Raw genomic sequence first — 55,982 nt, 5'->3', positions numbered from 1 at the left:
CGAGCGCGCACAACAGCTCTGCAGCTTTAAATGACATGGTTTCGCGCGGCCGTGGCTCTAAAGCTGTCGCTCAAACCCGCTCATTACAGTGAATTAAGGGAAGCCTGTGTGTAAATGTTGAGCCTACCGTTCAATTTCTGGTGGCGAAGGGAATCTGGAGCTGGAGCTGAGGCGGTCGCAACCAGGCATCTACAGATATGTGTGGCCACGGCGGAGTTCGGAGGAAAGAAAAGGAAAGTGAAAGGGATGATTGATGTCAGGGAGAGAGAGGAGGGAAAATGCGTCTGTTTCTCTGCGCTAACGTTAGCCTTTAAACGTGGAAGTGAAACCCAGACGTTAACGTCGTAACTTCTTCTGCTCTTTTTGTTCCCCCCCCCCAGGAGTCTCCGTGGATCTGGAGTGAGATGGTGGACAGGTGGACGAGAGTCTGGAGAGGTCAGAGTTCAGAGAAACTGCCTGCCAAATAGTGAGCTATTCTCAACCTTCACAAACAAACCGACTGCCAAATAGTGAGCTGTTCGATAAGTCCAGCTACAGACTAATGAGCAATTCTAGACCATCCACGAAAGACTGCCTGCAAAACATCAACCTGTTATTGATATCCACACACACACACACATCCACCTACTCTCTTCATCCACCAACAGTCTGACGGCCAGATATGAAGCTGTTATACTAATCAATGAAGAAACTGACTGCCAAATAATGAACTGGTCTCTACATCCACCAAGAGCTTGCCTGCAAAATAGTGAGCTATTCTATACATTCACCAAGAAAGTGACTGGCAAATGATGATCTGTTCCGAATATGCACATCCAAACCGACTGCCAAATAGTGAGCTGTTCTATAAGTCCAGTTACAGACTAAAGAGCTGTAACTAAAGAGCAATTCTAGACATCCCAGAATGACTCATCTATATCCACCAACAGACTTACTGCCAAATAATGAGCTATTCTCAGATATGGAACTGTAATACTAATCAATGAAAAGACCAACTGCCAAATAATGACATGGTCTCTACATTCACCAAGAGATTGCCTGCAAGATAGTGAGCTATTCTATACGTCCACAAAGAAAGTGACTGGCATTTGATGATCTGTTCCAAACATGCACATCCAAACCAACTGCCAAATAGTGAGCTGTTATATGTGTAGTTACAGACTAACGAGCAATTCTAGACGAAAGACTGCCTGCAAAACATCAAGACTGACTAACAGACTGCCAAATAATGAGCTATTCTCTTCATCCATCAACGATCTGACTGCTAAATAGGGAGCTTTAATATTAATCAATGAAGAGAATGACTGCCAAATAATGAGCTATTCTACACATTTACCTAGAGACTGCCTGCAAACTATCGAGCCGTTATCTATATCCACCAACAGACTGACTGCCAAATAATGAGCTATTCTCTTCATCCATCAACAATTTGACTACTAAATAGGGAGCTTTAATATTTATCAATGAAGAGAATGGTTGCCAAATAATGAGCTATTCTATACATCCACCTAGAGAGTGCCTGCAAAATATCGAGCTGTTATCTATATCCACCAACAGACTGACTGCCAAATAATGAGCTATTCTATACATCCACCAAGAGACTGCCTGCAAAATAGTGAGATGTTATCTATATCCACATGGTTGCCAAATAATGAGCTATTCTATGCATCCACCAACAGACTGCCTGCAAAATATCGAGCTGTTATCTATATCCACCAACAAACTGACTGCCAAATTATGAGCCAATATCTTCATCCACCAACAGTTTTGACTGCCAAATATGGAGATGTAATATTAATCAATGGAGAGACTGACTGCCAAATAATGAGTTAATGAGCAATTCACTAACGGACTGACTGCCAAATAATGAACTGTTGTTGTTGTGTATACATCCACCAAGTGAATGCCTGCAAAATAGTGACAGGAGCTGGAGGTGTCAGAGGTGAATATGCTGAGATTTGATGGACAGGATTAGAAATGAGCATATAATCCACAGATTGCTCATGTTAATAGTTTGTTTTTAAAATGTTGATGATACTTAAGAGCGTACATTAGTTCCATAATGCACCTTTAAGGGTCACAGTACCATCCTGTCCTGTTGTCTGTTCCTGTTCTGCGTCTGTGCTGGCAGCCAGAGACGCAGCAATAACAAGGTGATTATTCAATATTCAAACGCTCAAAATTGAAACAAGATGCTCTGGGCTTTGGAGACTCGCTGGTGACCCTGCAACATTTCTGCTAAAACCGCACATGGTTTTCAGAAAGAGAGGAAGGGGAAAAAAAAAAAAAAATCTCTTGGCCGGAGTCATTCAGAATATTCTCTCCCATCGACCGTGTTTCCAGAGTTTCCCGCGGAGATAATATATGTCGCGTGTTAAAACGCTCGCGGGGGAAACGGTGGGAAAGGTGTGTGATTTAGAGAGCGACGGTGAACTGATCTGCTTCGCCGTCTTCAGGGGGGAAATCGCTCTGGCATCGACGCTACGACGACGACGACGACGTCTCGGCTCTTACAACCTGACCGTGTTTTTTTTTTTCCTTCGGTTCATTAGAAGTTCAGTGTTTCAGAGGTTTTTTTATTTCGCTCCAGATTATGGAATGTGAATGTGTGTTTTGACAGGCTGGAGTTTAACGTCCAGAGCCTGCAGGTCTCTGGAGGCTGATTGATTAATGAGATAAAGTCTGTTTGGGAAGACAACAGCTGGACTGACACACACACACACACACACACACACACACACACACACACACACACACACACACACACACACACACACACACACACAGGTTTCCATGACTTCAGAGGACATCACGCTGACTTACGTCCACGTCTAACCTTCACCTCATCTTTACCTTTACACACTTCTTCACCTTTAAATGGAATGGAATCGTTTACACTGTGGGGACTTGATCTCTGTTCCCTTAAGGACGAAAAGGAAGTGACCAAACATGAGGAACCAGAGTCGGGGGTTCGAATCGCCAAAGTTACGTAGGGTTCAAATCGCCAACATTTCAAAATGGCCGACTTCCTGTTGAGTTGAGACCATGGTTACGGTCGACTTTTTCGTTCGTCTTGGTCTGTAACATCTTCAGACCAAGTTTCGGGAATTTTGGTGGACCTCAATTTTGCCTCACCTTCTGGGGGTGCTATAGAGCCTTTGAGCAACGCACCGGTCTGGGTTTTTATGCATGTTAACTAACTCAAAAATAACAGCAAAGCCACAGATATAATAATAATGTGAAGGATTACGATGGTTCGCTCATTTACGTAGGGTTCAAATTGCCAAAATTCAAAATGGCCGACTTCCTGTTGAGTTGAGACCATGGTTACAGTCGACTTTTTTGTTCGTCTTGGCCTGTAACATCTTCCCACCAAGTTTCGGGAATTTTGGTGAAACTCAATTTTGCCTCTGTTTTCACCTTTGGGGGGCGCTATAGAGCCCTTGAGCAACGCACCGTTCTGGGTTTTTATGCACATTAACTCGCTCAAAAATCACAGCAAATACACAGATATAATAATAATAATCTGAAGTCTCAAATCTAAGATTAAAGTTTGAAATCTGAGATTAAAGTCTGAAATTTGAGATTAGTCTGAAATCTGAGATTAGTCTGAAATCTGAGATTCAAGTCTGAAATTTGAGATTAGTCTCAAATCTAAGATTAAAGTCTGAAATCTGAGATTAAAGTCTGAAATTTGAGATTAGTCTGAAATCTGAGATTCAAGTCTGAAATTTGAGATTCAAGTCTGAAATCTGAGATTAAAGTCTGGAATTTGAGATTCAAGTCTGAAATTTGAGATTAAAGTCTGAAATTTGAGATTAAAGTCTGAAATCTAAGATTAAAGTCTGAAATTTGAGATTAGTCTGAAATCTGAGATTCAAGTCTGAAATTTGAGATTCAAGTCTGAAATCTGAGATTAAAGTCTGGAATTTGAGATTAGTCTGAAATCTGAGATTCAAGTCTGAAATTTGAGATTCAAGTCTGAAATTTGAGATTAAAGTCTGAAATCTAAGATTCAAGTCTGAAATCTGAGATTCAAGTCTGAAATTTGAGATTAAAGTCTGGAATTTGAGATTAAAGTCTGAAATCTGAAAACAAAAGTCCAAAATCTCAGGGAAAAAAGTCAGAATTCTGAGAAAAATGTCACAATTCTGAGGTTGTTTTCTTTGTTTGTTTGTTTTCAAAACAGCAGGAGCTTCAGCTCAGATTATCCCAGGAGAAAGAGAGTATTTTATTATCCCAGAGTCCAGATTATTCCAGAATATGATTATTATATAATTATTATTATCATCATATCCATAAAAAAACCCATTTTCTTTTGTTTTCAAAAACACACATGTTCGCTCTTAATCTCTTAATCCTCTTGTGTGGATTATCATCTGATTATCTGCTGTAAACAGTCACTGCTGAACAGATAAATCATTACGCTCATTTATTTTAATCTCTGCTCTTTTTTTTATCTGAAAGGAAAAAAAATGCCTGAAGATGCGAAACATGGTGTGACATAATCTGTGTAAATCCATCAGATTAAGTATGAGATAGAAGTTCAGAATGTACAGAAAACTATTATTATTATTACGTTTCATCTAATTTTTATATGTGTGTGTGTGTCTGTGTGTGCTGTAAAATCCCTGCAGCGCGCGCTCCTTCTCATTCACCTGGATTAGACCAGCAGCTCTCTCAGTTGGCCGGTAGGTGTCGCTGTCCCGCGTGAAAACTCTCCACCGGCAGCGAAACCAACACACACACTCACACACTCATTTCTCACTGTTTGTGTGTGTGTGTGTGTGTCACAGAGAAGCAGAGGCTCGTGAACACGTGAGAAAGTCACTGTGTGAAGGAGAAGAAGGAGAAAGAGGAGAAAAAGGAGGAGAAGAAAGAGGAGAAGGAGAAGGAGGAGGAGAAGTTTGGATTGTGGAGAATCATCAGCGGAGGAGAAGAGGAGGAGAAGCCGAGGAGGAGCGCGGACACACGGACACAGATCCAGACATGAGTCCGAGGTGACGCACACACACACACACACACACACACACACACACACACACACACACACACACACACACACACTTTTTAAATTTAAATTTTAAATTAATTAATTAATTATCAACATATTTGGTGTAAATAGAGGCAGAAAAAACACCTTTAATTTACCCTTATTTGAGTCTGAAATATTAAATATTAGTGATAAAGTTAATAAATCAAGTGTCAGTGCCTTGTTTTCATTACACACACACACACACACACACACACAGATGAACATCAGTGCGCGTGTGTTTTTCATTAAACGGTGAAACAACATGAACAAATGAATCCAGATTTGAGGATGAAATCATCATCATCATCACTTCATTTAAAACCCCGCGTTTAACCCTTTAAATTCACCGCGTTATGACTGTTCACTTAATTAAAAAACACTTTATAATTAAAACACGTATTTAAAAAAATAAATAAATAAAACAATGACCTTTATATTTTAGCTTCCTGTTGACAGAATGTATTAAAACATGTCAAAATGTGACACCAATGTTTTAAATGATCATATTATTAATACAAATGTGATTAATCTCGCTGTTAAAATGTGGTTCTAGTGACAATAAAGTGTAGAAGATGGTGATTTAACTGGTAATTACACACACACACACACACACACGCGCGCGCGCTGTCTCTTTAAGACGCGACGTGTGGACAAAGTTCAAGTCAAGGTCACGTGAAAGTTCCTGCCCTCAACTGTACCTTTGAACTGTAGCGTGACACGAGCGCGCGCACACACACACACACACGCACGCGCCGCTGCTTCATTGATCACAATCATCATCATCATCATCATCATCAATAAAATCATCTTCGTGATCTGAAATCAGCGAAAGAAAAAAAGAGTAAAAAAAAAAAGAGGAGGAAACTGATTCTGCTGAAGGGGGCGGGGCTTAAAGAGAGAGAGCGAGAGAGCGAGAGAGAGAGAGAGCACGGACCTGAACTGAGACAAGAAATTCATATCAATTAATAATCATTGAAGAGAGAGAGAGAGAATAAGAGAGAGAGAGAGAGAGAGAGGAGCTGGCACGCGCGCGCAGGAAAACTGGCATGTCTCGCGCTGGAGGCTGGCACTAAAAACACGTCAGATATGAGCGCGAGAGGCTGAGGCTGCAGCGCGAGCTGACATGATCATTAAGGGAGACTTAGAGCGGATGGCACGAGACGTCGGGCATGCAGGTAAGAGCGGACACAGCTGGATTATCATCGTTATTATTGTTGTTATTATTGTTATTATGGGATGTGCTGTTTTTTAATCTCCATAATCCAGACACAAATAATCCAACAACGAACCAACTTTAATCTGCTGTTGTTTCTGTGACAGAGCGCGAGACAGAAAAACCCTCCGCAGATGTTTTTATTATTAAACTTCAGTCTAATCTTAATCTGTGTTCAAACAAGAACCTGCTTTTAATCCTAATTTATGCCTTCAATCAAAATCTGGTTCGGATTAAATCTGCGATTCATTGCGAAAAGCTGCAAAATGACACTTTAAAAAAAAAAAAAAAAAAAACATCAAACAACACAAAGTACAAATCTATAACTGTCACTGCTAACAGGAGATTATAATCCCACTCTGACTCTCCGCTCAAATTAAAGTTTAAATTTACAAAAATGAACTTGTTCTTCAATGTGATTCGCATTTAATCCGGAAAACCTGCAAACATCGACCTCCAAATCCACAACTGTCACTCGTTACACGAGATTATAATCCGACTCGAATCAAATTTGAATAAAAATGTATGCAACGTATGTTTCTGCGATTTAATCCGAAAACATGCACTCACTACAACTCTATCACAACTGTCACGCCTTACTGGAGATTATAATCTGACTCGGGGTCAAATGAAGTATAAATACACGTAAAAATCTTAAATTAAAGTCAATTTATTCTTGATTTAATCCGCGATTTAATCCGCGAAAACCTGCAAAACGACATAAATAAAAATACACGAACCACGCACCGACTACAACTCTGTAACTTTCACACTTTTGCACGAGATTATAATCTGACTTTGAGTCGCGGGTCAACCTAAATTTAAAATCATCAAATCTCAGGGTTGTTTTTTTACAAAAAGATTTAAAAATAAATTAAATCTAAATAAAACATTTAAAGGGAACTTCTGTAAAGACGGATTTAATCTGTGTGAAAATAATGAAATGATAAAAACGAAAGAAGGAAGTTTTAAATTTTGTCCTGCGCGTGACCATCGGCGCGCGTGAAGAAGGTGAAAGGCAGATTATTCATGATTTTGTTGTCTATGAAAAACTTGAATTTGTGTGATTTTTGTGTTAGAAAGACGTGAATTTGTTGTGAGGGACAGAGAGGACACTGTCTGGATTAACAGGGATTAAAAGGCTCGTGCCAGGTTCACGCGCAGAAAGCGGAGGTGAAGGATGAGGAAGAGGAGGTGAAGGTGATGATGATGATGCGTGTGTTTTCACTGCTGCTGCAAACAGAAAAGTGACGAAAAGCAGATTATAATCCAGATGAAGGAGCAGAGAAACGTGTTCACACTAAATAACAGATTATTCACTGTAAAATAGTCCTTTAACTGCAGATTAAACACCAATAATCTGCGTGTTTTTGCCTGAAATGAAGCACTTTTGTTGTCGAGGGTGAATATTTAAGATTGAGCTTTTGTTTTGAAGAGTTTTTACATATATTTTATTTTGTACAGGATCATATTTCCTCTCAGAACATAGTTTTTTACACTTTTTTTGTGTTTTTTTTAATATTTAATTGTATTTATTTGTATATTTTCTCTCCTTTTAAACAATTAGACTTTTGAATCTCGACTCTGACCCGTGCATATTTTTTAAATTGAATATACATAAAGTGACAGCTTCCTGTGTTCACGCACAAACACAGATTATTATCAATATTATTTGGATTATTGGGATTATTTTTACGCCTCCTGCGTTAATTTTCGCTCACATGTGGTGAAGTTTTTTTTGTCGCAGCCGCACAGGAAACTGACGCTGACTGTTAATCATGTTTTCACCAAAACACACACACACGCACACACACACACACACACACACACACACACTTGTACAAAATCAGCACGAGGATAAATTTGTTTCACTTGACTTTTGTGAAAAAGCGAATTGTGCTGCGTCGATATTAAAAAAGCAGAAACTTTGTGACGTTTAAAGCAGATGTTTGTGTGTGTTTGTGTGTCTGTGTGTGTGTGTGTGTGTGTACTTTAATCCAAAAGCCACAAAAGTGACAAAACAGACCCAAAAAAACGCCTGAAACACAAACCGTGGACGGACTTCTGTGCGTCAGTGTTTGAGTTTCTGAACGTGGATTAAAAACCATCATTTCCACAGTTTATTTGAGTCTCAGATCAGATTTAAACGTCCGTGTGAACACGACGACGACGACGACGACAGGAAGCAGCGACGGCGTCGACTCTTTAAAGAAATCTGGAAAAGAAGCTGCTTTCAAACGGGGTCGACTCACTGCGTTTTTAAACAAATACAGAAGTTTACAAGAGAAACAGACTCTGGACTTTGTCACAAATCTGTCAAAAGTTTGTTCTTTTTCTTCACATTTGCACAAATACAGACGCGAACGCTCAAAAACACGTCGCTAAAGAATTCTCATCAAATTTTATGTTTAAAAAACAGCAAAAAAAGCAAAGTGAAATTAAGAAAATTGTTAGTTCTGTTTAAAAAAAAAAAAAAAAAGTTTTAATTGATAATGATGCACTGTGTGCGTATGGGTGTGTGTGTGTTAGCATAGCTAACCGCTAACGACAAGCTCAACGCCTCGAAACCGGAGGGAAAAAAACCCACAAAACTTTAACGTCTGTCGTTTGTGAACGTTTGATGTGAAACGTCGGTGACTGAATCATCACAGACACACAAACACACAGAGACACACACAAACACACACAAACACACACACACTTTAGACGTCAAACGAGGACACGGTGGAAAAGTAAACGCAGCGTTTGGAAGAAACTAAAAACGGTCTTTTTATTTATTTTTTACTCTTTGTCATCAGGTCACGATTTTTCACGACAAACTTTAAAAAGAACAAACATCAACACAAACGGAGATGAAATAAAAAAAAAATTACACATTTTAAAAAAAATCATAAATATTACAAAATATTAACAATTTTTCCCTTTATTGTTGACGACAGTTCATCACGTGATGATGTAACTAAACGTAACGATGACTCAGCGTTTTCCTCAAAATCTATATTTAATAAAATCCTTAAATACAATTTTAAAAATTAAACTACGATTAACTATAATTTTTCCTATATGTTTATATGTGTATGTAAACATATATGTGTACAGTGTATATATATATACACATATATGTGTGTACATGTATCTATGTTGTTATCAGGTGATGATTTGACGTCTTTAAATCGCTTCAGAAAAATGTGAAAATCCGACCGTTTGTGTGTGTTTTTGTGATTGTTGACGTTTTCTCCGCACGATGATAACGACACTAACCGTAACAGTGACTCAGCGTTTTCCTCAACATGTATTTTTTTAAAAAACCCCCAAAAAAACCACAAACATTGAACCTAAAGTTTGACCGTGTGACTCAAAAATACAAAAACAAAAAAGTTCAGAAATGTTAAAGAAAACAGAAAAGCAGAGAAAAGTGTTTAAGGAAAGTGAAAAACCTGCTGTTTTTAATTAAATAAATAAAGGAATGATTTTCTCAAACCTGTTCCGTTTTTTAAACTTGACCTCACCACTGACCTTGACCTCGACCTCGACCTTGAACACAATCTCTGTTGAAGAATCTCTAGAATATCTGATGCAAACACTTTGTTTCTCTGGGTAAAATCAAACAAAAAGTCTGATCTGATTCTATTGTGACGACAGACGCCTTTAAATCAAAACACAAATATCACAAAACACTTTTGTCTGTCGCTAACAGAAAAATATTAAACACAATAAATAAGGAAACGGCTCCATTTTAAACAATTCTCATCAAAATGTGACGATTAAAAAGTGTGATTGTTTCATGTTGATGGAAAAATCAACAATGGAGAGAGTTTGAAATCTTTAGTGTCCTCACTGATTCAACAATAAAACACAATACACTGATACTGTTACTGCTGCTGCTGCTGTTTCTGCTGCTGTTTCTGCTGCTGTTTCTGCTGCTGTTTCTGCTGCTGTTTCTGCTGCTGTTTCCGCTGCTGCTGCTCTCATTACTGCTACTGATGCTGCTGATGCTGCTGCTCTCAATGCTGCTGCTGTTACTGCTTCTACTGTCACTGCTGCTGTTTCTGCTGCTGTTGCTGCTGCTGCTGCTCGTGCAGTTTATTCAAGGCTTCATGGAACAATTAGTGTTGATATTAAAGCGCACGTGTCTGAGTGTGAGTGAGTGTGTGTGTGTGTGTGTGTGTGTGTGTAGAGTTGTTGTCAAATAATTTTCCTGAATGATTTTGCATCATAAACACATTTATATTGATGTTTTTCACTCATTTATAAACGATGTGAAACAGGACAGGGTTCTCAAACTGAGGTCCAGGTTCTCAAACTGAGGTCCAGGTTCTCAAACTGAGGTCCAGGTTCTCAAACTAAGGTTCAGGTTCTCAAACTGAGGTCCAGGTTCTCAAACTGAGGTCCAGGTTCTCAAACTAAGGTTCAGGTTCTCAAACTGAGGTCCAGGTTCTCAAACTGAGGTCCAGGTTCTTAAACTGAGGTCCAGGTTCTCAAACTGAGGTCCAGGTTCTCAAACTGAGGTCCAGGTTCTGACTGAGGTCCAGGTTCTCAAACTGAGGTCCAGGTTCTCACACTGAGGTCCAGGTTCTCACACTGAGGTCCAGGTTCTCAAACTGAGGTCCAGGTTCTCAAACTGAGGTCCAGGTTCTCAAACTGAGGTCCAGGTTCTGACTGAGGTCCAGGTTCTCAAACTGAGGTCCAGGTTCTCAAACTGAGGTCCAGGTTCTCAAGCTGAGGTCCAGGTTCTCAGTCTGAGGTCCAGGTTCTCAAGCTGAGGTCCAGGTTCTCAAGCTGAGGTCCAGGTTCTCAAACTGAGGTCCAGGTTCTCAAACTGAGGTCCAGGTTCTCAGTCTGAGGTCCAGGTTCTCAAACTGAGGTCCAGGTTCTCAAACTGAGGTCCAGGTTCTCAAACTGAGGTCCAGGTTCTCAGTCTGAGGTCCAGGTTCTCAAGCTGAGGTCCAGGTTCTCAGTCTGAGGTCCAGGTTCTCAAGCTGAGGTCCAGGTTCTCAAGCTGAGGTCCAGGTTCTCAAACTGAGGTCCAGGTTCTCAGACTGAGGTCCAGGTTCTCCTCAGAGATCACAGAGAGAGAAAGACCAAACGTAACCAAAGATTCAGGATCTCTTTTATGAATTCAGAATGAGAACTTTGTGTTTTTGTGTTTTTAAACCGTTGACTTTAGTGAAGCGATGATGTCATAGCTCCGCCCCCTCACTCGTCTTGTGATGATAACTGCGAGAACAGAAACCTTTGAAAAGCATCTGTTTACGTTTAAATGATTGTGTTAGTTCGGCTAAAACTTGACTAAAAACGTTGAATATAAACATGTTTGTCCAAACGAAGCCTGATAATGAACTGTTCTCACAAACCTTTTTAATGCTGGGAAACGGGACGAGAGCAAAACTGCTCATATCATTTTGAAAAGAGACGTTTGGTAAATTAATAAAGACGTAATTTTATGCACGTTATTCAAATGTTTACAAACAGAAACGGAAAACAAATTGTGTCGGGAAAGTTCTGTTTCTGTGTGAATAAGACCTGAGGTTATGAGAGAATCGTTTGTATCATGATATTATTGATATCATGTAACGTGATATTATTGGTATTGTATTGCTATCGTGGATCGTGATATTATTGGTATCATGGATCATTACTGTGATATTATTAGTATCGTAGATCACGTATCACGATATTATTGGTATCGTGGACCATGTATCGTATTGCTATCGTGTATCAAGATAGTATTGGTATCATAGATCATGTATTGTGATATTATTGGTATCGTAGATCATGTATCACGATATTATTGGTATCGTGGAATGTGTATCCTGATATTATTGGTATCATAGATCATGTATTGTGATATTATTGGTATCGTGGACTGTGTATCGTGATATTATTGGTGTCGTGGATCATGTATCGTGATAGTATTGGTATCGTGGACCGTGTATCGTATTGCTATCGTGTATCAAGATAGTATTGGTATCATAGATCATGTATTGTGATATTATTGGTATCGTGGACTGTGTATTGTGATATTATTGGTATCGTGGATCATGATATTGGTATCATGGATCATGTATCGTGATATTATTTTTTATCATGGATTATGTATCGCAATATTATTGGTATCATGTATCGTGATATTATTGGTATCGTGGATCATTATTGTGATATTATTGATATCGTGGATCATTATTGTGATATTATTAGTATCATGGACCATGTATCATGACATTATTTGTGACCGTGTATTGCGTATCGTGTCGTGAGTTTCCGACTTTTTTCTGAAGTTTTTCTTGTTATTGTAACTTTTATCTCCACAAACTGTGAGAATATGAACCAAATTGATGTTTATTTTTTGTTATTCTTTTTGGGGGCCTGGTTTGTGTGTGTGTGTGTGTAGAGTGGGCGGGGCCTGGTTTGTGTGGGCGGAGAGTGGGCGGGGCCTGGTTTGTGTCGGCTCCTGCGAACTCGGGTTGATTTAATCCCTCAGAGCTCATTGTTCCTTATAAGACGACAGATCGGGGAGCAGAAAAGTCCAGATCTATTTCTGACTTTTCTGGACGCGTCGCTGCGTCACAGCAGGTTTATTTAGATGCTCTGCTCTTCATCACAACATCCAAACACCCTTTGCTCGTCGTCAGGAAGCCGACGGTTACTGAACGTCGCAGAAATGCGCGATTAATCGCGTGTCACTTTCTCCTTCTTTATTTCTGCTTTTGCTGCAGAAGGAAGTGAAGATGATGGGAAAACGGTAAACTCTTGTCTGTTAGTTCTCTGATAACTCTTATATTTCTTATCCAAACAACTGTAGATCTTTATGAAATCTGTGTTATTTTGTTCCAAATTCCATTTTGTTTTTTTAAAATTTAAAGGCGCATTATGTAATAAATCATAAAATCCTCCTAATATGTCACAGAGACTCAGGAATAATGTTCATATAACAAACTGAACTCACCAACAACAACAACAGTACAGACAAAATATTTGCATTAAAAAAAATATTTTGAAGACTGCAAATCATGTTTTGGCGCCACCTACCGCTGTCTACCAATCATTGCAGTCAGTAGAGTCTCAGCTGCCGAGCAACCACGGGTTGAACCAGTTACGTCAGAAAACGAAACCTAAAAGACCTCGGTGTTTTGAATTTGAATGTAGTAACAGTTTTTGGCCACATTCTTACATGTGGCGCCTTTAAGTAATTTACATATATGTATTTTACACTTAATTTACCGACAAAATGTCTTAAAACAACATAATACGTAGTAAAAATTAACATTTATGTAACACTCAGTGACTTTATTGAGCATATTTTTATTATTTTTATTATTATGGTGGTGATTCTTGAACACGATGAACGTTTAGATGCTGGTGTGAGTTTGTCCGAAGCTACGCTCACGTTCAGGCCACGCCCCCTTCCTTGTTAACGGGATTTCGCGCAGAAGCCGTCGTGGCTTCTTTAGTTTTCCTGGAAGATTGTGCGACAAAGAATTCACAAAGTCCTCGACAAAGTCTCAAAGTCTTGAATCCGTCGATCGGCTCCCGTCGTTAGCGTCTTTTTCTTAGAAGCGGAAGTGGTCGTCGCTCGCGTTTTTACGGAATTTACGGAACAACGTGTTTCACCTGACGAAGTGCGTAAATTTTTAATAAAAATAATTTTAGAGGTAGACGTGTTTGTCTCAGATGTTCACTGAGACGTTTGTTGTGAAGGGAAGTTGTGCTGGTCCCACGTCTATAAACGTCCCCCCCCCCCGGGAACATTGTCTCGACAGAAAAACTCAGTTCCGTCTGTGTTTTCCGTATCGCTGGACTCGTAGTGACCTAGAACAGTCGCACACACAGATTTGTCTTTCTCCGTTAATGAACGATATCTTTGAATGCGGAAGAAACTGAAGGGTCCAACTTCCTGTTTTCTGTGCGGCACTTCCTGTATTTGTTTCCTCCACGTACTCTGTGAACGGTGAACGCTCGTAACTACGGATAACATATGTACGCGTCCGGTCAGTTCCTGTTCCACGTCAGCGTTAGATCACAGCAGTGGGGACACATGAATGAATGAATGAATGGAATAAAATGGTTTTAATTACACAACTGTACCAACTGTTACTTGTGACGCAAACAAAACTTCGGTAATTAGCTGGTGTTTCGTAGCGTAGACGTTTCCATGATCTTCTGTAGTTTAATTTTCTACAAAATGGAACAAACTCAGTTCCTTGTCTCCCAGAGGAGGGAAAAAGTTCGTACAGCGTTTTTCGTCCATATTCCCGTCTGGAATGGATGTGAAGTAGTAGTATTACATGTAGTAGTAGTAGTAGTAGTACATGTATTTAAATATCTGTACACTCTAAACCATTGGTTCTCAAAGTGCGTCCCGTGAGCCAATGGCGGCCCGCAGAAACATTTCTGGCGGCCCACGAGCCAAATTACAGTTGATAGTTTTAATCCAGGAGCGACTAAGCTTGTTAAATGTTTATTGGGCATTACTGGATACAGATCAGTAAGTGTAAACTATACAACTGTATTTACTATGTCATCAAATTTTGGATGACACAGTGACACAGTATAGTATGAGGTTTTTGTCAAATATTGGCATTTAAATTCTTTCCCAAAAAATGGTCACATTTTGGACGACATAGTATAGTACAATGTTTTTGTAAAATTTTGGACCAAATTTTTTTTTTTTTCAAAATATCGTCAAATTTGGAACGACAGTATAGTACAGCGTTTTTGTCAAATTATGGCGTTGGAATTTTTTCCCAAAAAATGTCACATTTTGGCCTACATAGTATAGTATGACGTTTTTGTTTTTGGAAAAAATTGTCAAATTTGGGACTACATAGTATAGTACAGTGTTTTTGTCAAATTTTGGATCAAATTTATTTTGGACCAAATTTTTTTTTCACATTTGGGACGATATAGTGTTATACGGTGTTTTTGTCAAATTTTGGACCAACATTTTTTTGGATTTTTTTTTCAAATTTGGGACGACATAGTATAGCACAATGTTTTTGTCAAATTTGGGATGACATAGTACAGTACAACGTTTTTGTCAAATTTTGGACCAAAATTTTTTTTCCAAAAAAATAGTCACATTTTGGACGACAGTTATTACAAATGGGATTTCTTTCTGGTTTTTTTTCTTTTTTTTCCCTTTGGCGGCCCTCAGTCCAATGTTGGGTTCCTAAATTTGCCCTAAATCTGCTCTAAACCACCGCACGTTATTACATACTCACATATTGAGACAGTAAATATTGTGATTTTTAGATGATTATGTTATATTTTTGTGTATAAAAATCGATAGACTCACTCTTAGAATATATATATACATATATATATATTATACATACATATATATATATATATATATATATATATACTTGTATATACCTATTATTATTCACGTCTGTTTTATCCTTTAAGAGAACATAGCTTTCAGTGGACGACATCTGTTTCTACTTTGATATGATGTCATGTTCTTTGCGATGTCCTTGACAAATAAACTATTAAATAAGAAATAAAACAGACGTGTGTTTGAAGTCTTCCAAACGCCAAAAAAACTTGAATTTTCAAGCATCAAAATTCACAATTTGACCAAATTTGTGTAAATTTTGGTGAATCCACGGACGAAGACACCGTCTGTCAATCACCCTCGCGTGTGTCGCGCTGTTTATCGTCCGTTTCCCTCGACGCGTGAAGATCATTTACGAACCTGACGTCATGTTCTGTTGAAGAAGAAGCTCAAAGAAAAGTGATGGAGATCATTAACTCGTCAGGAGAATGTTTTTAAATCAAGTCGACGTCTTGTTTTCTGGGCTTCGCTATAGATTTTGTGCTCATGAGTTCATGAGAATTAAGACAGAAATGAACGCAACTGAAAACTGTCGTGCGTAACTTTTAAATACAAACAAACGAGATTTTAAAATATGGTTATAGAGGCAACACAAATCTGTATGTTCTATAATATATATGTGCTGTTTACATTGATATGAAGTGAATTGAGTCAAACTTATATATTAATGTGGTTTTATTGATTAATCGATGACTTGTTTGGGCCAGAAAATGTCAGAAAATATTGATTTTGTGTTGGAAATAATGTTCTCAAATGTCTTATTTTGTTCAGTTTTAATGATTTATTTGTTTTATGGAGCAAAGAAAACAGAAAATATCGGCATTTAAGAAGCTGAAGCATCAGGAAACTTGTTTGATTGAACCAATGATCAAAATAGTTATTAATAGTGTATCGTATATCGTGATATTATTGATATCGTGGATCATGTATCGTGATATTATTGGTATCGTGGACTGTTTATCGTGATATTATTGGTATCATTGACTGTTTATCGCGATATTATTGGTATAGTGGACTGTGTATCGTGATATTATTGGTATTGTGGACTGTTTATTGTGATATTATTGGTATAGTGGACTGTGTATCGTATTGCTATTGTGTATTGTGATATTATTGATATCGTGGATCATGTATCGCAATATTAATGATATCGTGGATCATGTATCGCAATATTAATGATATCGTGGATCATGTATTGTAATATTATTGGTATCGTGGATCATGTATCGCAATATTAATGATATCGTGGATCATGTATCGCAATATTAATGATATCGTGGATCATGTATTGTAATATTATTGGTATCGTGGATCATGTATCGCAATATTATTGATATCGTGGATCATGTATCGCAATATTATTGGTATCGTGGATCATGTATCGCAATATTATTGGTATCGTGGACTGTGTATCGTGATATTATTGGTATCGTGGATCATGTATTGTGATATTATTGGTATCGTTGACCATGATATTGGTATCGTGGACCATGATATTGGTATCGTGGACTGTGTATCGTGATATTATTGGTATCGTGGATCATGTATCGCAATATTTTTGGTATCGTGGACTGTGTATCGTGATATTATTGGTATCGTGGATCATGTATCGCAATATTATTGGTATTGTGGACTGTATATTGTGATATTATTGATATCGTGGATCATGATATTGGTATCGTGGACCATGATATTGGTATCATGGACTGTGTATCGTGATATTATTGGTATCGTGGATCAGGTATTGTGATATTACTGGTATCGTGGACCGTGTATCCTATTGCTATCGTGTATCGTGATATTATTGGTATCATGGATATAAAGGCAACATAAATCTGTATGTGCTGCTTACGTTGATATGAAGTGAATTGAGTCAAACCTATATGAGTAATGTGGTTTTATTGATTCATCTTATTTTGTTCAGTTTCAATGATTTATTTGTTTTATGGAGCAAAGAAACCAGAAAATATTGGCATTTAAGAAGCTGAAGCATCAGGAAACTTGTTGATTGAACAACGATGATCAAAATAGTTGACTTTTAATTTGGTAATCCTAGTCTTTATGACTTTAATTTGTTCCTGATCCGAAGCTTTGACCCTCAAAACCTCCTCTTGATTGATGTAGAAAGTTTATTTACCTATTTCTGGTTTTCAGGGTTAGGGTTGGGTTGGGCTCTAAACGCCGACTGGTGCTTGATTTCTCACAGATATCTCTTGTTGCTGCAGGTGGCGGACTGAAGACGATGCTGGATGCCATGGAAGTACCAAGTCACGCTAGGGATCTCCTCCTGCAGCTCAACAGCCAGCGAACCAAGGGCTTCCTGTGCGATGTCATCATCGTGGTGCAGAACGCCCTCTTCCGGGCTCACAAGAACATTCTGGCGGCCAGCAGCCTCTACCTGAAATCCCTGGTGGTCCATGACAATCTCATCAACCTCGACCACGAGATGGTGAGTCCGGGCGTCTTCAGGGTCATCCTGGACTACATCTACACCGGCCGCCTCACAGACGGAGACCCCGCCTCTCCCGCCGAACCCAACCTGGGCGCCGTCCTGGCAGCGGCGAGTTACCTTCAGCTGCTCGACTTGGTGGCGTTATGCAAAAAGAAGCTGAAGAGAAACGGCAAATACCCGCCCCGCACCAGCCCGGCCTTTCTGCCCTACCCAAAGATGGGGCCCAACAGTATTGGGCTACGGAGCGATGGCCGGTACAGGCTTTCTACTCCGGTCATCCAGCCCTGTCCTCCGGGCGGGATCTTGAACAGCCACGCGCACCGGGCGCCGCCGATGGACGAGATCGTTCCGCATCGACTGGGCATCCACGCCGGCGAGCTGTACGCTCCCATCTCCGCCCAGGGCTCGCAGGTGTTCCCGTCCCTGCAGGCGGCTCTTCCCGCTCAGCTCGGGCGTTTGGCCCACGCCGAGAGGAACTGCTCCCCCAACTTTGGCCTGGATCTGTCGAAGAAGAGCCCCGGGTCTCAGTCTCAGCACACTCCCTCCCACCCCCTGACAAACGCTCACAACGACGAGGAGCGAGACGGGACCCTGAGCGGCCGCACCAGTCCCGTTCACGCAACCAACGGCAGGTCCTTCTCTGAGAAGATGGAGTCCAGCGACCAGGCCGGCGGCCTCACCCCTCCGCCGTTCCCCCACCTCAACCAGCCTCTCGCTCCACACCTCCCCCACCTGCACCGCTCCAGCTTGCAGGGAACGGATCGCTACCCGTGCCCGCCCAGCCCCGAGACCCCCACGGACGGAGGCGACGCGGCCAGGGAGATGGGCAACATTTACCGCTGGGTCAAACACGAGCCGCTGTCCTTCACGGCTGAGGACGAGGACGAGGACGAAGACGAGGAGGAGGGCGGCGAGAATGGAGAGCAGCATCACAACCACCACCACAAGACCGGGGAGGAGAGCGAGGGAGCGGACGACAAAAGCGGCTCGGGGACGGAGGAGACCGGCAGCAGCGAGGGCCGGCCCTCCCCGACCGGACCGATGGGGAGGTTCCACATGTCGTACGAGCCCGAGAGCTTCGGCGACAACCTCTACGTCTGCATCCCCTGCGACAAAGGCTTCCCGAGCTCGGAGCAGCTCAACGCACACGTGGAGACGCACACCGAGGAGGAGCTGTACGGGAACTCCGGCGGCGAGATGGGGAACGGCAACAACGGCGGCGGCGGCGGCAAAAACCTGAGCGGCAACACCAACGGCTACGGGAACCTGAGCAACAGCAACAGCCTGAGCAGTCTGTCCCACCTGGAGACCAAGTCCAGACAGGGGCTGGGCTCCGGCAGCATCGGGGACATGATCCGACCGTACCGCTGCTCCAACTGCGAAAAGACCTACAAGGACCCGGCCACGCTGCGGCAGCACGAGAAAACCCACTGGCTGACGCGGCCGTACCCGTGCAGCATCTGCGGCAAGAAGTTCACGCAGCGCGGCACGATGACGCGCCACATGCGCAGCCACCTGGGCCTCAAGCCCTTCGCCTGCGACTCCTGCGGCATGCGCTTCACGCGGCAGTATCGCCTCACCGAGCACATGCGCATCCACTCCGGGGAGAAGCCCTATGAGTGTCAGGTGTGCGGCGGGAAGTTCGCGCAGCAGCGCAACCTCATCAGCCACATGAAGATGCACAGCAGCGGCGGGGCGGCGGGCGGACTCACCGCCGACGGGAAACTCAAGCTGGACTTTGCGGAGGGCATCTACCCTCTGAGTAAATACACCGCCGACCACCTGGGGCTGAAGCAGGAGAAGGCCAACGAGCTCCTCCTGCAGGCGCAGCAGCAGCTGGTGGCCGACGCCAAGGCCATGGAGAGCCTGTACCCGCTGTCCAAGCTAGCCTCGGAGCACCTGGGCCTCACCCACGACAAGATGGACATCCTGGGCCAAGCGCTGCCCCCTCCCCCGCAGGCGCTGTCCGAGGGGCGCACCATTGACCGCTACTCACCCAGCTAAGACATGTGACCCGTAATACACAGCACTCACCACTAGGGGCTACATCCATACAACTGTGTTTTCAAAAAAATCCACTTTACAGCAGCGTTTTCAAGTGAAACTGCATTTAAAACACAGCGAACAACTTCTTAAATCAGAGTCAAAATATTTTTATTTGTTTTTGATAGTGCTGGGTGCGCTAACACGCTAACGGCGTCAACGTTAACGTATGCCGCGTTTCCATGACGACTGACTGGTTAAAAGACCCGCGTGACGCCATGTTTACCTGCTGCGGCACCAGAGTCCAGGCACCGTTTACCAGTTAGCTCTGCTAGCTGCGTTAGCTCTTTAGCCCCGTTAGCGTTAGCTGTTACTGTGGAACTGGAGCGGTCTGTTTATTAGGAAGGAGAAGAGCAGTGCTAACAAATAACCAGCGTACCTGTGTATGTGTGCCTTTGTTTTTAAAGTTTAGCGTTAAATCTAGAGACTCATTTTAACAATCGGGAGTCACGTAACTTGCGTTAACGTTGACGCCGCTAACCGTCGTTAACACATTGGCATGCCCAGCATTCAATTTTTTAACATTTCCATGAGATAAACCACGTTCTTTGACCAATGAATCACAACTTGTCTTAAATACGTCATACGTGAGACCAAAGAAATGAGACAAAAATATGACGTAGGTCGGTTCCGCGTCGCGATATCAGCGACGAAACAACTTTCTGTACGAGGACCCGCTTTTAAAAGATGGAAAACGATATAAATCTGTATCTAAACTTCATTTTATGCACATTATTTAAAACATATAAACATTAAATATGAAGTTAAAGGTTGGGAAAATCGTACAAATTTCTCCAAGTGACCCATCTGGGGGACCCGACCCAGACTTTGGGAACCACGCTCATTGTTTTTAACGAGAAAACGCCGTTTACGAATGAAAACACAGTCGTGTGGATGCAGACTTGTCTGTAAACACACACACAGACACACACACAGACTCACAACCTGCAGTATTCTAAAGCCGTTCACCTCAGTTGATCCTCAGACTCTTGCACCAAAGACTGTAAGTGCCTTTCTATGCATCTAACGTACCTTAAAATCCTCCCGACTAAAGGGGGAATCTGTGCTTTTTCCACGACCAAGAGACACTCAATCAAAGAAGTACAGTATTTATCTGCAGATTATGCAAAATAAACCAAAAAAAAAAAAATCAGCTTTTGAGCCAAAGTGACAAAATTGAAAACCAAAAAAAAAAGAAGAAAAAAAAAGAAGTTTTTATTTATTTTTGTACAAATCCAAAGAGAAAGTGTTTGCAGTCGGACCCTAAACCTGTGTACTAGGACTTTGAAGCACATACGGACAAAGATTCAGGGTTTGTGTTTGAGTCCAGAGCCGAGCGGGAACTTTTTATCAAATGAATAAACCGGCGCTCCTGGACTTTAAAGTAATGGGAGGAAATATATTCTTCTTTCTTTTCTCTTTTATTTTGGAGGATTCCTGGACAGTTGATGTATCTGACCTCCAGATTTCACAAGGAAACGATTGAACGACTGTTTCTGCCTTTTTCACTAAAGTTTCCCGCACTTTTTTATTATTTTATTTTATTTTATTTTTCCCTCCATGTTGTTTTAATTTTGTTGTTGTTGTTGTTGTTTGGTAAAGACTGAGGCGGAACATTTTAACACTTTTCAACACTTTTAAATCACACTTGGAAACAATGCAACAAGATCAATTAAACTGTTTTAAATCTAATATTAAGACTGCAGCAATAAATGCATCGATTATTCATCATTTACTCAGTGAAACTACACGTGATTTGTGATTTCAGCTTCTTAATTTTTTCTGATTTCTTTGCTCATTGATGACAGAAAACTGAATTGTTATTTTTCAAGGTTTTGAAAACACAAATACATTTTCTTTGGACCATACAACAGGTGATTCATCAATAAAATAATCAACAAATCGATCAGTTATGAAGATAATCCTTACTTTTAGCCCCTAAACTGAAAAATCACTTCCAAATTTGTGGCACAAATTAAACCGGGGTCATTTTATAGACTTTAGCGTCAAAGTGGACGTTGTTTTTTGATCGCAAAACAAACTTGAGACCAAGATTGAGACCAATAACTCGTCAGGAAAACGTTTACTGACGTTTGAAATCAAGTGAGAAGCAGCTAGCTACAAGTACTAGCTAGCTACAAATACTAGCTAGCTGCTACTTGCTGGATTTCTGCTGCGTTCCGTTTGTCGTCGTAACTCGGAAAATTGGGAACTCGCCCGAAACTCGAAGCAAAGGCACGTACAAATGCTGCTACTCTTACGTTAAGTGTGTCCTCGACGTATAGTGCGTTCCATTTATAGTTCGGAACGCGGAATTTCCGAGTTCCTCACACGGGAACGAGGATTTACGAAGTCTGAACCGTCACCAATTTCACTTCTGTCGTATTTGTTTCGCGATGAATCCGTCGTACGCGTAGAACTCTTTCATTTTTACGCTGTTTTGTGTGAGCAAAATATCACGCAGAGATTGTTATTTTAGCCCGGCGTCCGCATATTTTTTTTTTCCGTAATACGTAGGTGACGTCGCTCGCTGTGCCATGTTTTATTTCGAATTATTTACGAAATGTTCGACTGAAGGCGGAGCTGAAACGAGAGCTTGAGACCAATAGCTCGTCAGGAAAATGTTTACTGACGTTTGAAATCAAGTAGAAGCCGAACTAGCTACGAGCTAGCTGCTAGCTGCTTCCTGGTCTTCTGCTGCGTTCCGTTTGTCGTCGGAACTCGGAAAATTGGGAACTCGCCCTGAAACTCGGAGGAAACACTGCTACTACATATACTGCGTTCCATTTATATCGGAACGCGGAATTTCCGATGTTCCTTACACAGGAACGACGATTCACGAAGTCTGAACCCACACCAATATCACTTCTGTCGTATTTGTTTCACGATAAATCCGTCGTACTCGTAGATCTTTTTGATTTTTTTACGATGTTTGTGTGAGCAAAATATCACGCAGACGTTGTTACTTTAGCAATATTTATCGGGAAAATGTTTACTGATGTTTGAAATCAAGTCGAAGCCGAACTCGCTACGAGCTAGCTGCTACTTGCTGGTAGCAGCTACTGCTACTCTTACGCTAAGTGTGTCGCCGACGTGTAGTGCGTTCCATTTATATCGTAACGCGGAATTTCCAAGTTTCTCACGCGGGAGCGAGGATTTACGCCGTTCTCCGGACTACGTAGGTGACGTCGCTCGCTGCTCCGACTTTATTATCGTTCCGACGTAAACGGAACGCTGCGTTCTGCGTTTGTTTTTGTGTCGCAGTAGATTTTTTTTTTGTCCGAGTTTGGACTGAAACGTCGCACAGACTTAGAGGAGAATGTTAGTGAGACGCAGCCCTGTGATCTCATGGCTGAGACATGGTTACACATACTCAACTGATGACACACACACACACACACACACACACACACACACACACACACACACACACACACTCATGTGAAGAGCGGGCGTTGTTTCTGTCGTTGTGTAACAGTATTTACAAAAACAGATGAAGGAGCAGATCGACGCTAACGACACAGAAACGCGACGGGCGTCGTTTTCTCGCACTTTTGATTGATTTACCGACGTGTGACGGTTAAAATTGGCTTCTTTGATTATTTTTATTTATTAATCGATGAGTTGTTTGGTCCAGGAAATGTTGAGAAATGAGGATGTTTTCATGAAGTTTGAAGTCTATATGAAATATTCATATTTTACGAGCTGAAACGTCTGAAAACTTGATTTAATGACTCAAAAAAAACACCCAAAACAATCAGTTTATAGTAGTAAACAAATCATTTCCTCATGATTGAGTCATCTTTGCAGCTCTAAACCTATGAAGTCTTCAGTTTAGGGCTGCAATGAACAATTATTTGTGTATAATCGATGGATTTATATGTTGTTCGGTCCAAAAAGTCAAAAACTAATGACGTTCTCAAACGTCGTGTTTTGTCCACGAACCAAAAACCTGTCAAATAAGTTTGTCTGATGAAGATCGAGCACAGAAACATCAAGAAATCAAAGAAAAATTCACATTTAAGAAGCTGAAGGACACAGATTTAGTCATCGGTTACTCAGCAGAACTAAAGTGAACCTTTAAAACAGCGTTTCTGCATTTTTTAAATGTTTCCCTGATCAAAAACACCTGATTCAGACGATTGACTCATTATTAGGCTTCAGCAGAGCTCATGACGAGGGTCGAGGAACTCTCTTTATTCAACACAATCTGTGTTTTCGTTTAGAATTTCAGCCAAATTTCAACACACTGGACACGCACGCACACACGCACACACACACACACACACACACACCTGATTCGAATCAATGTGAGCGTTGATGACGAGGGGAACATTGAAAACATGCAGGAATTTTGAAATACTGTTTTAAACGACGGCCACACACACACACACACACACACACACACACACACACACACACACACACACACACACACACACACACACACACACACACACACACACATTCTTGTACTTTTTGCATACCGAGGACCGGGTAAAAGTGCTGACAAAGTGAGGACCAGCATTTCCACTTTATAAATCAACACAATTACAAATATCTACTTCATGAATGACATCTACAAAGAACTACTGGTTGCAGTACCATAAAATGTCTGCAGGTGGAGCCCTAGAGCAAAAAGGGCTGGAACACTTTTTTCGATTTTTTTTTTTTTTCAAATTTTGGTCCAAAATTTGACAAAAAACGTCATACTATACTATGTCGTCCAAAATTTGAAAAAAAAATTGGACCCAAAATTTTTGGTCCACAATTTGACAAAAACGTCAAAATAATTATGTCGATCAAAATAAAAAAAAATTTGACTAAAAAAATTTGTCCGAGTTTGGCCAAAATTTAAAAAGAAATTTGGCCAAAAAAATTTGGTCCAAAATTTGACCAAAACATTTTGGTCCAAAATTTGACCAAAACATTTTGGTCCAAAATTTGACAAAAATATTTTGGTCCAAAATTTGACAAAAATATTTTGGTCCAAAATTTGACAAAAATATTTTGGTCCAAAATTTGACAAAAATATTTTGGTCCAAAATTTGACAAAAATATTTTGGTCCAAAATTTGACAAAAATTTGATTTTTTTTTTTTTTTGACAAATTGAGTATAGCATGTTATAGCAACCTAAGGAAGTGATTTCAATGAAAACCGGCCAAAATGTCCTCACTCCGTAAAAATGACCTCACTTTGTTGGTTAAAAACCCTCACTGGTCCTCAGTATGCTGCAAGTACAAGAACTCACACACACACACACACACACAGCTGTCGCGGCTCAGTAATCCCTGTGTAATCTGACTTTTCTCTGCAGGACGCCACACACCACGTCCAATTTCACGCCTGTTATTAACAGCCTCTTATCCGCTTATTAACTCCTCCTCTTCCTCCTCCTCTTCCTCCTCTTCCTCCTCTTCCTCCTCCTCCTCCTCTTCCTCCTCGGTCGTCAAAGTATTGATTTTTATTTTAAAGGCACTTTCTTGTCTCTGAATGTTTTATTCCACATCGCTGCCTTTTGTCCTCTTTTCCACATATAAATATAAATATCTCCACACACACATATATATATATATATGTTTTTGTTTTGTTTTCCTTTACTCGACCACTATCGTGCCGACGCCAACCTCAGTGGGTGAATGTGAAGCCATGAATACACTGTGAGTGAATCACGACACAAACACAGATAATGTGCCTTTTTCTTCTAATTCTTCTTCTTCTTCTTTTTGTTAAAAATGTAAGAATAATTTAAAGAGCTTTGTCCTCTGTAGCAGACGATCATATCACAACATGATTATTATTATTATTATTATAATTGTTGTTAAGTTTGAACTGAAAGCAACACACACACACACACACACACACACACACACACACACACACACACACACACACACACACACACACACACACACACACACATGTGAAACTGGTGCTTACCTCAGGACTGAAGCCAGCGCTACGCTTTAGTGAAAACACCCCAAAACACACACTTACACAGAGAGTGTGAGCAGGACTGTGGTTCTGTGTTAAACCTGTGGTTATTTCTGTGTTTCCTGTTTCCTTAGAGATGATACTATGATGATGATGATGATGATGATTATATAAAAGTTGTTTTTTTACTCTGCAGTTTACATGTTCTGTTGTCTTATGTTTCACCTTTTTATTTCGTCTAGAGGCCAAAAACACAGACGACACAGGAAGTCAAAGTTTACGAGACTCTAGAAAGAAAGAAAAGTAGCTGAAATTAGAGATTATTGACAGTAGGAACCCAAATAATCCTCATTTTTGTGTTGTTTGGTCAATAAAATGTAAATAAAAAAGTTGAAAATGTTGATCAAACCTCTAAATGAATGACGTCAAATGTCTTGTTCTGTCCTCAAAATTAAAATGATCCAATTTACAGAAAATATTCACATTTAAGAAGCTGAAAAATGACAGAAACATGAAAATATTCACATTTAAGAAGCTGAAAAATGACAGAAACGCGAAAATATTCACATTTAAGAAGCTGAAAAATGACAGAAACGTGAAAATATTCACATTTAAGAAGCTGAAAAATGACAGAAACGCGAAAATTTTCACATTTAAGAAGCTGAAAAATGACAGAAAGATGAAAATATTCACATTTAAGAAGCTGAAAAATGACAGAAAGTAGAAAATATTCACATTTAAGAAGCTGAAAAATGACAGAAACGCGAAAATATTCACATTTAAGAAGCTGAAAAATGACAGAAACGTGAAAATATTCACATTTAAGAAGCTGAAAAATGACAGAAACGTGAAAATATTCATTTTTAAGAAGCTGAAAAATGACAGAAAGTAGAAAATATTCACATTTAAGAAGCTGAAAAATGACAGAAAGTAGAAAATATTCACATTTAAGAAGCTGAAAAATGACAGAAACGTGAAAATATTCACATTTAAGAAGCTGAAAAATGACAGAAACGTGAAAATATTCACATTTAAGAAGCTGAAAAATGACAGAAACGTGAAAATATTCACATTTAAGAAGCTGAAAAATGACAGAAACGTGAAAATATTCACATTTAAGAAGCTGAAAAATGACAGAAACTTGAAAATATTCACATTTAAGAAGCTGAAAAATGACAGAAACGTGAAAATATTCACATTTAAGAAGCTGAAAAATGACAGAAACGTGAAAATATTCACATTTAAGAAGCTGAAAAATGACAGAAACGTGAAAATATTCACATTTAAGAAGCTGAAAAATGACAGAAACGTGAAAATATTCACATTTAAGAAGCTGAAAAATGACAGAAACGCGAAAATATTCACATTTAAGAAGCTGAAAAATGACAGAAACGTGAAAATATTCACATTTAAGAAGCTGAAAAATGACAGAAACATGAAAATATTCACATTTAAGAAGCTGAAAAATGACAGAAACGAGAAAATATTCACATTTAAGAAGCTGAAAAATGACATAAACGCAAAAATATTTGCTGAAAACTAATAAACACACTGGTTTACACCTGAAAAAATGCCATTTAGGAGTTTAATTACACTTTAAAAAAAAAAAAAACTGAACTAAAAGGTTGGGTAAATTCTGCAAATGTATTTATGGCCCCAAAAAAAGTCTCCTGTGACCCGTGTTCGGGTGCCGACCCAGTGTTTGAGCACCTTTTTAGATGATTGTATGGAGCTCCAGGGTCTGGGGCAGAGGTGGTGGTAGTTGTACCCGCTCTGGGGCTCCAGGGCGGCGGGTACGTGCAGCTCGGTGTCCCCTCTGTGGAGCTCCAGGGCTTTCATAGAACACAGGGCTGTTGTCCTCGAGCAGCTTCATATCCACACATATTATCTCCTGTGTGTGTGTGTGTGTGTGTGTGTGTGTGTGTGTGTGTGAGCGTGTGTGTGCAGCACTTTCAGAGGATGTCGCTCGTGGGAATCTCACTTTTTTTAACTCATTCACAAACGTCAAAACGTGTTTTTCCCTGAAACAAAAACAAAGTCGCTTCAAATCTGTGAATCAGGAGGAAAGACGACGATAAAGTGTGTGTTTGTGTGTGTTTTAATTCCATTAATGTGTGTAAAGTTAACGCTCGTCCTGTGATTGGACGTCGACGTGAAGGAGACGAGCCGAGGAGCAGGAAGTGAACTTTTGGCTGAACAGGAAGTGCAGATACAGGGAGGAGGAGGAGGGAGGAGGGAGGAGGGGGGGGGTGTTAGTGTGTAAGGGCGAGCGCAGCAGGGCGGACATTGTTGTCTCCGTATGAAAGAAACGTCTAAAAAACTCTATCTTCTCCTTTTCCTTCCTCTTTTCCCTCTTTGGGAAACAACGTCTGCTCAGAATCACCACGACGACGACGATACGACGACGACGACACCGTGATCTTTTTCCTCACAGTCTGAGGACGTTGTCCAGACATTATTTGGTAAAACACCTTTTTAGCGGGGACATTTTTCCTCCTGGGGACATTATGCCTGGTCCCCACAATATGGTAAAGACATGTAGATGTGTGTGTGTGTGTGTGTGTGTTTGTGTGTGCTCTTGTCTTCCTATGCTTGTGTGGACCACACCCTGCCAAACACCTTTTTCGTGAGAACATTTTTCCTGGTCCCGAAACGTGGTCCCCACAATATGGTAAAGACATGTAGGTGTGTGTGTATATATGTGTGCACCTGTCTTTCTATGCTTGTGTGGACCAACCCCTGGTAAAACATCTTTTTCGTGGGGACATTTTTCCTCGTGGGGACATTTTTCCTTGTGGGGACATTATGCTTGGTCCTGAACATGGTCCCCACAGTGTGGTTAAGACATGTAGGTGTGTGTGTATATATGGGTGCACCTGTCTTTCTGTGATTGTGTGGACCACGCCGTGGTAAAACACCTTTTTCGTGGGGACATTTTTCCTAATGGGGACATTATGCCTGGTCCCGACCGTGGTCCCCACAATGTGGTTAAGACATGTAGGTGTGTGTGTGTATATATGTGTGCACCTGTCTTTCTGTGTTTGTGTGGACCACACCCTGGTAAAACACCTTTTTCGTGGGGACATTTTTCCTCGTGGGGACATTATGCCCGGTCCTGACCGTGGTCCCCACAATATGGTAAAGACATGTAGATGTGTGTGTGTGCGCACCTGTCTTTCTATGCTTGTGTGGACCACGCCCTGGTAAAACGCCTTTTTCGTGGGGACATTTTTCCTCGTGGGGACATTATGCCTGGTCCTGAACGTGGTCCCCACAATGTGGTAAAGACATGTAGATGTGTGTGTGTCTGTGTCTGTGTGTGTGTGTATATGTGTGCACCTGTCTTTCTATGCTTGTGTGGATCACCCCCTGGCAAAAACACCTTTTTCGTGGGGACATTATGCCTGGTCCCGGAACGTGGTCCCCACAATATGGTAAAGACAGGTCGATGTGTGTGTGTATATATGTGTGCACCTGTCTTTCTATGCTTATGTGGACCACACCCTGGTAAAACACCTTTTACTTGGGGACATTTTTCCTCGTGGGGACATAATGACTGGTCCTGAACGTGGTCCCCACAATATGGTAAAGACAGGTCGATGTGTGTGTGTATATATGTGTGCACCTGTCTTTCTATACTTGTGTGGACCATACCCTGGTAAAACACCTTCTTCGTGGGGACATTTTTCCTCGTGGGGACCTTATGCCCAGTCCCCACAATATAGTAAAGACATGTAGGTGTGTGTGTGTGTCTGTGTGTGCACCTGTCTTTCTATGCTTGTGTGGACCATACCCTGGTAAAACACCTTTTTCGTGGGGACATTTTTCCTAGTGGGGACATTATGCACGGTCCCAAACGTGGTCCCCACAATGTGGATAAGACATGAAGGTGTGTGTGTATATATGTGTGCACCTGTCTTTCTATGCTTTTGTGGACCACACCTTGGTAAAAAACACCTTTTTCGTGAGGACACTTTTCCTCCTGGGGACATTATGCCCGGTCCCGAACGTGGTCCCCACAATGTGGTCAAGACAGGTCGATGTGTGTGTCTGTGTGTGCACCTGTCTTTCTATGCTTGTGTGGACCACACCCTGTTAAAACACCTTTTTTGTGGGGACATTTTTCCTCGTGGGGACATTATGCCCGGTCCCGACCGTGGTCCCCACAATATGGTAGGTCGATGTGTGTGTGTGTGTGTGTGCACCTGTCGGTGTAAACATGTCATCACCTCGTCGCTCAGCGTTTCCAAGTGTGAGGGGGAGATTTGACTTGAGTTTAAAGAGTCTTTATTTCTCACAGCTGCTTCACATTTATTTCCCTGAACTCAACTTTTCTGGAAAAACCATTGTATTGTCATTTTCTTTTTTTTGTTCTGACTTTTTATTACTCTTACGATCCTCTAAGAGTCTCAAACCACGGCCTTTTTCCTCCTCTCACTTCCAGCTGTTCTTCAGGCCGCAGAAGAAGACACTTGTCTAAATGTTTACGTGCTCAGATACTTTCTCTTTCTCTTTTTCTTGATCACTTTCCAAACGCCAACTCGGTCGCTGTGGGCCGAACCAAACGTGAAAACCCCTTGGTTGTCGGTTTGTGATCGTCGAGCCAATAGAACAAAAAGAGATTAAAGACAGAAAACGGCTGCGGAGGAAACGCAGAATAATGTGAGGGGAAACGTTCAGTGAAGTAAACACGGGTGAAATTGCACAATTGAGCCGAGGCCGAGTCGACGGACGAGTGAAGGATGAAGGAAAAGAAAAGAGCTTTTCTTCGTGCACTTCTTTTTTCTTCTCGGTGAACTTTTCATTTCCCTTTTTAGGAGATTATCTCAACAGGAAATCCATTTTATTCCCCTTTCATTGTTGATTCTTTTTTTTAAAGCGTGGATGTCAGCGTGCCCCCCGAGACGTCCTCCTCGCTCGGTCGTCACGCCGACCCACAGCGGACGCTTCTGCTGCTTTTAGCGTTGGCTAATTAGCGCTGACTCTGCGTTTATTCGTCTTATTGTAATTCGTCTTCTTCCGTTACTCGGCGCTCTCTTCTTCTTTTTCGTCTCCTCCTCCTCTTCCAGGACTTTAAAGGTTGTTCTAAACTTCTAAAAAATTCTGCTTTTTTTGGTGCCAGGAAATCAAAATTCAATCAAATCTTCTCCATATTTTCATCTACACCAAACGTTTTGATACCTGAGGCCAATTTAGGAGCCCAACATTGGACTGAGGGCCATAAAAGGACAAAAAAACAGAAATAAATCCCATTTGTAATAATTTTAATGACCAGATTGCAGTTCTACAACTTAGCGTTAAGTAATATAAGCGTTAATATAATAACGCTTTATAATTTATTGGGTAATTACCCAGTATTTTGGCCATTGTTCTTACCTTCTAATTACAGGTTAATACCAAGTAACACATTTCTGTTACCATATATTTACTGGGTAAATAGCTAGTAATTGGGGGCTGTAGCTACCTGCTTATTACCAGCTTATAACACAATAATACACTAAAATTCACCATATAGAAACCAGGTAAATACCCAGTATTTTTGTTTACACTTATTGGTCTGTATCCAGTAATGTCCAATAAACATTTAACAAGCTTAGTAGCTCCTGGATTAAAACTACCAACTGTAATTCACCGCGGGGCCGCCAGAAATGTTTCTGCGGGCCGCCATTGGGCCCCGGGCCGCACTTTGAGAACCAATGATCTACACTCTTAGGAATAAGGGTTCCAAAAGGGGTTCCTTCTACAAGGGCTGAGGTTCTACCCGGCACCATTTGCTTTTGAAAACAACAAAATATTTGCATAAATTTTTTTTTAATCATGTTTATGTTTTGAAATCATGTTTTGGCGTCATGTGACGCCACCTACCGCCGTCTACCAGTCATTGCAGTCAGTAGAGTCTCAGCTGCCGAGCAACCACAGGTTGAACCAGTTACGTCAGAAAACCAAACCTAAAAGACCTTTGTGTTTTAGATTTGAATGTAGTAACTGTTTTTGGCCACATTCTTACATATGGCGCCTTTAAAAATGAGACAGTACTGCACTCTTAGAAATAAGGGTTCCAAAAGGGTTCTTCTACAAGGGCTGAGGTTCTGCCTGGAACCTGAAAAACCCTTTTCCTGGAGAAAGGGTTCTTGGTAACAGTAATGATTCCAGTAAGAACCATTTTGATCCAGAGAACCCTTTAAAAGCCCTTTCCTGAATAAATGGTTTTAAAGGCCAAATAGGGTTCTCCTATGAGGACAAGCTGAAGAACCTTATATGGTTCTACTTAGCACCTTCATTTCTAAGAGTGTGTGACTGATGATTTAATATATCTGATGTATATCTGATATACATCAGATATATATATATGATTTATATCTGATATAAATCTGATCTATATCTGATATAGATCAGATACATCAGATATAAATTTGATGTATATCTGATAGACATCAGATTTATATCTGATTTATATTATATCTGATATAAAGCTGATATATATCTGATATATATTATTATTTATCTTATTCATATTATATCTGATATTTATCTGATCTATATTTGATATAAATCTGATATATATCGGATTTATATTATATCTCATATCTGATGTATATCTGATATAAATCATATATATATATCTGATATAAATCTGATTTCTGTGTCCACACAGTCCTGAGAAAAACAAAGAGAATCTGATTTGATATAAAGCGTTGGTCACAAATATGTCATCTGTTGTCGATGATGAACGCACAGTGAGGTATTTTCACGAACCGTCAAATCTAATCTGTCACGAATCAGATCTGAATTGGATTAGAATGCGGCTGGTAATCTGAACGTGGCCTGAATCTCATCAGCGGAAAAAAAAAGAATCGGATATGAGTCAGGAGTCAGTTGAGCCGCGGTAATGTGAACACAGCCTTGGACGCGTTTGAGAGGAACCGGCTTGAATCTGTTAATTTACAGCGGAAAGAAAGCTGCTCTTTTTTTGTTCTGCTCTGGACGTTTGACAGAAAGAAAGAAAGAAATTCAAAGGAAAACAAAAAAAATCAAGGACAAAACAAGCAGGAATTTGGAAAAAGGGGAAAGTTGTCAAGGAGAGGACTTGATTGTGTCGACACACACACTCACACACACACACACACACACACACACACATTCTTGTACTTGCTGCATACTGGGGACTGGGTTGCTGACAAAGTGAGGACCAGCATTTCCACTTTATAAATCAACACAATTACAAATATCTACTTCATGAATGACATCTACAAAGAACTACTGGTTGCAGTACCATAAAATGTTTGCAGGTGGAGCCCCAGAGTAAAAAGCGCTGGAAAACTTTTTCGTTTTTTTATTTTTTTTTGTAATTTTTGGTCCAAAATTTGAGAAAAACGTCAAACTATACTATGTCGTCTAAAATTTGAATAAAAAATTTGATCCAAAATGTTTGGTCCAAAATTTGACAAAATGTCATACTATACTATGTCGTCCAAAATTTGTCAAAACTTTTTTGGTCCAAAATTTGACAAAAACGTCATACTACCATGTTATCCAAAAATTGAAAAAAAAAATTTGGTCCAAAATTTGACAAAACGTCATACTATAGTATGTCGTCCACAATTTTAAAAAATATTTTACCAAAAAATCTTTGGTCCAAAATTTCACAAAAAAATGTTTTGGTCCAAAATTTCACAAAAAAATTTTTGGGCCAAAATTTCACAAAAAATATGTTGGTCCAAAATTTGACAAAAATTCTAATTTTTCTTTGACAAATTGAGTATAGCATGTTATACCAACCTAAGGAAGTGATTTCAATAAAAACAAAGTGAGGACCGGTCAAAATGTCCTCACTCCTTAAAAATGACCTCACTTTGTTGGTTAAAAACCCTCACTGGTCCTCAGTATGCCGCAAGTACAAGAACACACACACACACACACACACACACACACACACACACACACACACAGCTGGATGGCAGACCGCTGCCTCAGATTAGGTCAGATTTAATTCGGTTGCCCGGCTCCGTTTGGAGTGTCGCTTCTCGTAGAAAAACCCATTTTTAAAGAACAGGAGATTCCACTGACGGCGTTTTTACCCAAAAACACACGGAGACATGAGCCAGAGCATTACACAGCCTGAGGGCGCACACACACACACACACACACACACACACACACACACACACACACACACACACACACGAGCGTCTATTCTGGGTTTGGACGGGGATTACGTGTGGAAATGATGGATTATGATCTAATGACGATCGCTGTGATGTTCTGAGCTGGTTTTTACTCGACTGATTGAGGTCAAACCGAGTTTAACAGGAACAAAAAAACACTTTTTTTACTGTTGTTTTTTTTACAGTGTATTTTCAGGCCGAAACATCATTAATGTCATTTTTCTGCTTTTTACGTGAATTTATTCCACAACAATTCCAAAGTTAAACTAAACAGTATTTTTTTTTTCCTCATCTGACTTGACTTCACTTTGCTTTAGTGAAATGAATGTATTTATTTATTATATGCATGTCTAAATGTTTTATTTTATTATTACATGTGTTGTTTTTATGTGTAAATTTCAACTGCGGTTGTGTTTTTTACGATGAAATCATGTCGATTAGGCTTTTATTCTTGTTAGAGCCAATGTGAAAAATGAAAAGATGTCGTGATGTTTTTATTTGTAACTATAATCAAAATCAACTTAAGCAATAAAACGGATTAATAACGACGTGTCGTCAGTGCGTGAATGAAGAAAACGATCGAGATTTTAAATATTTTATCAATCTTATCCTCGGTCAGATTTATTCTTCTTCTTATTTTTTATTTTTTTTTTATTTATAATTCTTATAATTTGACATAATTATGAACAGGAAACAAACAAACACGCAGACACATGAACGAGTAAAACGGACAAAATGAACAAAAATGAGAAATCAAACAAAAAGAGTAAAATAGGCAGGTTACAGGCAGTTACATTATTCAAATATAAAAACACAATGTAATAATGTAATAATAATACACAAATAAAACACAAAACAATTATCTATAATATCTATACATGGTGTAGCTTCTCTCCACATATAAACACTGTAAAAATGATGATTTTAAGGCTCATTCTTGTCCCTGAATGTTTATTCCACGTTACCCGTGTTCTCTTTTCTACATATAAATATATACATATATAAATATATATACTGTAAATATATATATTTGTGTATTTCTCTGTACATTTCAAACTTCTCAGCGTATATTCAGCCGTACGTGGACGTGGACGAGCGTCTCGCCGAAGACGAAGAGTTTCCACTGAATCTCATACATCACACACGCGCACGCACGCACACACACACACACACACACACACACACACACTCACACAGAGTCCACATGCAACAATGAACAGATCCATTACTCTGTCAGCGGGAGTGAGAGCAGCCAGACACACACTCACACACACTCACACACACACACACACACACACACACACACACACACACTGAGGAAAATCACCTTATTATCAGCAGCCACATAAGAAAATCACAGTCAACTTTCCAGATGTTTGATAATATGATTCAAGGCGCAAATTACGTTAAACAAATTAGCATTTTTCCCCTCACCCCCCCCCCCCTCGCTCTCACAGGTGCTGCAAATCATCCACAGATTTCAGCCGGATCGTGTTCACCAGGTGTCATCATCATCATCATCATCATCATCATCATCATCATCTTTATCGTCGTCGTCATCCGGTCGATGCTGAACTTTCTGAACCAAAGAGGAAAAAAACGCGCAATTAAACCCCTAAAACCTAGCTTTCTTGGTGTAGCTAGTTATTCTAGTGATTCAAATCTTCAAATCAAATCTTGAATTGTTTTAAATGATTCATGTTGCGATAAAAATCTTACTGCCCCCTCTGGTCAAACACCGGCTACGGCGTTCAAATCTTGACCTCTTTTGACTTCCGTTTGCAGTCGGAACGTCGGATCGCCGATGTCCCGTAGCGCGGATTTCCACCGAGGGAAACTTCGGAGAAAGTTTGCCGATCCGGGCACCGGGTTTTCACGATTAAAATAAAATAAAACTCTGCCACAGACTCTTAACGTTAACTGCATTGTATTTGTTTCACGGAAAATCAGTCGCTAAAGAGCGTTGGTATCGGCTAACATCGGCTAATCCACGATACGTCGTTTGCATTCGTGCTCGACGCTTTTTTTTTTTTACGCACATTAACGGCCCAGGAGTCCAGGCACCGTTTACCAGGTAGCTACGTTAGCTAGCTAACTACGGCGTCGGCGTTAATGCACGACGTGTTTCCATGATGACTGACCGGAAAAAGACACTCGTGACGTCATGTTTTTACGTGATGTAGCACAGTTTACTCGTTAGCGCATTTAGCTCCATTTAGCGCTAGTTAGCCTACAGTGGAACTGAGCAGTGGTACAAATAACCAGCGTACCTCTGTTTTTAAAGTTTAGCGTTACTTTAGAGACTCATTTTCACAATCGGGAGTCATGCAAACATGACGTCACGCACGTCTTTTCCCGCTCAATCTTCACGGAAACGCGTCGTGCGCTAATGTGCGTTAGCGTTGACGCCGTTGTCCAGCACTCGTTTTCGTCCATGGTTTCTTCAGACTTCAGTTTTTACGACTTCTAACCGAGCGTTAGTCCGTTCAAAAACCACAATAACTTAACTTCACTGGTGCCCAGACAGGAAGTCATCACTGCATGAGTTTGAGTGACCGTAACACAGACTGACACCGGACTCTGAGCTCAGAACTGAGTCCACATTTGTCCTCAAACCATCTCCTAATGTGGTTTTTCCTCGATGAGACCTGAAGGACGGATTCAGACCAGATTGGTAGAGCGTTCAGACCTGGACTTTAGCGCAGACTAGAGTCAAACGTGATGCTCACCGTGGACGTTTGTTCAGACTGACACGGACTCTGAGCTCAGAACTGAGTCCACATTTGTCCTCAAACCACCTCCTAATGTGTGGTTGTTGTTTGTTTGTTTTAATCGGATCTTAGTGGACGCACTCGGGACAGAATGGAACATTTTGACCTGAACTTAGTGCCATCTGGAGTCAGTTGGTGGCGCTCTCTTGTTTTGGTCTAAAAACCACAACAAAGATGACCTAAGTATAGACGTTTGCTCGGGGGTTATGTAAGAAAGTCTGCTGATACTTTATGACTCTGAGTGACCGTAACATGGACGGACGCTGTTTAAGCAGCTCAGGAATGTGTCCACATTTGTCCTCAAACCACCTCCAAATGAGGACAGAATGTGATCGTTTAGACCGGACATTTTTTGGTGTCGCTCTCTTGTTTTGGTCAAAAAGTAGGTCAGAAATGACGATAACTACGGAAACTTGATCTGCTGTCCACACATGAGCTCAAAGAACACAAAAAAACCACATTTCCTGATGATAAATTGCCATTTTATGAGGTCTTCTTGAGGACGGATTGTGTCCACATTTGTCCTCAAACCACCTCCAAATGTGGTTTCTCTGTGATCAGTTCTTCAGGACTCATTCAGGACAGAATGTGAGCGTTTAGACCGGACATTTCTGGTGTCGCTCTCTTGTTTTGGTCAAAATCTACGACAGAAATGACGATAGTTATGGCAACTTGCTCTGGGTTGTGTGAGAAGGTACACTGTTGTCCACACATGTGCTCAAAGAACACAAGAAATCCACATTTCCTGATGATAAATTGCCATTTTATGAGGTCTTCTTGAGGACGGATTGTGTCCACATTTGTCCTCAATCCACCTCCAAATGTGGTTTTTCTGTGATCAGATCTTCAGGACTCATTCAGGACAGAATGTGAGAGTTTAGACCGGACATTTCTGGTGTCGCGCTCTTGTTTTGGTCAAAAAGTAAGTCAGATGTGATGATAACGATGGAAACTTGATCAGCTGTTCACACATGCCTTTAAAGAACACAAGAAATCCACATTTCCTGATGATAAATTGCCATTTTTGGAGTTTGAGTGACCGTAACGCGACCTCACTTCTTTAAAGCATCTTCTTGTGGACGGATTGTGTCCACATTTGTCCCTAAACCACCTGGTTTATGTGTGATCAGATCTTCAGGACTCATTCAGGACAGATCCGGAGCCTTTAGACCTGAACGTAGCTCAGGTCTGGACATTTTCAGACGAGGTCTCTCTGACTTCTGCCTCAGAAGAATGAAAACATGTGACTCAGACTTGTTCGTAAGTTAAAATAAAGCGATGTTGTGGTCGTTGTTGACACCAGACTCTTCTTCTTCTTCTTCTTCTTCTTCTTCTCGCTCTCTGAAACATCACAGAGTGAATGTCAAAGGTCTGAAGAGTCAGGTGAATCATCCTGATCATGTCAGCTTCAGGAGGAACGACGGTGATATCAGGTCTTTTACAGCCTCACCTTCACCACTCTGAGTTCACACGGACTCTGAGAGTGAAAGTAACACCGTTCTGTCAGTTTGTTGCAGCTGGAGAATCGAAAATAATGACAGATGCAGCGTAAAAAAACATTTGAATGTGAGCGTTCACTCTCGATCACAGTGTCCTGTGACTCTACTCTCACTTTCACTGTCATTTTATAGCACATTACTGTAAACTTCTGTGGTTAACCCGTCTTTTCCTGGATAGATAAACTCCACAGTTTATTTAGCAGTATTTTCCATAATAATTATAGTATTAGCAGTATTTTTCCTGTGTAAATGCTGTATTTTACCAATATTTTCCTGAAAAATATAGTATATCAGTGGGATTTAGCAGTATTTTTCCTTAGAAATACACTTAATTACTATGATTCAGCAGTATTTTCCTGTATAGATACTGTGTTTTCTACTGCCTTCACAGTTATGCCGTGTAACTGTGGTTAAACAATATATATTTTGACATATAAAGTATATTAGTGGGATTTAGCAGTGTTTTTTCAATTACAATTATAATATAAGACTGTGATTTAGCCGTAATATGCTGTATTTTACTAATATTTTCTTGAAAAATGTAGCATATTAGTGGGATTTAGCAGTATTTTCCCTTAAAAAATACACTATATTACTGTGATTTATCAGTATTTTCCATAATAATTATAGTATTTTACTTTAATTATTAGCAGTATTTTTCCTTAAATAAACACTTAGTTACTATGATTCAGCAGTATTTTCCTGTATATATACTGTGTTTTCGACCGCCTTCACAGTTATGCCGCGTAACTGTGGTTAAACAGTATTTTTTTTTTCATGACAATTTTAGTATATGACTGATTTAGCAGTATTTTACTGTATAAATGCTGTATTTTAATATGTTCTTGATAAATGTAGTATATTAGTGGGATTTAGCAGTATTTTCCCTTAGAAATACACTTATTTACTACGATTTATCAGCATTTTCCATAATATTTATAGTATATTTTTGTGATTCAGCAGTATTTTCCTGTATAAATGCTGTATTATACTAATATTTTCTTGAAAAATATAGTATATGACTGTGAATTAGCAGTATTTTCCTGTATATTTGCTATATTTTACTCTGCCGTCACATTTATGGCATATAACTGTGGTTAAGAAACATTCTCTTGATAAATAAAGTATATTAGTGGGATTTAGCAGTATTTCCACTTAAAAGTACCGTTAATAACTATGATTTATCAGTATTTTCCATAATAATGATAGTATATTGCTATGATTCAGCGGTATTTCCCTGTATAGATACTGTGTTTTCGACCGCCTTCACAGTTATGCCGTGTAACTGTGGTTAAACAGTATTTATTTTGACAAATATAGTATATTTGTGTGAGGGTGAACGATGCTGAGTGGATGTGTGTGTGTGACCTGCAGCGTCACAGAGGATGTGAGGAGGTCAGAGGTTCTGAGCTGCAGAGAGATTTAAACTCTCGCACACTTTTATGTGAAGTGAAGGAAGGAAGTGTGTCTTTGATTTGCATTTGTGAGCGAAAACTGAGCTGAAATCGCACGAGTGTCAGTGTCACCGAAGAGAAAGTGGAACGTAACTCAGGCCTGAGCCTGTGATGACGTCACCGTACGAGGGTTAAAACACTTCCTCTGAATCCACAAACCAAAGTAAAAAAATAATTCTGGAAATGGATCCGTGGTCCAGTAACAAATCCTGCTTTTGCCTGCTTTTGTTTGTGCGTTTGAGGAGAAAAATGTAATATAAGAAGTAGGATATCTAAAAAAGCAGCATCACACTCACACACTGTATTTTAATATTGATTACAGATGGAAACGAGCTGCGTTTTCCTGTGATTCAGTGCAGTTGTACGAGGATTGCGTTATGTTACTAACTCGTGACAGAAACACTCTTGTCCTGTCAAGAAACCTCCGTTTGTGCGTCGATGTGCGTCGATGTGCACGATGACGGCTTTGCCCGTGTGTCGCACACTTTTACTGACTTTACCGAATGATTTGAGATGTAAAAAGCAGACGTACAATGTTATTTTTTAAAGATAAAATCGACAACAACCGTCGTCAAATTAGTCGTTAATTTGTCGGACCAACATCACGTAATAAGCAGACGTACGATGTTGGTTTTTGACGCTAAACTCGACAACAACCGTCGTCAAATTAGTCGTTAATTTGTCGGACCAACATCACGTAAAAAACAGACGTACGATGTTGTTTTTTGACGCTAAACTCGACAACAAACATCGTCAAATTAGTCGTTAATTTGTCGGACCAACATCACGTAAAAAGCATACGTACGATGTTGGTTTTTAACGCTAAACTCGACAACAAACGTCGTCAAATTAGTCGTTAATTTGTCGGACCAACATCACGTAAAAAGCATACGTACGATGTTGGTTTTTAACGCTAAACTCGACAACAAACGTCGTCAAATCAGTCGTTAATTTGTCGGACCAACATCACGTAAAAAAACACATGGAGGTCATGTAACAACATGTGGACATGAGCTGTGCAAAGTCTGATGCTGCTGAAGTGAAGCAGAGTGAAATTACAGAGGTTTTAGTAAAGAGATGTCTGGGCGTTCTCTCTTTGGCACAGTTTGGCATCATCTGTGTCATTTGAGATTTCTTAGGTACCAAATTATTAAAAACCCATTTAATTTTATTTATATGTCACTACAGGTCTAAAAAGAACTTGTTTTGAAAAAAAAAAAAAAAAAGTATGATAACTGTCTGTAAATGGATGCTTCCTGTGCGGTGCGTAATATACAACTCTGTGACTCTACAGCGTCTTCAGTTAGCGCCATAGCTCTGGCTTACCTTGGTCAATTAGGGTGATTGACAGCTCGTTTTAAACCTCTAAACCAATAGAATCAGACCCCGGTCTCCAAATGCGTGTGAATCACTTCATTAGCGAGTCAAAAGGACATAAATGCATATGACGCATTTGGGCGGACATTCTCCCTTCTCTAATCAGAACGATCTAATGTCGCTCTGTAATGATCAATCAGACCGGGATTTCTTCCCAAAGCATGCTGGGAAGTGTAGTTCTTCATTAGAAGTGGTTTTGTTCCGGTGGAAATAGCTTGTTTTGATAAACAGCAAAGGTAAGACGACATTTCTGCTTGTATTTCTTGAAAGTCAGCTGTCGTTTTGCTCTTATTTTGGGGCTGGATCCGTGAATCTTGGTCGTAGAGTGATAAAAATGCTACCGTTGGAATCTGTAGATTCTCCGCTGTCCATTCGACACGTGTTTTTTTTTGTTAACATAATCACGCTGACGCTCCGGTGCCGCTTTTCAATGTGTGCGCTGTGACGTTTTTTTTCCCGCTCCTGCTGGTTTGATCCGTCGGTGTTTTAACTGTGTTTGGTGAACATAAGAATGGTTTATACGAGCTTCTAGCTGAGTTTCTGACCTTTCTGTGGGTATGCAGCATGTCTGCGTTTGTTAAAGTTAGACGTGGTTTTATGACGCTTTTGTCGCTGCTGCGTCTGACGATCCCGGGGGCCAAAATAACCCTCGACACTTGGTTTTGAGGCCAAGTTAAGATTAAGGGTTAAGATAGGAATTGGAATCGGCCCCATAATCTGGTTCTCTCTATATCGAACGTGGCTTAATCCTGAGAAGGTGGCGCAGAGGAACCACACACTGAGCCTCACAGAGGAAGTGTGGTGTGTTCCTCCTGCACCAACAGCCAACCATTAAAGAAAGATGTTATCAATAAAATAATAGACTCATTCTAATTCCTTTAAAGGGTGTGTGGGTTTTTTTTACATTTTTTTTTGGTTTTTGAGTTTCGGGAGAGAGTGAAACAAAGGGGACATGAACTCCTCACTTCTTGACTCAAATGACCGCGATCGGGACTTTGTCTCACGCCATGTTTTACTGTCGACCCCCTCCTTCCTCCCCCTCTCTTCCCTGCTACATATCACCGCTTGGACTCCCACTGAATGGAAAACAGCTGGCTCGGGGACGGCCCAGAGCACATTATGCCCGATTTTTCAATGAATTCCCATCTACCTCTCCCTCCTCCACCTCCTCCTCTTCTGTCCAGTGCGCTCCCCTGCTCCCTGTCCTCATTTAAGGTGTGGCCGTGCAGCTGAAACAAAAGAAAAACAGCCCCGTATGAGAACATGCTCCTCGTCCACATATGGTCCTCGCTCTCTGTTTCTGTGAATTCGTTTCCCAACCCCTTCGCTCCCCTGGTGATTCTCCGCTGTTATGGCTGGTTCTGCTTTTTGACAAGTTTAGAAAAAAAAAAAAAAACGCGGAGATGTAACGCAGCTGAGCCGCGCGCGACGGCCAAGTATGCGTACGGTCGAGGAACATGTCAGTTATTACTTTGTCCTGATGCACAAACTATTTCACCTGCTGTGGCAGGCGGAGGCCGCGGAGGACGTCGGGAACAGACGGTAAATCTCCGCTCGTTGTGCTGCAGCGCTGCGGAATTATGGGATGTTTGGGCCACGGCATAAGAAAAGGACCATAATGCTGCACTTGGAAGTCGAGAGTAACTGAAAGTGACGTCAAGTTCACCGCGTTCCACACATCTCGGGGCTAGCCGTCGTTAGCAATACCAGCCAATAACAATGGTCAACTTGTTTTTATGAGAGTACACAAACAACGTGAGAACGTGTCTGTGGTTAAAAATGAGACAGTACTACACTCTTAGAAATAAGGGTTCCAAAAGGGTTCCTTCTACAAGAGCTGAGGTTCTACCTGGAACCATTTGCTTCTGAAAAACCCTTTCTTTGGGAATAAATCTCTGCTCGTTGTGCTGCAGCGCTGCAGAATTATGGGATGTTTGGGCCACAGAATGAACGTATGTAAGAAAAGGACCATAATGCTGGACTTGGAAGACGAGATTAACTGAGAGTGACGTCAAGTTCACCGCGTTCCACAAGCCACAGTCGTATCTCGGGCTAGCCGTCGTTAGCAATAGCAGTCAATAACAATGGTCAACTTGTTTTTTTGAGAGCACACGAACAACGTAAGAACGTGTCTGTGGTTAAAAATGAAACAGTACTACACCCTAAGACATAAGGGTTCTTCTGCAAGGGCTGAGGTTCTACCTGGAACCGTTTGCTTCTTAAAAACCCTTTCCCTAATAAAAGGGGTTTTCAAGGGTTCTTGGTAACACTGATGGTTCCAGTAAGAACTGTTTTGATCCAGAGAACCCTTTAAAAGCCCTTCCTGAATAAAGGGTTTTAAAAGGGTTCTTAGTTATAAAGGGTTCTCCTATGAGGACAAGCCGAAGAACCTTATATGGTTCTACTTAGCACTTTTATTTCTAAGAGTCCATGTGTATGACTGATGATTTAATGTCAAACAAATATGACAAAAGCCACTGTTGGGGAAATTGCTTTGAGTTTCCAAGTTGGAAATTTCCGAGTTCCAACTATAAATGGAACGCACCAGTACACTCTTAGAAATAAAAGTGCTAAGTCCTAAGTGTGCTTGTCCTCATAGAAGAACCCTTTTTGGCTCCAGGTAGAACCTCTACCTGGAACCCTTTTAAAACCCTTTATTTAGAAAAGGGTTTTTCAGAAGCAAATGGTTCCAGGTAGAACCTCAGCCCTTGTAGAAGAACCCTTTTGGAACCCTTATGTCTAAGAGTGTAGTACTGTCTCATTTTTAACCACAGACACGTTCTTATGTTGTTTGTGTGCTCAAAAAAACAAGTTGATCGTTGTTATTTACTGCTATTGCTAACGACGGCTAGCTCCGAGACACGATTGCGGCTTTCTGAACACGGTGAACTTGACGTCACTCTCAGTTACCGACTCAGTTAGGTTCCACCTGGGACCCTTTTGGAGGGTTCCACCAAGAACCCTTTTAAAAACCCTTTATTCAGGAAAGGGGTTTTAAAGGGTTCTCTGGATCAACATGGTTCTTACTGGAACCATTAGTGTTACCAAGAACCCTTGAAAAACCCTTTGTTTGGGGAAAGCAAATGGTTCCAGGTAGAACCTCAGCTCTTGTAGAAGAACCCTTTTGGAACCCTTATTTCTAAGAGTGCAGTCTTTGGTTTTGGACCATACCAGCTGTCAATCACACAGGTGTCCACTCATATCTGCCTGTTTTCCAAGTCTTTTGACTTGGAAACAGTGGAGTCGCCCCCTAGTGGCTATTCAATATATTCTTATTTCCTGGTTGGCTCTGTATGAAACAAGGAAACTATATATTTTTGTTCTGAATATATAAAAGTATGATGTTGTTTTTAATGGTTATGAATCACAAATAAATAGCGTACATAATGTGGTGTACCACAAGGATCTATGCTCGGGCCTTTATTATTTCTTTATGCTTGACTTTGCTGCAGTGACTGAACACAGGGAACATCATCATCATCACCTTCTCCCCCCGGAAACAACAGAATCCATCTCCTCACACAGAAGACGTCAGTTTCACTTCACACCTCCGTGGTTTCGTCCTTGAAGCAAAACAAACTGAGTCGACACAGAAAATACAGTCAAAATGTACTGAAAGTAGAGATGGAGACCGTTAACTCCTCAGGAAAATGTTTTGTTTTGTTGTGTTCTGGTCTGAGACAATCTTTACCTCATACATCTCAATCTGCAGCGACTCAAATGCAAATGGACAAATTGTTTACAGGCCAGAAAAAACCACATAGTGACTAAAAATGTGGGAAACAGCAGATTTAGTGATATATTTGAAGAAAATGTGGTGTTTTTATGCAGAATCAGACGCTCACACATGAGACCTGGTTCATCCAGATCAGATCCAGATTACAGATTTGACCAGAATTTAAATGTAGCCTGGTTCAGTCCCATTGAACAAGTTCTGTCCCAGTGACGTCTTAACAGATCAGGATGAATTCCGTCATATTTATGTAAAACAGGTAAAGTGTTAAAGCTTTGGTGGATGTTTGTGATCTTGGTTTATTATCTGTTGGATATGTGATCCATTATTATATTATATAAAATTAAATTATATTGAATTAAATATATTGCACACAGCAGTTTCTTTTTAAATTTTGCTAAAATCAAACGCAGGTTCTCTCATGTTCGACTTTACCCTCTGGACTCTCTTGCATCTCACTTTATTTTTGGAACGTCGGGCCGTTTTAACGGCGTCTTAATGTCATTACATTAACACATTTAAAAAAAGGTGCTGCTGCTGTTTAAACTGCTGTAAGTGAGTCGGTTCACGAGGTCACGACCTCTGTACGACACACACACACACACACACACACACACACACACACACACACACACACACACACACACACACACACACACACACACACACACACACACACACACCTCAGAGCCAACCGACACAAGAGCCACTTGTGAAATAAAGGGAAACTCAGAGTGTCCTAACCCTAACCCTGCCGCTCAACTGGAGGTGAAATGACGTTCGTCTTTATCACAGCAGACGGAAAACAGAACGTTAAAGTCACTCTTCTTTAGCACATTTAAAACAACACAACTAGTGTTCGTTTAAACTCATTTAATGTCAATTTAACATTAAAAGTGCATTATGTAATAAATGATAAAATCCTCCTAATATGTCACAGAGACTCAGGAATAATGTTCATATAACAAACTGAACTCACCAACAACAACAGTACAGACAAAATATTTGCATTAAAAAAATATATTTTGCAGACTGCAAATCATGTTTATGTTTTGAAATCGTGTTTTGGCGTCATGTGGCGCCACCTACCGCTGTCTACCAATCATTGCAGTCAGTAGAGTCTCAGCTGCCGAGACCTCAGTATTTTGAATTTGAGTGCAGTAACCGTTTTAAGCCACATTCTTACATATGGCGCCTTTAAGTAGTATTCGATTTAGCATTTTAGAGGTCCACTTCGTATATTTGTGTGGTACTTATATATTTGCGTAGGTTTATTTTTAACAAAGTCAAACAAACGCTTCTGTGGCGTCTTCAAATTTAAGGCTTTTTCGACTCGCATTACGTTTCTTTGTTAAAAGACGTTTGTTTGCATCTCGTTTGATGATGATCAAAACGTTCCTGTTCCATCAAAGTCTTTCACGTAAACTAGCTGTTGTTTTCTCTCAAAGTCATGCTAGCTTTCAAAGTTGTTGTCCTGCCTGCTACGTAAAGCTAGCTAACAACTGGTGGACATTTTCTGACTTTCATTTACCGAAAAATAGGGTAAATGAAAGCTAGGATAAATCCAGAGATTTAAAAAACAATCCAAAATACTCACGTAGCTTTATTTTCAGCAAAAGTCAAACAAACAGTCAACGAGACGCTTCTGTGGCTTCTTCAAATTTACGGCTTTTTAGCCAAAAAACAATATTTCTTTCATGTAAACTAGCTGTTGTTTTCTCTCAAAGTCATGCTAGCTTTCAAAGTTGTTGTCCTGCCTGCTACGTAAAGCTAGCTAACAACTGGTGGACATTTTCTGACTTGTTTTACCTAAAAATAAGGTCAATGAAAGCTAGGATAGGTTAGCTAGCTCAGGTTACCCCGCGGCCCGGGCATAATTTTTGATGGAAAACACTTTTTGACAATGAATCTAACAGTAAATTAATCATAAACACACTCTATACCTTGTTAATAAGGTAAAAACGTCTGGTTTATAATGTTATATGTACATAGGTGAATAGAGGCCCATTTCCAGTGTTTGCTAATGGTGTTAGAAGGCTATTGGATGATTAGAAAACCTTTGAAAACCCTTGTGTAATGATGTTAGCACAGCTGAAAACACTTTTATTTGGAATAAAAATCATTATTTCTAATCTTGTCAATGTCTTGACTATATTTTCTATTCGTTTTGCAACTCTTTTGATGAATAAAAGTCTGACTTTTAATGGAAAACACAACAAAAAATTGTATAGGTGAGCCCAAACTTTTTGTACTTTAGTGTATTTTGGACAAAGACACTTAAAAACCTTGTTTTTTTTTTTTAAATGTAAAACATACTTCTAAATACTCCTCTGTATTCAGACTATTTTTCCCATTAAAAATGAATATGATCAGGGAATCGAGACATGAGGATGCTGATACTTGTGTTAGTGACAGATAAAGACACTGAAACTGTCTTGGGACGAGAGGATTTCTAAGAAATCGGGGCCGTGCTCTGGATCGCTGGCCGGTTGTTATCGCGCTGAAAAAGAAAAGTTTTCGGCTTGACAATAAGCAGGTGAAGCTGAGACGGAGTCAGACCTCGCGGAGTTTAAACACAGCCACCGACGTGAGTGATGAGCGGGATTACGATAATGCCGAAGAGCACAGCGGGGTCACGGGAAGTACGGCGAGGAGGAAGTGTTGCTGCTGCTGCTGCTGCTGAAGCTGCTGCTGATTCTGCTGCTGCTGCTGCTGAGGCCCAGGTGACAAATGCAGTGTGTATTGTGGGCAAAGTGTGTGTTTGTGCGTCTGTGCCAGTGCAATTTCCTGCCTGTCGATTGACTAACGTGTGGGCACCTGCCCTGACACATCCACCCATCCTGTTTCTCACTTTCACACGCACACACACACACACACACACACACACACACAAACACACAATGCATTCGCTATTTCTGAAACATGCAAATTCGAAAATAATCATACCTCGACGTGTAAAAACCACGCACGAACCGGTGGACACGATAACACCTGTGCATCTAGTACGTGGTGATATCAGAGACGTTCTGCATCAGAAGGAGTTCATGAATTAGTCATCGACAGACGCCGGAGCTCACAGCGAACACCAAACAGGGATTTTTTACATCATAAATAATCTGCAGCAGCAGCAGAATCAGCAGCAGCAGCAGCAGCAGCAGCAGCAGCAGCAGCAGCAGCAGCAGCTTCAGCAGCAGCAGCAGCGCCGCGGACGGACAAGCCCGGACAGAGCTGCGTGGCCGTGGGGGAAAGAGGTTGATGGCTAGCCTGGCTGGGTGAGAGACACACACACACGCGCACACACACACACACACACACACACACACACACACACACACACACACACACACACACACACACACACACACACACACACACATTAGAGGTAATAATGAGATCTTTATCTATTAGCAGAAAAAGAAGAGAGAGCCTTTATACTGAAGCCTGCAGGGGAATGAGTCTAACAAACTAATGAGCTGGCATGCTAACAATTGCAGTTCAGAAGGTGATCGGCTTTGTGTGTGTGTGTGTGTGTAGAAGAAGGTGCGTGACCTGTAATTCAGCAAGAGTGATCTCATGTGAACGCAACAGTGTGTGTGTGTGTGTGTGTGTGTGTGTGAGTGTGTGTGAAGACAGAGGCTACACATCCACACACTAACTTTTTAAAAGTTTTTTAAAACAGTGTTTTCGGACAAAAAACGATCGACATGAGTTTTGTTTCAGCTACGAATCAGGAGCACGGAATCAACCCGGTGTTAGCCACTTCACTGGGGCGTGGCTAACAGCTTAGCTAGCACATTACGTTGTTTTCAGATTAAAGCAATCTACCGTATGTCCACATGATTTTGTTCCAGCTACGTTTTAGAAGAAGAAGAATCGTGTCAGTTTTATCGGAAAAGTACAAAAAAATACAAAATAAACTGGTGCCGCTAACAGGTAAGCTAACAGTTTATGGTGTTTTCAGATTCAAGCAATCGATGTCCATATGATTTTGTTTCAGCTACGTATTAGAAGTAGAAGAAGAAGAAACGCTGTCACATTTATCAGAAAAGCACAAAATAATAATAAACTAGTGCCTCCTCTGCCACTTAACTTGCATGTAGCTAACAGGTAAGCTAGCAGATTATGTTTTTTTTTTCATTTTAAAGCAATCTACTGTATGTCCAGATGATTTTGTTTCAGCTACGTATGAGAAGAAAAAGAAGAAGAAGAAACGCTGTCATTTTTATCAGAAAAGTAAAAAAAATAATAATAAACTTGCGCCGCTAACAGGTAAGGTAACATATTATGTTGTTTTCAGATTAAGCAATCGATATGATTTTGTTTCAGCGACGTATTAGACAAAGAAGAAGAAGAAGAAGAAGTGTTGCCACATTTATAAGAAGAGTACAAAAAAATAATAATAAAGTGGTGCCTCCTCTGCCACTTCACTTGCTTGTAGCTAACAGGTAAGCTAACGGATTATGTTGTTTTCAGATTAAAGTAATCTACCGTATGTCCAGATGATTTTGTTTCAGCTACGTATTAGAAGAAGAAGAAGAAGCGCTGTCAGTTTTATCGGAAAAGTACAAAAGTACAACAACAAAAACAACTGGTGCCTCCTTTGCCACTTCACTTGCGTGTAGCTAACAGGTAAGCTAACGGATTATGTTGTTTTCAGATTAAAGCAAACTATGTCCAGATAATTTTATTTCAGCTACATATTAGAAGAAGAAGAAACGCTGTCAGTTTTATCGGTAAAGTACAACATAATAATAAAGTGGTGGCTCCTCAGGTGCAGCTAACGGCTAACAGCTAACAGATGAGTCAGCGGATTTGTTAGTAGAACTCAAAATAATTCCACATGGAGCTTTTTCAGATGTGAGAGAACGTGTCCTGAAAACGCTGTTTTCTTTTTCAAGTGAAAACAATTTAGTTTCTTGCTCGTATAAATAAATAAATAAGAGCCGTCATTTCACACAGGTGTAGCTAACAGCTAAGCTAACGGATTACGTAGATTAACACAGTCTGTCACGTCCAGATGATTTGGTTTCTTTGGTGTGTTAGTGTGTGATAGTTTGCCGTCTTTGAGAAACATTGTTGTGTAGCAGCTGAACACATAATCTGAGTGTTAGTCTGACTTTGAGATTACATTTTAACTTTGGGATTATTATTATAAAGGACGAAAACGAAGCCTTAAAAAAAAAAAAAAAAAAAAATCTCAGTTTTCACGTCTCTCAAACACTGGCGCGGTGCGGACAGCGGGCGTATTTATGTGTTTTTAAACTAAAATGAGTATCGTGGAGGATGAAGTGTGTGTGTGTGTGCGTGTGTGTGTGTGCGTGTGTTTCCCTGAACACACAGGAGAAAGTCGTTGAACTGTAAAGTAAATGGTGTCCATTACCTCTTCAGTTTGCAGTTACACACTTAAAAGCAGCCCATTAGTATTCTGTTCACTCTGACAGATGTAATAAATGACCGAGTGCCTCGTCACTTTCACTGTGTGTGTGTGTGTGTGTGTGTGTGTGTGTAAAGGTGAGAAACGGGGCGTTCCTTTTGTGTCTGTGTGTTCAGTGATGTCTTCAGATGATTAAATCTTTTAAATCTCTCTCTCTCTCTTTATGTGATTAACACTCAGAACAAACACCAAAACGGTGATAAGCCGAACGAGCCGCTCGTCAATCGTCAGCTCGGCGGTTTTCGTCTGCGGCTTCGCCGTCGCCGCGTGACGCTAATATCCTCAAGCAACGCGCGCCGCCGCAAATTGCTTCCCACGTGGGCGATAAAAGCCGCGTTCTTTGGAAAGAAAGAAGAAAAAGCCGAGCAAATAAGAGACTAGAACGTGTGTGTGTGTGTGTGTGTGTGTGTGTGTGTGTGTGTCGTCCAGCTGTAGATTAGAACCCCATTAGCCTCAGTGGCTGTTTAGACTGAGTGTAAACACACACACACACACACACAGAGAGAGAGGGATGATCCCACTGTCCTCTGTCTCCGTCTTCAACACACTGATAACATTTGTACACACACACACACACACACACACACACACACACACACAACCACACACATTCTTGTACTTGCTGCATACTGAGGACTGTGTCGCTGACAAAGTGAGGACCATCATTTCCACTTTATAAATCAACACAATTACAAATATCTACTTCATGAATGACATCTATAAAGAACTACTGGTTGATGTACCACAAAATGTCTGAAGGTAAAAGGGCCGGAAAACTTTTTCGATTTTTTTATTTATTTTTTTTTTGTACAAAAATTTGACAAAAACTTCATACTATACTATGTCGTCCAAAATTTGAAAAAAATCTTTGACAAAAAGAATTTGACCCAAAATTGTTGGTTCAAAATTTGAAGAAAACGTGATACCTCATATGTCTTCCAAAATTTGAAAAAAAAATTTTGACCCAAATTTTTTGGTCCAAAATTTGACAAAAACGTCATACTATACTATGTCGTCCAAAATTTGAAAAAAAAATTTAACCCAAATTTTTTGGTCCAAAATTTAACAAAAACGTCATACTATACTATGTCGTCCAAAATTTGAAAAAAAAATTTGACCCAAATTTTTTGGTCCAAAATTTAACAAAAACGTCATACTATACTATGTCGTCAAAAATTTGAAAAAAATCTTTGACAAAAAAAATTTGACCTGAAATTTTTGGTTCAAAATTTGACAAAACCGTCACACTATACTATGTCGTCCAAAATTTGAACAAAAATATTTGACCCAAATTTTTTGGTTCAAAATTTGACAAAAACGTCATACTATACTATGTCGTCCAAAATTTGAAAAAAAAATTTAACCCAAATTTTTTAAACAAAAACGTCATACTATACTATGTCATCCAAAATTTGAAAAAAATCTTTGACAAAAAAAATTTGACCCGAAATTTTTGGTTCAAAATTTGACAAAAACGTCATACTATACTATGTCGTCCAAATTTTTTTTTTTTGACAAATTGAGTATAGCATGTTATATCAACCTAAGGAAGTGATTTCAATGAAAACAAAGTGAGGACCGGCCAAAATGTCCTCACTCCGTAAAAATGACCTCTCTTTGTTGGTTAAAAACCCTCACTGGTCCTCAGTATGCCACAAGTACAAGAACACACACACACACACACACACTTAGTGAAGCGTTGTGTGTGTGTCCGCTCTCATGCCCTCCACTGGCATCATCATCCTCCTCATCCTCGTCGTCCTCCTCACTTCCTGTCTACCAGCTGCAGCTCGTCTCCTTCTTTTATTTTTTATTTCCCACACTGCGTTAAAGGCGAGGCTGAAACATGAGCGCGGTGCCTCTGTCACCGAGAAATAATGATGCCGGTGGTTTTTACTGGAAGTGGAGAAAAGAAAAGAAAACGTGGGTAAATTTATATACGGTGAAATAACTGAGGCGCGAGGATGCTGTTAAAGCTGCAGTACGTAACGTTGTTGTTGTTATTTGCCTCTTATTTGATCTTCTTCTATTTGCGTATTACCAGTTAAAACAAGTTTACTCTGGACTCGTACTTTCTCGTCACACAGTAATCGTGTCCAATTGCTTGGTGCTAAAGGTCGCTATCAGTGGTTAGCCGAGCAGTATCGATCATGGTTGACTACATAGCAAGAGTTACTAACGTTGCTAAAGTCCTGGTGACGGTGACGTAACGTCCACCAAACAACGTTGTCTGAGAACTCAGTTATTATATGTTTTGATCGGCTGCTGCTGGGAAATCTTACATTTGTCGACTTCTGACAACGCAAACAAATCAAAGTGATCATTGTGTTTCTTCAAAATAGTTTTCTTTCAATTTGTTTTTATTTCCAACATTTTTTATTTAAAATGTTTGTTTTTTTTCCCAAAAAAAATAAAAAAATTTTTTTTTCTATTTTTCTTTTTCAAATTTGCTTTAAAAAAAATAATAAAAAAAATATTTTTCAAAAAAAAAGTTAGTTTTTTTCTTTTAAAAACAGTTTGTGTTTTTTTTGGCAATAGTTATTTTCAAAAAATGTTTGGTTTTTTAAATTTGTTTTCTAAATTATTATTATTTTTGTTTTCATTTTTTCCCTTCTTTTGTCTGGTCAGTCGGGCGCAATCAAGTAACAATGTGAGATATTAGCTTAAAATGCTATCATGAGATATCGCATCATAACAATATTTGTGAAACTATTTGACAAATAACTGGTCATAACTTTAATAATATAATATTTAGTGGTTGCGAGTTCGAGTCCTCTGATGTGAATGGTGCGTAGGGTTCGGGCGACTTCAAATAATCCTGCAGTGCTTGATTTGTTCTGTTCCATTTACGTCAGAAGTTGGAGGTCGGAGCAGAAAGATTCAGGAAGTTGATACCAATGATCTATATCTGTTTGTTTGTGTGGCAGCCATCTTGGAAATCTGAGTTACGGGGCATAAACTCAGAAATTAATTCACCAATAATCTACTCCCTCAAGTATAAAATGAGTTATCAATAATCTCAAAGTGGACAAACCCTAAATCCAACAGGATTACTGTAGAAATGCAGACATAAGTGCATGTTGGTGATCTATAAATCAACAAATATGTGATTAAAACACATCAGAAGTCAGAATTCAAGAGTAAAACTTTGAAAAAAAGCTGAATTTATCCCTTTAAGACTGGAAACAGTGGGAGAGACGGTGAACTTGGCTGCAGTCACAGAAAACCTGGGCCTCTTGGCTCGTGTGGAGCTCAGTAATTAACAGGTTATATACTTTTATTTAATCTGCGCAAAGATTGAAGCGTTAAAAAACAGCAGTTTGTGGTTTTACGGCCGGTTAAGTGTCGGTTAAGTGTTCGCCGTCCAGGTGCCGTGGTTTACTGGAGGAAATCCACACATGTGCTTGTTTTTATACTGACTAAACAAACAGGAGATTAACATGTTAATGAGGAGATGTGTGATATCAACATCTGTTTGGTGTTTTCCACTTTCAACAACACAGAGCACTTCTTTAAATCCATTCTTTTTTTTTATTTGTACAGCACTTTAAATACAGTTAAAATGTATCTGTTAAAAAAACCCTAATAATAAATAATCAGAATTTAATTGAATAAAGTAAATAATCCACTTTTTAATAAAGTATTACATCAGACCATGAATCCATCCAACATTTTTCAACATTCCAAACATTTCCAAACGTTCAAAATGTTCCATAACTTGTTAAATTTCCCCTCTGAGAGATACATTTATTTTCCAAGAGCAAAGTGCAAAGTCACGGCTCTTCACCACTGGGAAATTCCACCGACATGTTTCTCCTCAACACGATGAGGCCGAGCATCGTCTTCTTCGCCCTCCGGAAAACAAACACTGAGAGAAAAGACTGTAAAGTAGTTTAAAGACACAAAAGTGAAAATGAAGCAGACGTTTGGATTCAGAGGTACTTGTTTATTCACCTCTTTGTTGATGATTTAGCTGAAGAAGACGCAGAGAAAACAAAATACAATAAAAGACAGAACCTGGATCAGCAACAGTTAAACTGTTAAAGTACAGAGCCTCATTCTCTAAACTGTGGCCATGAAATACTAAACTGTGGCCATGAGATACTAAACTGTGGCAACGAAATAGGTATAATGTTGACTTGTAATACTAAATTGTGGCCATGAAATAGGTATAATGTGGCCACGAAATACTAAACTGTGGCCATGAAATAGGTATAATGTTGCCATTAAATAGGTAAAATGTTGCCATGAAATACTAAACTGTGGCCATGAAAAACTAAACTGTGGTCACGAAATACGAAACTGTGGCCATGAAAAAGGTATAATGTGGCAATGAAATACTAAACTGTGGCCATGAAATACTAAACTGTGGCCACAAAATACTAAACTGTGGCCATGAAATAGGTAAAATGTGGCAATGAAATACTAAACTGTGGCCATGAAATACTAAACTGTGGCCACAAAATACGTTTGTAAATACTAAAGTATGACCTTTTACTCAAAATTTTGACAATTTTTATTTGTTTTTTGTCAAATTTTGGACACATTTCTTAAAACAAACAAACAAACAAACAAACAAACAATCAAACAAAACACCTTTATTGAAAAAATAACATTAACAACTAGATTGCCATGGGAATAATACACAACTCATATGCACATCCTGTGGTGTGTGTTTAGGTCACACCTTCAGGCTTTACAAATATGTCTTTATTTTGTCTTATGTGTTTTGAGTCAAAGTTAACTTAAAAAAAACAACAACTTTGAACTGTGTCGTATTTTTATGTTACGTATATTTCCAAAATTTCACAACTTAAATCCGACTTTAAATGAGTACCTTTCTTTTGCTCAGGTGTGTTTATATAGTTGGTGAAAATGAAACCACTAAAGTCTCGAGTTTCATCAGATTGTTCTTAAAGCGTCTGTATATAACAGGTTTTAACAGTCATATGCTCTTTGATCTCAGGGTTCTGTGTTCTGTCTCCGTCTTAAAAATCACTTGTTGACTGTTCTTGTCTCTTCACGTCAGGTCACATGACTGGACGTGAACGACGACTGGTGTCTCGGTCAGACGTGAGCCTGGACATCGCGGAGACACAGTGGACATCTTTAGTCTGTTCTGCCCCAGTTTACTGGCAGCGAGAGTTCCTCTGTCTGTGCTCACAGTCACGTCGCGAGGAGAGAGGGGGAGGAAGGAGGAGGAGGAGGAGGAGGAGGAGGAGGAGGAGGAGAGGAGGGTGTAGAGGGCACAAGGAGCAGGACACAGGAAGTGGGGAAAGATGAAGAGCTGGGAGACAATGTGATGCACAGGGGGTGCTGAGGCGAGGGAGGGGGGGGAGGAGGAGGAGGAGGAGGAATGTTGGACGAAGAGGAGGAGGAAGAGGAGGAGAGAGGAGAGAGGAGCAGAGGGAGAGCAAAGGGTGTGTGCATCTGGCACAGGGAGGCAGGGAAAGATAGCGTGGGCCAGGCTGGCCGGACGTGTGTGTTTGTGTTTGATTGAAGAGGGATGTGAGACACACTGAGGCCTCACTGCA

The 55,982-nt window shown here is 40.2% G+C and overlaps 1 protein-coding gene across 1 annotated transcript; it reads left to right on the top strand.

The window, feature by feature from the left end:
* Positions 1-6,158: 6,158 nt before the first annotated feature.
* hic1 (hypermethylated in cancer 1) lies at positions 6,159-20,041 on the top strand (the record flags this gene model as incomplete). The annotated part of the gene is made up of 2 exons (XM_083886666.1): positions 6,159-6,210; positions 17,811-20,041. 2 exons carry the CDS (start codon positions 6,159-6,161, stop codon positions 20,039-20,041), a joined length of 2,283 nt encoding a protein of 760 aa, XP_083742792.1.
* Between the last annotated feature and the right edge of the window lie 35,941 nt (positions 20,042-55,982).

Source organism: Microchirus variegatus, assembly GCF_963457635.1.
Source record: "Microchirus variegatus genome assembly, chromosome: 3".
NCBI classification, from domain to species: domain Eukaryota; kingdom Metazoa; phylum Chordata; class Actinopteri; order Pleuronectiformes; family Soleidae; genus Microchirus; species Microchirus variegatus.
This window is presented reverse-complemented; position numbering and strand designations above follow the sequence as displayed.